General features: G+C 48.2%; 1 long non-coding RNA gene across 1 annotated transcript; it reads right to left on the reverse strand.

The window, feature by feature from the left end:
* Positions 1-33,112: 33,112 nt before the first annotated feature.
* LOC119293613 lies at positions 33,113-36,527 on the reverse strand. The gene is made up of 4 exons (XR_005143144.1): positions 36,201-36,527; positions 34,842-35,122; positions 33,908-34,675; positions 33,113-33,344 (listed from the first exon to the last, which is right to left on the reverse strand). It is a non-coding gene; the product is annotated as an uncharacterized LOC119293613 (long non-coding RNA).
* Between the last annotated feature and the right edge of the window lie 24,704 nt (positions 36,528-61,231).

Consider the following 61,231-nt stretch of genomic DNA (forward strand, 5'->3'; position numbering starts at 1 on the left):
GGGCCGCGCGGGCCCTGTCGGCGGAGACGGCGGCGGGAGCGACGTGGCGGCCCTGGATTGGCTGTGGGCGCGGCGGCGGACTTTGTCCGGCGGCGGGCGGACATGTCCGGTGGCGGCAGGGAAGAGAAAATCTAGGGTTTGGGGTGATTGGACTGCGAAATTTTGGAGGTAGGACTTATTTATAGGTAGAGGGAGCTAGGAGAGTCCAAATGAGGAGCGGTTTTCGCCCACACGATCGTGATCGAACGGCCGAGAACATGGAGGGGGTTAGGATGGGTTTTGGGCCACTTTGGAAAGGTGTTTGGGCTGCAAGACGAAAGGGGCTTTTACGTTTTCCCGGTTAATCGTTGGAGTATCAAACGACCTCCAAATGGCACGAAACTTGACAGGCGGTCTACCAGTGGTATACCAAGGCCGCTTGGCAAACCTCGGGCCATTTCGAGAAAGTTTAACGCCCGCTCATGAAGAGAGACAAGAAGGGGACGCCGGGTGACATAGGAGAGGCGGATTGCAAAACGGACAACGGGGAAAATGCTCGGATGCAAGAAACGAACACGTATGCAAAATGAGATGCACATGATGACATGACAATATGCAACACGCAAGCAAATGACATGGCAACGACGGCAAATAACTGGCAAACACCTGGCGCATCAAATCCGGGGCGTTACAGCAGGCCACAGGCAGGCAAGTCTGGTTACCCCCATTCCCAGAACGCCGACAGTAGCCCTCAGGCCCAAGGCGCGCTTGGACTTGGCTTAGCAAAGAAACGAAGAGGCAAGTGTGAAGCGCCGTGGGCCCCAATAGCCTACGGCCTTGGGCGCCGCGTGGCGGTTGATTGGACGTGGGCGTCCTGCCCCCCCCCCCCCACGACGCCTCGGTAATTGCATGATTTGACAAGTCCCTGCATGCAAAACAGGTCATGAATACCTGCGATCGTAGTGCCCGGCAGTTGGCCTCCCTCAGCTATATGACAAGCCCTTCTAGTTCACCCCTTCTTGCTACGCCCCTTCTCCTTCTTGGCTACTCGTTATCCCCATGGCCCCGCCGAAGAGGTTCTCTGCTGCAAAGAAAGGAAAGGCCCGCCAAGAAGGGCCCGTCTCTCCTCCGGCCAAGCGTGGCCGGGGCCACCCTCGCAAGCACCCTACGGCCTCCGCCGCAACCTCCCGTGAAGTGGGAACAGTCCCCTACACGGCGGTGGGTGTTCGGCTACCAACGAGGGGTACGTTGGGGCTGCGCAGACCCCAAGGCCGCGTTTTCGCTCGGCGGAGGTGCTGCCGGAGTTTGTCGTGTGGTCGGCGGACCCGACCAGCACCTGGCTCCAGCTTCCTTGCTTCTTCATAGGTGAACTTCCGGTCGGCCTTTGGCTTCAGGCAGATGGTTGCTGCAGCAGGGCCTCCTGGGCTACCCTGGAGGTCTCCACCGCCGGGGAGGCGGCCTTGACCCGCGGCTGGCAGACATTTGCCCGCGCGCGTGGCCTGAGCCGTCGATGCACTCTACACTTCAAGTTTGACGGCGACGCCACCCTCTACGTGAGGGTGTTCGGGGAAGACAGCTGCCGCGCCGGATGCTGCCCCAAAGATGGTGACCGCAGCCGGGCGCTCAGCCCCGGCATTGGTCGGGGTGAATGTGGCGGAGGGCGCGCGGGCAGCGGTGCCTGAGGCCCGCCAAGCTCCGGCGACTCCCCCTCGGAGGGCAGCTCTTCCAGTGGCGGTCACGACCAGCCCCCTCGTCTTCGCCCTCGCCTGGGAGAGGGCAGCGGGTCGGCCCGACGCCGCGCTCCGATGAAGCGGGAGGCGGAATCCAGCTGAGCTCTGGAGGCAGTACGAGCTTCCGCTGAGAGTTGGCGCCCGGCAAGTCGACCCCCTTTTGCTTTCCTTTCTCTCCTGCGCGAAGAGGATGTAATCTGGTGCCCCACGGGGCATGCTGAACTGTTGATGTTTGATTGGTGCACTGTTTCTACTGTTTATGTGCTATGTTTTCATTCTGTGTGCCTATGCGCGGAAATCACTTATCTTGGGGGAAAGCTTGTTGCGATCCTCACCTCTTGAGGCTAGGACCTTGTCGTGCGCCTTGTGTCCTGCAGGGTTTAGTCAGTGGGGATAATCTCCAGCCCTGGTAGCAAGGACAACTAACACAAGTCCCATGACTGCCTGGCGATGCCCGTGGGGCACGAAATGGGAGGGGTGCTCCCGCAGCAGACTCGGATAAGGAAGTTCCAAACCACCGGGGCAGAAAACACTCGCGAGGGTCCCCGTGTTCCTCCCTCGTGAGACTTCCTGCAAGAGAAATGAAAACCAGCAAGTGAAACGGATGAGGGGTTGCGAGTTCGAAACGGTAACAGCTTCAGAAAAACATCAAATAGAAACGAACAAGCCAACTGCGGAAAGCAAATGAAAGAATCCGCGTCCGGCACCTAGTCTAGTCTTCGACGTCTTATCACCAGCGCGGAGCTAAGTGCTGCCACTGGGCGTGGGCGGGAGCACCTGAGGCCCGAGGGCGGCTCTCCGGAGACTCCGGGGCGTGTACAGCCCCACTCATTATTACGTGAGAGTGTCACGGGCGGCGAGCTTCACAGGCGTTTGCCTTCTTCACAAGCACCGGGCCTTTTCCAAAACGCGGCTACTTCATAGGCATTCTCCTTCTTCACAGGCACTGGGCCTTTTCCAAAACGCGGTTACTTCATAGGCATTCACCTTCTTTACAGGCACCGGGCCTTTTCCAAAACGCGTCTACTTCACATGCATTCACCTTCTTCACAGGCACCGGGCCTTTTCCAAAACGCGGCTACTTCACAGGCATTCGCCTTCTTCACAGGCACCGGGCCTTTTCCAAAACGCAGCTACTTCACAGGCATTCGCCTACTTCACAGGCACTGGGCCTTTTCCAAAACACGGCTACTTCACAGGCATTCGCCTTATTCACAGGCACCGGGCCTTTTTCAGGGGTAAAACCTTCGGAGATGTTGGATGTACCACGCGTTCTGGATGGGCACCCCCTCCTGGGTCTCCAAGCATGCGGAGCCGGGCCTGGAAACATGAACAACGTTAAACAGGCCCTCCCACATGGCAGAGAGCTTATGCAGCCCTTCCCTGGAGAGAACCCATCTGAGCACGAGGTCCCCTACCTCGAGAGTCCTGGGGAGGATGTTGCGGCAGTGGTATCGCCGCAGTGCTTGTTGGTACCTTGCTGCACGTAGCGTGGCTTCTCGGTGATCCTCCTCCCCCAGCAAGAGATCTGTCCCCCGCATGGCATCCTGCTGCGCTTCGTCGAACGCCAGGACCCGTGTGGAACGATGTATGACCTCGTGAGGGAGAACGGCTTCAGCTCCATAAACCAGAAAGAACGGGGTCTCGCCAGTCGGCTTGGTCGCGGTCGTACGGATTGACCACAGCACGGACTGGAGCTCGTTGTACCAGCCCCTGCCGCAGGCCTCCAGCCTCTTCTTGAAGGTCCTGGTCTTGAGGCCCCTCAGGACCTCTACGTTGGCTCGCTCGGACTGACCATTGCTTCGCGGGTGCGCCACCGAAGCGTAGCATATCTTCGTTCCAAGGTTAGCACAATATGTTTTGAAGAGGTTACTGGTGAACTGCGAACCGTTGCGGTGATGATGCGGTTTGGCACCCCGAATCGGCTCACGAGGCCCTTGATGAACTTGACCGTGGAGCCTGCGGGGATGGTGCGGACAGCTTCCACCTCAGCCCACTTGGTGAATTTGTCCATGGCGACGTAGAGGTAGCGGTAGCCCCCTGGCGCCCGAGGGAACGGGCCCTAGATATCCAGTCCCCAGACTACGAAGGGCCATGAGAGGGGTATAGTCTGCAGACTTCCCACCGGCTGATGGATCTGCTTGGCATGGAACTGACAGGCCTCGCAAGCTTTCTCCAGTTCCGCAGCGTCATTGAGTGTTGTGGGCCAATAGAACCCGCTGCAGAACGCCTTGCCAACGGGAGTTCGTGACGACGAGTGATGCCCACAGTCGCCACCGTGTATGTCTGCCAGTAGCTCCTTCCCTTTCTCCCTGGAAATGCAACATAGGGACACATCATTCGGTCGTCTTCGGTAGAGCTCCCCATCCTTAAGGCAGTATGTTGTGGCCTGCCGTGCCACACACACTGCTTCCTCCTCCTTTTCCGACAACGTGCCTCGTGTCAGGTAACTCCTGAGCTCTGTGATCCAGCACCCCTCCTGAGGTTCCAGCGCCAGGAGCAGGCGTGCTCCTGATGTCGGGCAGTAGACCAGGGCTCCCGAGGCAGGCGGCAGGGGGAGCTCCCCCCGAGGCTGCGAGTGATGGCATCGCCGAGGGCTTGAAGAGCCGCTCCTCGAAGACGCCGGGCTCCTGAGGTAGCCGCCTGGATGCCCTTTTGGCGATGTCGTCAGCCTCTTGATTGGTGCCACGAGGCACATGCTGCAACTCTAGCCCCCAAAACTGCTTCTCCATCCTGCGGACCTCCGCGAGGTAGGCTTCCATTTGCTTGTCCTTTGGTTCGTATACTTTGTTTGAGAAGTTGACGAGGAGCTACGAATCACCCTTGATGGTGAGGTGCTTCACCCCTAGGGCGACTGCAGCCTTCAGGCCTGCTATCAGGCCTTCGTATTCTCCTATGTTGAGACCTTTTCCCCGTGCTGGAAACAGAGTTGCACGACATAGTAGAGCTTGTCTTGAGTGGGGGATACAAGCACCGCACCAGCCCCCGCGCTGTGTTGGGAGAATGCCCTGTCGAAGTACATGACCATCCGTCCGGTGCCTCGCTCCCTGGGGAGAGCGATCGATCCTCGCCAGCCTCGAGGCCTGGCGCCTCTGCCCATTCCGCCACGAAGTCCGCAAGCGCGGCCCCCTTGATGACCCTGGTTGTGCTGAATTCTATCTGAAATGCCTGCAGCTTGATGTTCCACTCAGGGACTCTTCCAGCTGAGTTGGGGCTCCTGAGCACCCTTTCCAAGGGGTATGCTGAGACAACCTTGATGGGATGGCCTTGGAAATAGTGTCGCAGCTTGCGCGAGGCCATCAATAGCGTGAGGAGGAGTTTCTGAGGCATGGGGTACCGCGCCCTTGCATCCCGTAACACCGTGCTGATGAAGTACACAGGGTGCTCGACTAGGTTGGGAGTGCTGGCGCCGCCACTGTCCTCCGAAGGCCGGGGCGCCTCCTGAGACAACGGAGCCCCCAGCGACTGGTCACCTGGAGGAGGGGCCTCCTCTGTTTCGGGTGTGCTTCCCTACTGTGGCTGGTCCTTATCGGCTGCAGCCGCGGTGTCTGTGAGGCCCTCTTGGCCCTGCTTTGCTTTAGCCCGGATGGTTGCTGCGGCCCTGGTCCTACGCTCCTCCCTAATAGCCACCAGGGCTGCGCTGGCAGAGTAGGGGGTGGCCGCAAGGTAGAGCACCAGTGGCTCCTGAGGGTGCGGAGCTACCATCACCGGGGGGCTGGTCAAGTACCTCTTCAGATCCTGGAACGCCTTGTCGGCCTCTTCAGTCCATTCAAAGGGGCCCTTCTTCTTCATCAGCTTGGAGAAGGGCAACGCTCGTTCCCCCAGTTTGGAGATGAAGCGCCCTAGAGCGGTTACGCGCCCGATGAGCTTCTGCATTTCTCTGAGGGTCTTCGGCGGGTTCATGTCCTCGACTGCTTTTACCTTTTCTGGGTTGGCCTCGATGCCCCGGTGGGATACGAGGAAACCCATGAGCTTTCCCGAGGGGACTCCAAACACACACTTCTCCGGGTTGAGCCGTAGGTCTACTTCGTTTAGGCTCGCTAAGGTTTCTTCCAAGTCCTGTATTAGGGTTTTTGCCTCCCGAGACTTCACCACAATGTCATCAACGTAAGCCTCAGCATTCCTCCCGAGCTGCCGGCCCAAGGCGATGTGCATCAGCCGCTGAAAGGTCGCACCTGCATTGCGCAGCCCGAACGGCATGCATGTATAGCAGTACACTCCACACGTGGTCAGGAAGGCCGTCTTTTCTACATCTTCTACTACCATCTTGATCTGGTGGTAGCTGGAGAAGGCATCCAGGAAGCACAACAAGTCGCACTCTGCGGTGGAGTCGACGACCTGGTCGATGTGAGGGAGCGGGAACGGATACTGGGGGCAGGCCTTGTTGAGGTTGGTGAAGTCGACACACATGGGTTCCTTCCCCCCTTCTTCGGCATGACAACCGGGTTAGCCAACCAATCTGGGTAACGGACCTCGCGGATGACCCCTGCCGCCTCCAACTTGCGGGTCTCTTGGACGATGAAAGCTTGCTTCTCAGTGGACTTCCGCCTTGCCTTCTGCTTCACTGGGTGCACGTTGGGGCACACATTGAGGTGATGCTCGATTACGCCCCTCGGGACCCCTGCTAGCTGATCAGAATCCCAGGTTCCCACATGAATACCTTCTTGTTCGCGTGCAGGAACTTTACCAAGGCTTCCTCTAGTCCGGGCTCGAGGTTGGCTCCTATGTTGAAGGTGGCACTGGTAGATCCAGCCTCGTCGACTAGTACCTGCTTGGTTTCCGCCTTGTGCTGAGTGAATAGCTGCTTCTTCTTGGCCGATGCAGCCCCCTTGGGCTCGGGGACGTCTGAGTCGGCAGGCTGCACCACCGCCGCGGCCTTAAAGGTAAGCTTGAGCACTTGCAACGCATCCCCTGTGTCTCCAGACACGGTAAGGACGCTGCTACTCCCGGGCATCTTCATGAGGTTGTACGCTGGGTGAGTTGCGGCCATGAACCAGGCTAGTGCCGGGTAGCCAAGGATGGCATTGTATGGGAGGTTGATGGGGGTGATGTCGAAGTCGATTAGCTCTGTGTGGAAGTTGTCGTAGGTGCCGAAGGTCACCGGGAGACGGATCTGCCCCAAGGAGCCGGTGGAGCTGCTTCCGATGCCCAAGAAGGGCTTGCTGGGCTGCAGTCGCTCCGGCGGTACGTGGAGGAGGCTGAAGGCCTCCACCGAGAGCACGCTGAGGCCAGCACCGCCGTCGATGAGGGTCTTGGTGACCGGCACCTTGCAGATGGTGGGGGTGCATAGCATTGGGAGCGCGCCCGAGCAGGCCGAGTTGGAGGGGTGATCATCTGAGCTGAAGGCCAGATCGGCTTTAGGTGCCGCCCAACCCGGAGGAGCCCCGCGCGGCACGGAAGCGACGCCGATCTGGCGGACGAATGACTTGATGTGGTGGCCTGAAGGTGGTGCCTGCGAGCCGCCTAGGAGAGCTGCGATGACTGGGTGCGCTGGTGCAGCGTACTAGGCGAGGAAAAGGCCACGCAGCTCCCCCCAGGAGGCCACGGAAGCCGTTGGCAGGTGGAGCAGCCACATGCGCGGGACATCAGTGAGGGCCAAGGGAAACTAGTTGGCCATGACCCTGTCGTCCCCCCCGGCCTCGAGGATGGCCTCCTCGCATGCCAGCAGGAAAGCCAACGGATCGGCCGCGCTGTTGTAGAGCGGTGGCATCTTCGGCTTGAACTTGTTTGGCCATTGCACCTACCGCAAGGCGGGGGCCAAGGCTCGGAGCCCCCCGGCCCCCATGCCGGCGCCGGCGACTGGAGCAGGCGGCGCGTTGCCTATCATGAGGGCGAACCGCGGTGTTGACGGAGAGAGGGTTGGTGGAAGGGAAAGCTCCGGCGCACCCCTACCTGGCGCGCTAAATGTCGGATTTCGGGTTCCGGCAGACCCTCAAGGTTCGAACACTGGGGTGCACGCGGAGATCACACGTCCAGCCTACCCATGTCTCACCGCCTTGCCAGGATCTAAAACTACATGAAGAACAACACAAGGGACACGAGATTTATACTGGTTCAGGCCACCATTATGGTGTAATACCCTACTCCAGTTTGTGGTCTGGTGGATTGCCTCTGGGGCTGACAAGGAACAGTACAAGGGGAGAACAGCCTCGCGAGGGTCTGTTCTTGGCTGGTGCGATGAACTGCTAGGGGGAGTTCAATCGCTTCTCTCTCTGTCTGTCTTTCTATCCTCGTTCCCTCGATGCCTCTACCCTGTGGGTGGCTAGTCCTATTTATAGGCGAAGGCCCCGGGCCTCTTCCCAAATATTGAGCGGGAAGGGCGCCAACAATTTGGCATTTTGAAGGGGAACATCTAGTACACTTATCCTGACTAAAGTTGGTCCTCGCCTGCCAAAGACCCTGACGATGACGTCGGCTTGGGCTCCACGATGACCTCCGTTATGTCGTCCTACTGGTCTTGGTCTTGTTGCACCGAAATGGTTGCCTTTGCTTGATACCCTTGCCTGCGCTTGCCCCCTTTGCACCAAAGAGGAAACAAGGACTCTGCGCAGGCCGGCGCCCGCCCGACGCCAGCCTGGCCTTGGTCGTCATGGCTTGCGTCACGGGCACCTCGTGAGGTACCCCGCCTTGATCTCTCCGCCTCCTCGCGAGCCAGCCTGACAAGGCCGTGCCTGAGGAAGCCTCCTATCGTCCGCCCCGCGAGGCTTGGCCCCTCGCGAGGGTCTTGAGCATGTGCTGATGAAGATGGGCCGTACCGAGCCACTCCTTGAGCCACGCCGCAAGCCGCAGGTGGCAAGTCTGGGTACCCCCGTTCCCAGAACGCCGACAACAAAGGACACACACGGCATAATCCGCTACCCCAACCTTAGCAGGAGAACCCAAGGCACATACCCTGACGTCAACACACTACAACGATCCAAGACAATACGAAGGATACACGAAGAGGCATCCTCAAGCCTCGGCGCAATTGTCATAAGCGTCAAGTCAGGGAAGTTGGTGCCAGATCCAGCAACTCCCAGTTTGGTCAGCGGAGAAATAACAGCTCAAGCCTATATGGCCCGAGCAACGTACTCGACCAACCATGTTATATTCATGGTACTCCTAGAAGGACGGCCAAGCACACCAATAGAGAATGCCGGATCCTCAAAACAAAGTGGCCGGTTGTGTGCCGGAAACAATGAGGGGCGAAGCCCAACAAACGGCAAAGTCAAAAGATCCTCGAGATCATAAAAGTACGGCTAATCTCCCCTGATCATATCAACCGTCCGGACAACATCAACCACAACAAGTCAATTGCAGTACCTCGAAAGATAGTAGTCCGGGGGCTCCATCTCACATAAAGCCCCCGCGGGTGTAAAACCACAAATAACATCTTCTAAAAGATGCCAGGTGCAAAGGCCAAGTTTTATTGGCCCAGCACTCTAACGGTTGTCTTCGGATCACCCAAAAATGCCACGCCAAAGATTAAATTCTTCGGCACCTTCCCCTCATACGGTAATTTACCATATGCTAACGGGATGAACTACGTTGACTCGATTCCACGTGGTAAACCACTAGGCCAACACCGTGTGATATAATCACACCTATGGGCAAGGCCGAACCCCGCCCTTAGCGCGGAAATCATACAGCTGCCGGAGTAGTGAGTCGTGCATGCCTATCAAAATTTTGATATGATAGCCAACTATCCGGACACCAACTGAGGAGTCCGCGCTACTTCATGGTATAACGGCTGGGTTAACTAGGATCTGATTAGGAACCCTTGGACCAAATACAAGAGGACATTCAGCTGCCTCCAAGTATTTGCCTTTACAAACTAACTTTGACGCAGAACAGGATTGGCGACGTGGAATCGGCCCGGATACACAACGGCAGGAACATGCATGTGACCCCCCCCCCCAAGAAGGAAGTCCGGATTCACTTTGGATCCACTCACAGCCCCCTCCAGTCCGGCCATCACAGGTTTCGCCAAAAACACCTCTTTTCATAATCGTAAATCGTACTCGTATGCATAGGCATATCATCCTACTACAATGCGTATACTTAAATAACACTTACCGGCCGTTGTTTATCATTGACGCCTCTTTCTAAAAGACGCCAGCCACGCCTCGTGTTACGCCTGATTATACCAGGGGCTTCATAGTACGGCAATAAAGTCTAACCACCTTTTCGGTCGCTCGGCACCCCGAACTTATAGCACTATATGCATCAGCTCCGAATCATGTCTTGGGTCATTGGTTGGGTTTGCCCGGCTCCTATGTTTTGGTACCTTACGTTCCGCCCCATCGGCTAAGGTAGCGCTGGGAGAACTACTGCGATTGTGTCCCGGTTCTGCCGGACGAGCACCTCAGTAGAGAAAGCCGAAAACTGACTGTCGTGATACAGTGAGAGCTGGTCAGCTGTTCGAGAGGTTGTAAAATCCTTAAAGATTTATTCCGCATAACGCCATTATAAATGCAGAGTGCGATGGATCGACCTTCCGATCAGGCGCCAATAGAGCCCCTAGTTCGGCCTTCTGACCACTAGGGGCTGCGCTGACCATACTCGAATTCCTATGGCTAAGTGAGAGTGGTAAAGCCCTATAGTCCGATTGCCTGGTTCGTGGTGAAGAACACCTCCTTAAAAGGACCCAGCCATGGGATAAAGAGTGTTCAGGTATGCCCCGAATACCCCAGTATTTCTTTCGTGGGGGCAGAAGCCGACGACTGGCCAACTCTTAGTATTTACATACACTAAACAGCCGCACAGGAAGAACAAATGTTCATACAAAACAGGCAGTAAATAATAAAAGTGCCATTATCCCATATTACAAAGAATGGCAGGAATGCCCTCAGGGAAATATAATGACTTTGGTACAATTATCCGCCACAAGGTGGGCTCCCTTCAGTACACCTTAATAGTACAACTCGGGCTTGCGGTGCTCCTTACCCTCTGGCGTCCCCTCGGTCATCAGCTTCTCCACGTCAAGCTTCCTCCAATGCACTTTTGCACGGGCAAACGCCATGCGCGCACCCTCTATGCAGACCGATCGCTTAACAGCCTCAAGGCGAGGACAGGCACCCACAATCTGTTTCACGAGTCTGAAGTAAATGATTGGAATTGGATCCGCGGGCCACAACCGGACAACCAAGTCCTTCATGGCTAGTTCGGCCGCCTGGTGTAGTTCGACCAGCTGCTTCCGCTGATCGATAAAGGGCACCGGATAGTTCGGCGCCAAATATTGCGACCAGAAATTCCTCTCCGCAGACTTCTTCTCCTCGGTCCGGTAGAATAGGGTGGCATCTGATATGCTGCAAGGCAGATCCGCAAACACCCCTGTAAAAACAAGAATTTAGCTTGTCGCTTAGAGTTCTTCCCACTATCATGTAAAAATGGCCATGAATACAAAAGGCCTTACCAGCCGCAACTTTCCAGGCCTCTTCAATGTCCCGCACAGCACCTCGGGCTTCTTACCGAGCATCTTCTGCAGCTTGGAGAGCTTGTGCGAGTTCGGATTCTTTCCCTACTAGACTCCCCTCCAAGCCCTCGCTTTTCTTCACAGCCTCCTGGAGCTCTCGCTCAGCTGCGATGACCCTAGCCTCGTGTTTCTCATGAAGCGCATGTTCGGCGGCAGCCTTCTCGTTGGCATCAGCCACAGCCTTCTTCAGTGCCTCATATTCGGCAATCGCTCCTGGAGCATAAATTACAAATACTTTTCACTAGGCACAATTACTCATTCATGCCAAATTCAAGACAATGTTTCAACATACCTTGCTTGTCCTCCAATTTCTTCTTCACACGGCCAAGCTCCTCCTTGGCCCGTTCCAGGCTCTGCTTCAGTCCCGACACTTCCTCATTATGAGCGGCCGTCCTCTCTGCAGACGCCTGTTTTCAAACAAAGGGGTATACGTCATTAACAAAGGCTCCTACAAAAACAGAGGGTTTGATCCCCTGCCCGGCTCTCTCTCTTTCGCCGGACAGTGTATCACAAGCTACTACTCATACTATGACGATTCCTCACAGGTTTCTTAGAAAACATACCTCAAAAGCCTTCATAAGGCCAACGCAGGACTCATTCAGCCCGTTCTCGGCGGACTGAACCTTTTCAACCACCGCACCCATGAGGGTCCGATGTTCATCGACGATAGATGCGCTCTTTAACGCTGTTGATACACCGCGTGGCAGCTCTGCTTGGACAGAGGTTGCCGGCAGAGTAGGCAAGCCTCCCACCGTCGAAGGTGGCTGCTCGCCCGAGCCTGAAGCCTTAGAGGTCTCCAGGACCCTATCCGGCTGTGGTCCGAATCCGAGATCGCCCCCATCGTTGACACGCCGGGGGGCCGCCACCCCCATGTGTCCGGCCCCAGAGACATGCCTCCCCTGGTCCGGGTCTCTTTGAGATGACACCTCCGTGTCGCGCCTGGACTTCGGGGAAGGAGCCTCCGGAGGCGTCTCGCTCGCCAAAGCGTTTGAGCTCAGCGAATCCTCTGATGAGGATTGTCCGGCACGAGACCTCGCCGGGATGTATGAAATATGGCGACAATTAAAACTACTGTACCCAAACGACCCTAGATGTATATGCGCGTTCGGATTTCGGACACTTACGACTTTTCCAGGGGCTGGGCCCTGGGATCCCACTCCGGGCTGTTATCAGCAGCTGTGGTGGATGCCTCTGGGTGGGAACCTCTCCCCCTCTTGGGCGATTCGGCCTCCAGGGACGAGGAAGCCGCCCTTTTCTTCCCACCTCAGGAGTGAGGCTCGTCCTCCTCTACCTCCTCCTCTTCGTTTTCGGAAGAAGGAGTGTCACCGGAGTTTTCATATTTTGCATCCGAAGACTCGCGGCGACGGAGGCCACTCCGGGTCTTTTTGACCTTCTTGGAGGCCTCTTTCTTTGGCGCCTCATAAGGCGCGGGGACCAGCATCTTCATCAGAAGGGGTCCGGCCGGTTCCTCCGGTAGCGTGGCCGGACAATGTATCCACTCCACCTTCTTTATCCATCCCTGGGGTCACGATGAAACACGATAAAAAATGTCTCCCTCAAGATATGCCAATTGAAGCATGGATGGACAAAGCATGGCTATAACATACCGGGCTTGCAGAATGGGATAATTGATACCCACGGTCCTCGGCGGAGCCCGGCCACGATTTGCCGGACTTAAAGAGCACCTTACAGATATCCTTGTGGGAGGAATCATAAAGCTCCCGAAGGGTTCTGTGCTTGGTTGGGTTGTACTCCCACAAATTGCAGGCTCGGCGCTGGCAAGGGAGAACCAGGCGAACTAGCATCACCTGGACTACATTGACAAGCTTGACGTCCTTGTCGACTACACTTTGAACGCGCGTCTGGAGCAGTGACAACTCATCGGACGAGGACCAGTTCGGGCCCTTCTTGGGCCAAGACGTGAGCCGTAGTGGGTCTCTGGAGCTGAACTCAGGAGCTACAGCCCACTTTTTGCCACGTGGTTCGGTGATATAGAACCACTGCTGTTGCCACTCCTTGACGGAGTTTTTGAAGGCACCCGTCTGCCAAACAACCTTGGGCATCTTGCTCACCATGGCGCCACCGCACTCGGCGTGCTCTCCACTCACCACCTTGGGCTTCACATTGAAAATCTTCAGCCACAGGCCGAAGTGAGGCAAAAACCGGAGAAAAGCCTCGCACACAACGATGAACGTCGAGATATTGAGGAAGGAGTTGGGGGAAAGATCATGAAAATAAATCTCATAGTAATACATGAATCCATGAACAAATGGGTGAAGGGGAAACCCGAGCCCGCGTACAAAATGGGGAAGGAACACAACTCTCTCATGAGGCTCCGGAGTAGGGACGACCTGTCCCGCCGGTGGGAGGCGGTGGCCGATCTTCTTGGCCAGATACCCGGCCTCCCGGAGCCTCTTGATATCCTTCTCCTGGACGGTAGAGGCCATCCATCTGCCTCATGCTCTGGATCCAGACATCTGTGGAAATACTCTCTTTGATGGAAAAGAAGGATGCCTGGGCGTTAGGGCTCGAACAGAGGGGAATGGGCTAGCGGAAGGAGAAGGCGTGGGTAAAGAGGAAGAGACCCTGTCTCTTTATAGAGATGGTAAAAGCTTTTTGCGCCTCCCCACTTGCCTGGTGGAACCCGCTCGCTCCCCACTCGCCGCGATTGGTGGTGCGGTTGGATTATCCATACCCGTGTTGATGAGAATCCCACAATAAGGGGACACGATATCTACTATGGCAAAACGTGCAGAAGAAACCGCCTCGCGATATGCACTATGGCTGGTTGTGGGAAAACGGTTCGAATAATGACCCGACCGTAATGCCATGTCACGTGGTCAGCGGATTACGTTTGTGAAATATCATTTTCTCTACGATGGTATATGAAGATCATTTTGCGGATCCGGACACGGTTTACATGTTTGATGATTACCTTGGAGTATTCGGAGAAGCAACCCGCCTTGCAATGCCGAAGACAAGACTGCGTGCCGGACTCATCGTCATTGAAGCCTGGTTTAGGGGCTACTGAGGGAGTCCTAGATTAGGGGGTGTCCGGACAGCCGGACTATATACATCGTCTGGACTATTGGAGCGTGAAGATACAAGACTCAAGACTCCGTCCCGTGTCCGGATGGGACTCTCCTTTGCATGGAAGACAAGCTTGGCGGTCTGGATATTGTATTTCCTTCCTTGTAACCAACTCCATGTAAACCCTAGCCCTCTCCGGTGTCTATATAAACCGGAGAGGTTGGTCCTTAGAAGGCCGATCACAATTACAATCATAATCATCATAGGCTAGCTTCTAGGGTTTAGCCTCTACAATCTCGTGGTAGATCTACTCTTGTACTACTCATATCATCAATATTAATCAAGCAGGAAGTAGGGTTTTACCTCCATAGAGAGGGCCCGAACCTAGGTAAACATTGTGTCCCTTTCTTCCTGTTACCATCAGCCTAAGACGCACAGATCGGGACCCCCTACCCGAGATCCGCCGGTTTTGACACCGACAGCGGGGCTTAGAGCGGCGCCGATGACGCCCATTCTTTTATATCTTCCTTAAGGGGTTATCCTCTATTGCCTCATCGCCATTGGTTTCTTTGGGAGTGTCCACCATATATATATCATACGAGGAGGTGGCTGTCCAGCGCCCCGTGGGCGGTGGTTCCTGTTCTTCTCCTGCATCATCATCCACACCATCGATGTCTTCGGAGTCGAAGTCAAGCACGTCGGTCAAATCATCGATAGTGGCAATGAAGTGGGTGGTGGGTGGGTAACGAATTTCCTCGTCGCCTGCTTCCCACTCGAGCCGTACATAGTTCGGCCAAGAGTGTCCTGACAAAGAGAGAGACCTTAATGAATTCAACATGTCGCCGAAGGGCGAGTGTTGAAAGATATCTGCAGCGGTGAACTCCATTACCGGAGCCCAATCTGATTCGATGGGCCCGCGTGCGTACGGTCCGGAACCTACAGCCGGACGCAAGTCCGGGGGTCCGGTGACACAAATTTCCGTGGAGGTGGAGTCTATGTGAGGCTCTACCGCCGATCAGTATGCGGCCTCTGGGGCGGTGTCCATCCACCTGTCCTCGGACGATGTGATCTGTGTGAATTTTTTTGTGTTAATCATTAGAAGATCACAAAAAACACAATTTCTATGTCGTACCCATGTGCATTTTTTTGCGTTAATGATCCATAAGTCAGTTATCTGTGCGATTTTCCTAATAAACCAGGCGTACCATTGACCGAAAAAAATCAACTACACGTGTACATTTTTTTGGAGACATGATCTTCCAATTTTCTATTTTCTCGCACATGAGTATTTTACGCGCTTCGTCTATGTTGTGTGTTCCCCCCACCCAAGTTTAAAGTTTCGTAGCAAAATTTTCATTAGCCGCGTGATTTCAGAATTTATTGCTCCAACCACATCCCTACCCTTCAAATTTACTCATTATCTCCCCCCACACACACACCTCCTCCTACCGGCAGCTCAAACCGCCACTGCCGCAACCACAACTTCAATCACATCTATGTTCTTCTCGGATCCAGTCAGGTAAGCCACTGATCTCTATGACGGCCCCGGCCTGATTGCTTAAATGGCAACTGTGAAACATCCTCATGCCTCCAAATCCCCACTGCCCTACCTCCATAGCATCGCCGTGCAAGCCCAACCACATATCACATGGAGGTCGAGGAGCTGATGGCGGTCCATGGCGTGATGGCCGCTGTGCGTGTTGACCAAGAGGAACACCTCACCTCCGCCGCCGCCGACATGGTCGATGCTCTGGCCCAGATGAAGTGCCCCAGCGACTACCCCCCAGGACTTAACATATATGATATGACCAGCTAAATCTTACCACTACCACTTGCAATGGCTATATTTTGTATAGTTGATGTATTAAGCATGTTCGTGCCTTGTTTATTTCAGTACTGCACACTGTGTGATGTTCAAGTATTAACTGTTCAGTTCAATTTCACCAATACCAGCAACAAACTTACAATACATGACTGATGATGTCCATTTGCTATTTTTGGTGGATGCTAACTCTGTTTTACTTAACATGCCTTTCCATGTACATACATAGGGTCATAACAGCCGATGATGTTGTTTGTCGTCGAGGTTAGTTGTATCCCATGTCTTACAGTATTTAACATCGTTTGTGCAATTGCAGTTTAATTTCTACCATTTACTGGTTCCCTGTAGGTACACATGTCAGTGGCACTGATACACGTTTCGACCTGGAGGAACAGCTCGCCTCCGCCACTAACTTTGGGCGGGCTCTGGCCAAGATGAAGTGCCCCAACAACTACCTCTCGGGACTTACCAAGTATGTACTCACAAGTTCAGTCGTACCAATACCAGTTGCAATTAATGGCTATGATTTGTACGGCCGATGTATTAAGCATGTTCTAGTAAACATGCCTAACACATTTTAGCTACTTTCCCTACCTTTTTATAGATAACTAGGCCATTCTCTGCTCTGACAGCACCTGCTTGTGATGTTTAACTCTCACAATTGCATTTATATCAGTACCAGTTTCAATGGCTATTATGCCTGTTGCAATTAACAGTTGAATCCATTTTAAATAGTTGTATTTCAATGACTACAAACTTACAAAACATGACTTAGGATGTTGTTAAGCCTGTTGCAATTAACAGTTGTATCCATTTTTTAATCTGTCCCTTTGCTACCGTGCTACTCTCCGCAATGAATATATACTAGAGGTGCTGCCCATTTGCTATTTTTGATGGATGCTAACCCTGTTGTACTTGACATGCCATTCCATGTACTTACATAGGGCCATAACGGGCGATGCTATTGTTTGTCATCAAGGTTAGCTACATCCCATGTCTTACAATATTTTACATCATTTGTGCAATTGCAGTTTGGCTTCTAACATTTACTTGCTTCTTGTAGGTACACATGTCGGCGGCACTAATCCATGCTTCAACCCGGAGGAAGAGCTCGCCTCTGCTGCCGCTGACTTTGGTCGGGCTTCGGCCAAGATGAAGTGCCCCAACAACTACCTCTAAGGACTTACCAAGTATGAACTCACCAGTTCAATCATACTAATACTAGTTGCAATTAATGGCTATGTTTTATGCGGTCAATGTATTAAGAATGTTGTACTAAACATGCCTAACACGTTTTAGCTATTTTCCCTACCTCTTTATAGACAACTGGGCCATTATCTGCTCTGGCAGCACCAGCCTTCTGATGTTTAACTCTGCCAATTAGATTTTTATCAGTACCGGTTTCAATGGCCATTAAGCCTGTTGCAATTAATAGTTGTATCCATTTTTAAATAGTTGTATTTGAATGGCTAAAATTTACAAAACATGAATTAGGATGATGTTAAGCCTGTTGCAATTAGTTGTATCCATTTTTGAATCCGTCCCTTTGCTACTGCGCTACTCTTTCGCAATGAAGATATCACTACAGATGTTGTGGTTTTATTACCATCTGCTATTTTTGGTGGATCTTAACCCTGTTGTAGTTAACATTGGCTTTCCATGTACTTACATAGGGCTACAATGGGTGATGCTGTTGTTTGCCATCGAGGTTAGATGCATCCCATGTCTTATACACCATCTATTCCTAAATATAAGTACTTTTAGAGATTCCAATATAGTGCCACATAAGGAGCAAAATGAGTGAATCTAGATTCTGATCTAAACTATATCTATAATTCTATATACATCTGTATGTAGTTCATATTGAAATCTCTAGAAATACTTGTACTTAGGAATCTAGGTAGTTGTATTTTACATAATTTGTGCAAGCTTCTAACATTTACTAGTTTCTTGTAGGTACATATATGAGCGGTATTGATCAATGCTTCGATCCCTTTTGCGTATGGGGCAATGAGATATTCATGAATAAGCGTCAAGTGAGGAAACTAAGAAAGATTGTTAGGTGAAAGAAACGGGTGATGGGAATTAAGATCTTTATTTATTCTTTGTCCAAGACAATAGTGAACTTTAGGATGGTAAGTAATGTGACGCCTTTTCCCCCTGCCCACATCAAGTTAATCTATTAGACCTCATGATCTAATATTTTTCTCTTTTAAGTGGTTTCCGAAGCTATTTACTGATGATTACCTTGCAAACTACATGACAGGAGTGGAGGCGACTAAGGTTCACGTATATAATTCATGCTACCATGATAATGCTCTAGAAGTCTTTACTGAAGGCGGTGAAGGATGGGCGGGCGATCATCACAAGGGGTTGGACAAAAGTTGTTCGTGCCTATGGCATGCAGGAAGGCACATTATGGGCATTCTGCTTATTCAACACCATCGGTGGTCAAAATGATTTGCACTTGTCTCTTCACCTTTACCACCTGTAAATATTGTGATTCATCATAGTTAATTACTGTCTAATCTTGTAATTATTGAACATATTGAACTGATAATTTTATTTATGGATTCGTTGTTGAACCATTGTGCTGAGAATTTGAATTGCGCGTTTCAGATTTCAATATTTCCAATTCGAATAATAAATTACAACCAAAAATAAAAATACACAGAAGCAAATAAAATAATGTGCACATGGTTAGAAAGAAAACATCGTGTGCAATCAAAAAAAGAGAATAGGTGGTTCTTTGACGTGAAACGTTTGCGATGCCCGACGGATGAACACGCGGTTTCATCTCATATGTGTGTGCCATTCATGGTAATACAACAAACATTTCAAACCAGTGTGTGTGTGTGTGTGTGATAGGAATACCAATCGCACACAGTTATGAAAATGGACACGTTGGCGTTAGTAGAGGTACCGCATACATTTTACATTCTTGAACCGTGTGCGAGAACGTACCTATCACAAACATATCGGCAGATTAAATGTTGATGTCCACCTTTTTCACATGACTATAGCGGCGTAATCATTTGGGATGTCTCTCTGATCAAAAACATAACACCGAGATGTAACGTGTGGAACTGGGGCGGCATCTCATACGTTTATTCATGGCGATCATCAGTAGCTGCTCGCCCATCCCCAACGGTTTCTAGGTCCTCTGGGAAGGACCCCCCTATCGCCCACACTCACTTGGCGATGGTTCCAAATGCCATTGCGGAAAGGGGTTAAAAACCGTTTGTATAGCACCATACGGTACCAGTGGCAGCAGATCCCAAGATGAAGTGCGGCCGTGACCGCGACGAGCCCGCCAAGGATAGCCGCCCGTTCTACGTCTTCCACAATGTTCGCACCCATGACACTGACGACTGTCAGGAGCTCAGGGCGCTCCGGGTTGAGCACCAGGGCCGCTGCCCCGAGCGTGGTGACCGTGGCTTCCGCCATGGCGGAGGCCGCTGGGACAACCTCAACCCCTGTCAGGGCTGACGCGACTAGTCTCATGAGGGTGGTTGGCACGACCAGCCTTGTGACGGCCCCTAGCGTGATCAGCCTCGGGAGGTCCGTCCTCAGGGCAACAACGAACTCCCTCCACTACCGCCACCACCAAGGAGGAACGACGATAGCCATCAGGACGATGGGGCTGGGAGCTCCATTCACCTCGTCCAATTCCCAGCATCCTCGATGGTGCCCAGGCACCCGCCTCAAACTGCACCTTAAAGCAGTTTTCTCGTGAGATGAATGCGGCCCTCCCGGAGCTTGAGGTTGTGTGTCCCCACAGGTGGTCATAGTATGCCATCGCGTTCCACCCCAAGGACCATCTCAGGTGCGCGGCCATCACCGGCACGCTCCCTATGTTGTCCATGACCACCATCAGCAACATCGCCGTCACCAAGACCCTCATTGATGGTGGCGCTGGCCTCAATGTGCTTTCCGTGGAGACCTTTGAGACGCCGCGAATGCCTTATGATCAGATCATGCGCACCAGGCCATTCTCTGGGGTGACTGATGGCTCTACCGTCCCCCTGGGGAAAGTGTGCCTCCCTGTCACCTTCGACAAGTGCGACAACTACCATGCTGAGCTCATCGACTTTTGCGTGCCTGATAACCCACAAGTATAGGGGATCGCAACTGTTTTCAAGGGTAGAGTATTCAACCCAAATTTATTGATTCGACACAAGGGGAGCCAAAGAATATTCTCAAGTATTAGTAGTTGAGTTGTCAATTCAACCACACCTAGATAACTTAGTATGTGCAGCAAAGTATTTAGTATCAAAGTAGTATGATAGTAATGGTAACAGTGGTAAAGGTAATGATAGCAGTTTTATAGTAATTGTAACAGTAGCAACGGAAAAGTAAATAAGCAAAGCACAATATGTGAAAAGCTCGTAGGCATTGGATTAGTGATGGATAATTATGTCGGATGTGATTCCTCATGTAATAGTTATAACATAGGGTGACACAAAACTAGCTCTAGTTCGTCAATGTAATGTAGGCATGTATTCCGAATATAGTCATGTGTGCTTATGGAAAAGAACTTGCATGACATATTTTGTCCTACCCTCCCGGGGCAGTGGGGTCCTAATGGAAACTAAGGGATATTAAGGCCTCCTTTTAATAGAGTACCGGACCAAAGCATTAACACATAGTGAATACATGAACTCCTCAAACTACGGTCATCACCGAGAAGTATCCCGATTTTTGTCACTTCGGGGTTGTCGGATCATAACACATAATAGGTGACTATAGACTTGCAAGATAGGATCATGAACTCACATATATTCATGAAAACATAATAGGTTCAGATCTGAAATCATGGCACCCGGGCCCTAGTGACAAGCATTAAGCATAGCAAAGTCATAGCAACATCAATCTCAGAACATAGTGGATACTAGGGATCAAAACCCTAACAAAACTAACTTGATTACATGGTAAATCTCATCCAACCCATCACCGTCCAGCAAGCCTATGATGGAATTACTCACGCACGGCGGTGAGCATCATGAAATTGGTGATAGAGGATGGTTGATGATGACGACGGCGACGAATCCCCCTCTCCGGAGCCCCGAACGGACTCTAGATCAGCCCTCCCGAGAGAGATTAGGGCTTGGCGGCGGCTCCGTATCGTAAAACATGATGAAACTTTCTCTCTGATTTTTCCTCCGCGAAACAGAATATATAGAGTTGTAGTTGAGGTCGGTGGAGCTCCAGGGGGCCCACGAGGCAGGGGGGCACGCCCAGGGGGAGGGTGCGCGCCCCCACCCTCGTGGACAGGGTGTGGGCCCCCTGGCCTTGATTATTTTGCCAGTATTTTTATATTTTCCAGAAGTTATCTCCGTGGATTTTTAGGTCATTCCGAGAACTTTGTTTTTCTGCACAAAAATAACACCATGGCAGTTCTGTTGAAAACAGCGTCAGTCCGGGTTAGTTTCATTCAAATCATGCAAGTTAGAGTCCAAAACAAGGGCAAAAGTGTTTGTAAAAGTAGATACGTTGGAGACGTATCAACTCCCTCAAGGTTAAACCTTTGCTTGTCTTCAAGAAATTCAGTTGATAAACTAAAAATAATAAAGAAAAACTTTTACAAACTTTGTTTGCTCTTGTTGTTGTAAATATGTAAAGCAAGCATTCAAGTTTTCAGCAAAGATTCTGAACTAACCATATTCACAATAACACTTAGGCCTCATGTGTACTCATATCAATGGCATCATCAACTAGCGAGAAATAATAATAAATCTCCGATGACAACACTTTCTCAAAACAATCATAATATGATATAACAAGATGGTATCTCGCTAGCCCTTTGTGAGACCGCAAAACATAAATGTAGAGCACCTTTAAAGACCAAGGACTGACTAAACATTGTAATTCATGGTAAACGAGATCCAGTCAAGTCATACCCAATATAAACTAATAGTACTTTATGCAAATGACATAGGTGCTCTCCAGCGGGTGCTTTTTAATAAGAGGGTGATGACTCAACATAAAAGTAAATAGATAGGCCCTTCGCAGAGGGAAGCAAGGATTTGTAGAGGTGCCAGAGCTCGATTTTAAAATAGAGATGAATAACATTTTGAGCGGTATACTTTCACTGTCAACGCAACAACTATGAGATCTCGATATCTTCCATGCTACATACATTATAAGCGGTTCCCAAACAGAAAGGTAAAGTTTATACTCCCCCACCACCAACAAGCATCAATCCATGGCTTGCTCGAAATAGTGAGTGCCTCCAACTAGCAACAGCCCTGGGGGAGTTTTGTTTAATTGTTTTGATTTGCTTTGATCTTTACGATCGCCGGACTGGGCATCGCGGTTACCAGCCATTTTCTCATGAATGAGTAGCGGAGTCCACTCCTCTTGAGAATAACCCACCTAGCATGGAAGATATAGACAGCCCTAGTTGAAACATGAGCTGCTCGAGCATACAAAACAGAATTTCATTTGAAGGTTTGGAGTTTGGCACATACAAATTACTTGGAACGGCAGGTAAATACCACATATAGGAAGGTATGGTGGAGTCATATGGAATAACTTTGGGGTTTATGGAGTTTGGATGCACAAGCAGTATTATCGCTTAGTAAAGGTGAAGGCTAGCAAAAGACTAGGAAGTGACCAACTGAGAGAGCGACAACAGTCATGAACATGCATTAAAATTAATCAACACTGAGTGCAAGCATGAGTAGGATATAATCCACCATGAACATAAATATCATGAAGGCTATGTTGATTTGTTTTCAGCTACATGCGTTAACATGTGCCAAGTCAAGTCACTCGAATCATTCAAAGGAGGATACCACCCTATCATACCACATCACAACCATTTTAATAGCATGTTGGCACGCAAGGTAAACCATTATAAACTCCTAGCAAATTAAGCATGGCATAAGCAACTATAATATCTAATTGTCATTGCAAACATGTTTATTCATAATAGGATGAATCTGGAATGATGAACTCATCATATTTACAAAAACAAGAGAGGTCGAGTTCATACCAGCTTCTCTCATCTCAATCAGTCCATCATATATCATCATTATTGCCTTTCACTTGCATGACCGAACAGTGTGTATAATAATAATAGTGCACATGCATTGGACTAAGCTGGAATCTGCAAGCATTCAATTCAAGGGAGAAGACAAGGTAATGGGCTCTTGGTTAAATCAACAATCATGCATATGAGAGCCACTAAGCATTTTCATTATGGTCTTATCCTCTCGACCCCCAAAGGAAAGAAAAGAAATAAAACTATTTACACGTGAAAGCTCCCAACAAGTAAAAAGAAGAACAAGAAATCTTTTTGGATTTTCATTTTAATTATCACTACAAGCATGGAAATTAAACTAACTAATTTTTTTGTTTTTTCTTAAGGTTTATCAAACACACAAGAAGAAAACTAGAAAAATAAATTGAACTAGCATGGATAGTACAATGAAAGAGTAGGAGCACCGACAACTAGAATGAGTGTGTGAACATGAATGTAATATCGGTGAGAAATACGTACTCCCCCAAGCTTTGGCTTTTGGCCTAAGTTGGTCTATTGCCATGGAAAGCCTGGCTGATATCTGAAGTTATAACTCGGGTCGTACTGAGATGCAGCAGCCATTGCCTCCTAAGCTCCGGCATGTTGGCGATCTCCTCCGGATCCCACTGATAACAGGATGGACGATAAGGGTCCATTCGCGGTTCCGGCTCAGGCTCTGGAGCAGATGTCTGGCCTCGGTGCGCGTACACGGCCTTTGGCAAGACGAGGTAATGGCCTGCAGTTAAATCAAACAAAGAAGGTGCAGGCAGGGGTAATAATTTTATTGTGTTTCTTATTAAATCTCAGGTTATACACGAGCATCTTATCATCATTGTCAACAACAAATTCATGCGCTACCATGCTCCTGTAATCTAAAAAGGTAGGGGCAGCAGTGTCTCCTCTTTCTCATAATGCCTAATAGGTATCTCAAAATGTTTAGCAAGGCGTGCAGCATAGATACCTCCAAAGATGGGGCCCTTTGTACGGTTTAGACTTACTCCTTTAGCAATAACGACACCCATACTAAAGGTGTTATCACCGAATAAGGCATGGAGCAGAATAATAATATCAGGAACACTGAAGTTTCCACTATTTCCACGACCAATTAAGAATCGACTAGCAAATATGGCAAAGTAGCGTAAAACAGGAAAATGTATGCTAGTGATTCTCGCATCGGAACCCTTCCTCGATTCTCCTACAGTAATAGTGTCAATAAAACCATCCACATCTTTACAATGTGGTTCATCTAAGCTGCCCTCAAAGGGTATTCTACAAGCTGCGCAAAAATTACGTAATGACATTTCCTTAGCCTCATCATATAAATGAAAAGATACTGAAGTAGGTGAATTCTTAGGATAATAATAAAAGTTTTGCATAGAAGTATTGGTAAGTAAGAGATACTGTTCGCTCCGGTCATGGAGGAAGTCGGTGAGGCCAGCATTATCAGCCAAAGAATAAAAGTCTTCATAGATCTAGGCTGCTCTCAAGAAATTATCACAAGGCCATTTACACGGTCGTACTTCCGCTACGCGAGGAAGATTATACTTGGCATTTTGTTTGTCTTTAGCTTGTTTATCCTTGGAGCTTTGACTAGAAGAGCCCCTCAAGAACAATCTCTTCATCTTTTTTGAAAATTTCTGAAATTTTTAGTAACTTCAAAATAAGAGTGAAACAAACTAAACAAGATTGATAGCAACTACTCCCACAAGTGCCTAGAGCATATATCATGCATTAGAATTACTTGGGACCTCATAAATTTGACATGCAAGCTCAAGAACAGGGTCACCTATGCAGCAAAAATTTGCAACGAATAAAGCATTAGAAAAAAAACTAACTGGATCATTGGAGGAGTCACATACCAAGAAAAAATCTCCCAAAGCAGTTTTGTGAATGAAGCTTTGAGCAAGGAGATCGAAAATCGTAGAAAAATGAGCTAGAACTCATGCTTGAGCTGGATGGGGATTTTTTTGGGAGGAAGATGGAGTGTGTTGGTGCAGGAATAAGTGGATGGGGCCACCATGGGCCCACGAGTCAGGGGGCGCCTAGTAAGAGTGGGCGCGCCATGGACCCTCGTGGCCAGGTGCTTGCCCTCCTGTTGTGTTCTCAATGCCTAAAATCCACAAATATTCTATAAAAAAGCATACTAAATTTGCAGGGCATTTGGAGAACTTTTATTTTTGGGATATTTTTTTATTGCAAGGATAATTCAAAAAACAGACAGATAATACTATTTTTTGCTTTATTTATTCCAAATAACAGAAAGTAAAAAGAGGGTACAGAAGGTTGTGCCTTCTAGTTTCATCCATCTCATGATCATCAATAGGAATCCACTAACAAGGTTGATCAAGTCTTGTTAACAAACTCATTCCGAATAACATGGAACCGGAGAAATTTCGAATAACACTAGGTTACCTCAATGGGGATATGAACATCCCCAATAATAAGAATATCATATTTTTTTCTTGACAGTAGGAAGAGGAAATTCAAAACCTCCAATAACGATAGTTGGAATTTTTCCAATAGAGTTGATGCGATGAACTTGAGGTTGTTTCCTCGGAAAGTGTACCGTATGCTCATTACCATTAACATGAAAAGTGACATTGCCTTAGTTGCAATCAATAACAGCCCCTACAGTATTCAAAAAGGGTCTACCAAGGATAATCGACATACTATCGTCCTCGGGAATATCAAGAATAACAAAGTCCGTTAAGATAGTGACATCTGCAACCACAACAGGCACATCCTCACAAATACTGACAGGTATGGCAGTTGATTTATTAGCCATTTACAAAGATATTTCAGTACGTGTCAACTTATTCAATTCAAGTCTACGATATAAAGAGAGAGGCATAACACTAACACCGGCTCCAAGATCACATAAAGCAGTTTTAACATAGTTTCTTTTAATGGAGCATGGTATAGTTGGTACCCCTGGATCTCCAAGTTTCTTTGGTATTCCACCCTTAAAAGTATAATTAGCAAGCATGGCGGAAATTTAAGCTTATGCTATCTTTCTTTTATTTGTAATGATATCGTTCATGTATTTAGCATAAGGATTCACTTTAAGCATATCAGTTAAGCGCATACGTAAGAAGATAGGTCTAATAATTTCAGCAAAGTGCTCAAAATCCTCATCATCCTTTTTCTTGGATGGTTTAGGAGGAAAGGGCATGGGTTTCTTAACCCATGGTTCTCTTTCTCTATCGTTCTTCCTAGCAACAAAGTCTTTCTTATCATAATGTTGATTCTTTGATTGTGGGTTATCAAGATCAACAACAGGTTCAATCTCTACATCATTATTATTGCTAGGTTGAGCATCAACATGAACATTATCATTAACATTATCACTAGGTTCATGTTCGTCACTAGATTGTGTTTCAGCATCATAAATAGAAATATCATTGGGATTCTCAGGTGTGTCTATAACAGATTCACTAGAAGCATGCAAAGTCCTATCATTTTTCTTTTTCTTCTTTTTAGAAGGACTAGGTGCATCTACATTATTTCTCTGAGAATCTTGCTCGATTCTCTTAGGGTGGCCTTCAGGATACAAAGGTTCCTGAGTCATTCTACCAGTTCTAGTAGCCACTCTAACAGCAAAGTCATGTTTATTATTTAATTCATCAAGCAAATCACTTTGAGCTTTAAGTACTTTCTCCGCTTGAGCGGTAACCATAGAAGCATATTTGCTAATGATTTTAAGTTCACCTTTAACTCTATCCATATAATCACTCAAGCGTCCTATCATGAAAGCATTACCCTTAATTCTCGACCAACATAAGCATTAAAACTTTCTTGTCTAGCCATAAAGTCATCAAATCCATCTAAACATTGGCTAGAAAATTTAATAGACGGGATTTCAACTTTGTCATATCTATAGAGAGAATTTACCTTTACTACCTATGTCGGGTTATCAAGACGATGTGTTTCTTCAACGGCAGTATATTAAGACCATGTATTTCTTCAATAGGAGGTAAATTCTTAACATCTTTAGCTTTAATGCCTTTTTATTTCATTGATTTCTTTGCCTCTTGCATATCTTTAGGACTGAGAAATAGAACACCTCTCTTCTTTGGAGTAGGTTTAATAATAGGCTCGGGAGTTGGCTCAATTTGCTCAGGTATTGGCTCAGGAAGAGTCCAATTTTTTTCATTAGTTAACATATTATTCAATAGTAATTCAACTTGGTCGACTGTTCTTTCCCTGAAAACACAACCACCACAACTATCCAAGTGGTCCTTGGAAGCATCGGTTAGTCCATTATAAAAGATATCAAGTATTTCATTTTTCTTAAGAGGATGATTAGGCAAAGCATTAAGTAATCGGAGAAGCCTCCCCCAAGCTTATGGGAGACTCTCTTCTTCGATTTGCACAAAATTATATATTTCCCGCAAGGCAGCTTGTTTCTTATGAGCAGCGAAATATTTAGCAGAGAAGTAATAAATCATATCCTGGGGACTACACACACAACCAGGATCAAGAGAATTAAAACAAGATTTAGCATCACCCTTTAATGAGAATGGAAATATCTTAAGGATATAGTAATAGCGGGATTTCTCATCATTAGTGAACAGGGTGGCTATATCATTTAACTTAGTAAGATGTGCCACAATAGTTTTAGATTCATAGCCATAAAAAGGATCAGATTCAACCAAAGTAATTATCTCAGGATCAACAGAGAATTCATAATCCTTATCAGTAACAAAGATAGGTGTAGTAGCAAAAGTAGGGTCATATTTCATTCTAGCGTTTAGAGTTTTCTGTTTAAGTTTAGCTAGTAACTTCTTAAGATCAGATCTATCATTGCAAGCTAGAAGATCTGTAGCAGTTTCTTCATCCATAACATAACCCTCAGGAACAACAGGCGATTCATACTTAGGGGGAGAACCTTCATCATCACTATCATCAATAATTTCATTCTCTCTAACCCTAGCAAGTTGTTCATCAAGAAATTCACCTAATGGCAAAGTAGTATCAAGCACAAAAGTAGTTTCATCATAAGTATCATGCATAGTAGAAGTGGCATCATCAATAACATGCTACATATCAGAATTCATAGCAGTAGCAGGTTTAGGTGTCACAAGCTTACTCAAAACAGAAGGAGAATGTAGTGCAGAGCTAGATGGCAGTTCCTTACCTCCCCTTGTACTTGAGGGAAAAATCTTAGTTCTTTCGTCTTTCAAGTTCTTCATAGTGATCAGCAGATATAAATCCCAAGTGACTCAAAGAATAGAGCTATGCTCCCTGACAACGGCGCCAGAAAATAGTCTTGATAACCCACAAGCATAGGGGATTGCAACAGTTTTTGAGGGTAGAGTATTCAACCCAAATTTATTGATTCGACACAAGGGGAGCCAAAGAATATTCTCAAGTATTAGCAGTTGAGTTGTCAATTAAACCACACCTGGATAACTTAGTATCTGCAGCAACGTATTTAGTAGCAAAGTAGTATGATAGTAATGGTAACAGTGGTAAAGGTAACAATAGCAGTTTTGTAGTAATTGTAAGAGTAGCAACGGAAAAGTAAATAAGCAACGCTCAATATTTGAAAAGCTCGTAGGAACTGGATCAGTGATGGATAATTATGTCGGATGTGATTCCTCATGTAGTAGTTATAACATAGGGTCACACAGAACTAGCTCCAGTTCGTCAATGTAATGTAGGCATGTATTCCGAATATAGCCATACATGCTTATGGAAAAGAACTTGCATGGCATCTTTTGTCCTACCCTCCTGTGACAGCGGGGTCCTAGTGGAAACTAACGGATATTAAGGTCTCCTTTTAATAGAGTACTGGACCAAAGCATTAACATATAGTGAATACATGAACTCCTCAAACTACGGTCATCACCGAGAAGTATCCCGATTTTTGTCACTTCGGGGTTATCGGATCATAACACATAATAGGTGACTATAGACTTGCAAGATAGGATCAAGAACTCACATTTATTCATGAAAACACAATAGGTTCAGATCTGAAATCATGGCACTCGGGCCCTAGTGACAAGCATTAAGCACAGCAAAATCATAGCAACATCAATCTCAGAACATAGTGGATACTAGAGATCAAAACCCTAACGAAACTAACTTGATTACATGGTAAATCTCATCCAACCCATCACCGTCCAGCAAGCCCATGATGGAATTACTCACGCACGGCGAGGAGCATCATGAAATTGGTGATAGAGGATGGTTGATGATGACGACGACGACGAATCCCCCTTTCCGGAGCCCCGAACGGACTCCAGATCAGCCCTCCCGAGAGAGATTAGGGCTTGGCGGCGGCTCCGTATCGTAAAACGCGATGAAACTTTCTCTTTGAATTTTTTCTCCGTGAAACGGAATATATAGAGTTGGAGTTGAGGTCGGCGGAGGTCCAGCGGGCCCATGAGGCAGAGGGGCGCACCCAGGGGGAGGGGCGCGCCCCCCACCCTCGTGGATAGGGTGTGGGCCCCATGGCCTTGATTCTTTCACCAATATTTTTTATATTTTCCAAAAGTTATCTTCATGGATTTTTAGGTCATTCCGAGAACTTATGTTTTCTGCACAAAAATAACACAGTGGCAGTTTTGCTGAAACAGCGTCAGTCCAGGTTAGTTTCATTCAAATCATGCAAGTTAGAGTCCAAAACAAGGGCAAAAGTGTTTGGAAAAGTAGATACGTTGGAGACGTATCAGTGGCCCACATGGGCCTCCCATACAATGCCATCATTGTGTACCCTGCCCTCGCCAAGTTCATGGCGGTGACTCACCACAGCTACAACGTCCTCAAGATGCCACGGTGCAGCGGCATCATCATGGTCGCCTGTCATGAGAAGGATGTTGTGTGCTCCCTTGAGCATGCCTACAGTGCCTCAGTGGCCGAAAACTCTGATGGCGCGCCCCTGATAACCCACAAGTATAGGGGATCGTTTGTAGCCTTTTCCGATAAATAAGTGTGTCAAACCCATCGAGGAGCTAAAGGTAGAACAAATATTCCCTCAAGTTCTATCGACCATCAATACAACTATAAGTGCATCTAGTGCCCCTTAGTGATTTTGGTGTATTGAAGACTTATAAGTTAAGGGACTAATGTGTTTGTGAGTGTACACATGCTCTATAAGTAGACGAGGAGTTTGATATTTACGATGAAAGTTGACCCCTAAAAATTGAATGTCTTCATTTGAAGACTTTGGTTTTCTTAAAGACTTTGAAACTGAGGAAATTGGTGTGACCTTGAAGACTTGGATATTCATGTGAGGACTATGAAGTGTGAAGTCTTTTGTTTTCGTAGTTTCTTTTTCTTTTTCTTGACTCATCGGAAACACCGTACTGTTAAAGGGAGTCGAGGTAAAACTAAGGAAAAACTTTCCAAGTGATGCTCATCTCAAAGCCTACACCTACCCAATCGTTTCGAGTGAAGCCATTGGAAACCTCATACAATTCAGTCAATTTCTTCAGTGAGAGAGACGAAGATATTCTGGTCTCTGAGGAATTTGTTCTGATTGAAGAGTTGGGAATTTGCCAGTGCAGATTGCCTAAAAAGTGAGGATCATGATAGCCCTGAGGAATTTGAGAGATAAATTTTTCGACCATTGTTTTGCTACGCGCCAACTGTCCAAAATATCCTACCCACTTAATGGTCATATCATTGAAGGGCATTTACATCTTATCGCGGCGGGCTGCTCCCTAGGCTATAAATAGCCGCCCCCTACAACCACTAGTTGGTAGGCTGATCCAAGAGAAACTGACACTTGTCACTAAGAGCATCCCATCCTCCAAGCACTTTGAGCAAAAATCATCAAGTGAGGAAAACCCAAAACCCAAACACCTACAACCTAAAGTGATTGAGCATCACTGAAGAGATTGTTCCTGTGTGGAACAGACGCTTGTTACGTTTGAGGATTGTGCGTCCTCTAGACGGTTAGGCGTCTTGGTCTAGAGCGTCTGTCGGGGATATACCCCGCGGTATAAACCGCCGGATGTATGACCCGGCTAGAGTTTGGCAATTCACCGGCGACCCACTTGGACCTGGCGGTTTAAGATTCATTGGTAATCCCGCAGGCGGGTCAGAGGAGCGACAAGACCCGGTGGCCCAATGGGCGGTTTATGGAAGGCCGGATCACGCTATGGTTGGCCGGTTTATGAGGAAAGCACAAGGAATATTTTTCTACAAAGGAAGCAAGACTAGGACTCCACTTGTAATAGAGTAATCCTAATCCAACTAGGACTAGTCATGTAAACCGCCCCTTCAACATATATATGGAGGGGCAGGGCTCCCCAAAGACAGACAAGAAAGCAAGAAACTATCTCTAGGGCTAGACACAACTAGAGGAGAGCCGGTTTACGGCAACTCCCTCGTAATGACAATGAGATCTAGCCTCAAACATCATGTAGGGTTTTTACAGGATGATGTTTCCCAGGGCCCGAAGCTGTCTAAACCCTTGTCTTGTGTTGCATCTCTCGATTCCGCTCAACCCCTCTCAAGCTACCACATAGATGAGTTCGCCTCACGACTAAGTCCTCAGATGAAGGACATCTGACGGGTTAATTCCACGATAGTTGGCGCCCACCGTGAGGCCTGCGCATGATGGTGTTGAGTTCTTGGAGGATTCCCCAAGGACCGAGAAGTTCGTAATTTTCCGGATGAAGAAACACCCGAGGTGGGCCCGTAAAGCGCCTGCTAAAAAGTTACCGCTAGGAATTGAAGGAACCACAAAGATCAATGGATATGAGGTACAAGTCGCCGAGACTGTGAGGGACCCGGTGTTGTCGCTGTTCCTCACTCAAAATTGCAGATCGTATAAAGAAATCAAGTGGACGTATAGCTGCGTTGGAATCTGTTCTTCGCATTACACGATGGTTGTGTACACCATGGAAAATACTGGGATCAGGTCGGACTATGCCAAGAGTTTCAAAACAAAAAAAACAAAAAAAAACCCACGATTCGGAAGTAGATTCCGTCTTCAAGCTGCCGTTGCTCCGCCGGTCGTCCGTCTCTGCGCCTGGCTTCAACTGTCATCGCCGACTTTCCGCTGGGGCCAGAACCGGCCTGCCTCCACCTCCTTGCTCGCTGAGCCGTCAAACTGTTGTTGCTTCGCCGGTCGTCCGCCCCTGAGGCTGGTTTCAGCCGCCACTGCCGAGTTGCCGCATGCCTCTGCCGCGACAACACTGCGCGCTGCCTGTCACCAAGGAGTCTCAAGCTATTTTCTTCCACGAGCAAATCACCGTCGCCGGTTCACCTCCGCTCGAGCCGCCCTCCTCCATGAATCGCCATCGCTGGGTCACCTCTGCGCAAGCCGCACTCTTCCATGAACCGGCACACTGGACTCGACGATCTGACAAGGCACGGATCTCGCAAGACCGACATAAGTTCGAAGCAATAGATAGGCTGTTTCCGTCATGGTCGGATCAATCCCTCAATATGGCAGTCGTTCCGTGAAGTTTCTGGAGTTCTTTTCGAGACAAGTCCGGAGAAAATTTGTCGGGGCACTGCAAATCAAATTGGCAAATCCAGCGGACGTCAACTAGTACTCCCACGATCCTAAAATCATCTGCAGTCCAAGTGAAGGCCAAAGCAAACCCAACCATCGATTCCCAAAAGTAGCTAAAGGCACGAAGGCTGGTAAAAGCATCGCTCCTAAAAAAGGGAGGGCCCACAATCCAGAGGACGCTGATGTGAAACCACCAAAACCAACCACGACCTGTGGCTGGCTTCGTTCCACCTCCGGCTCGAATCCGCCTCCGCTGCTACCATACCACTCCGAGCCGTCATTGTTAAATCACCAGCCTCAAGCCGCTAAGGGCATGTACAATGGAGGCAGCACCCCCAGCCATCCACATAGATAAATTTGAATGAAGCTATTGTTGTATGCCACTATCACCCAATGGAAGCTACTCTATGTGATGTCATCATCTTATTTTTTCTCTCTCACCTCCTTTCCAACACATGAAACCTCCACTACATTTAAACAATACCAGCATCCATTTGAATCAATGATATCAACAAGCATACACACTATATCAATAAGCATACACACTGAAAGTTATCAAACAACTTGATTTCCAAACAAAAATCAGCAATCTTGATATGCAAACAGTGTCAACGAGTATGTCTTGTCCATGACACTGTAAAATCCCATAGTAACAGAATAATCTTAAGGTTTTCAAATACCCATAAAGGAAAGATTTGTAAACACACAAATCAAATTTCAGACTGAATTTTTTGTTGTATCCATTGATTCTTCTCATTCCAAAAAAAAGTCTCACATCTTCTACGCTTCCTGGCACATGAAATCCGCTTTTCTTGGACATATATGTAGAACATCTAGATGAGAAGCAAGCCACAAGTTAGAGTATAATAACAAGCATGTCGAAAACACCGATTTTTTCTAAGTTGGCCATTTGGTTTGGCTAGAGCATGCCCTGTTAAATTTGCATGGAGCAACTGACAGTAGCACAAGTATACTGCTGTAGTGCAACTACAGTTTTAAAAACTAAAGGTGAGTTTTATAGTACAACAATCATTCTAATTAAAAAATAGCATTTCAAAAACAATAGTGCAGATTTTTGGGTACAGTACAGTGTAGATTTCTGAGTACAATGCATATTTAAAAAACAATAGTGCAGACTTTTAGTGGAACATATACGTGGACTTCCTAACGAACACATGCAGATTCCAGCATTTGTTTCTAAAGTACATCAAGTGGTATGTGTTCTAAGTTCTTAATCCTAACAAGAAGAGGCAAGGGAAGGAGTAACCTCATACCTTACAGGGAGAACAAAATTAGATCAGGAATAGGAAAATGCAAGAATAGGATACACACAGGAATATGACAGGAATCAAGATGGAGAACAAAGGAATATGACACACACAGGAATATTACATACCTTCTATTCCTCCCTGAAAAGTTGATCCCCCAATCTTGTAACAGCCTTCATATGCATCTCCTTTGCCCATGGCTCCATTCTTGTTGTGTCAGCACTCAACATATCTGTGAACTTGTCAAACAACTTGGTTCTTTCCTCTGCTAACTTGGCCACTGTCCTCTCCTTTGCTGCCTCATATGCAAGTCGATTAGCTTCTACCTTCTGAGCAGACAGTCGACTCTGCAATTCCATCATCTCAGCAGTTCGCTCCTTAGCATCAGCTTGTGCTTGTAGAAAGGCCTCAATCTGTTCTTTCATGTTATTCATCTCAGTAGGGGCTTCCTTATCTTTTCCTGTAGGTTTCTTCGCCCTCTTTGTTCCTGGGGGACGCTGAGCATTCTCAGTTGGTATTGGTGCTGACCTCTTTGTTCCATCTCCTTCTGTGTATACATGAATCTTCCACTTTTGGCTATCTTTCACAGCTTCCCACCAATGCACATACAGGAACTGGTGCCCATTGCGACTTTGGTACAGGTCTAGCGCTTGCTGCATCAATTGTTTATCACACCGGCCACTCGCATAGGTATCTCTCAACTGGTTATAGCAGCCATTGAAAGAGGTTACCTTCTTTGTTGTTTTGTACCAATGGTTCTTGAGGTGCTTCACATCCCTTTGTCGATCACTCTCTGTTGTGCTGTTGTATGTATCAACAACCTCCTTCCAGTAGTATTCCCCCTTCGTGGCATTCCCATCGATTGGGTTCACAGATTTTCTTAACCAAGCACTCACCTGCACAAAGGAAGTAGGCATACGGTTAAATTTAATTAAACAAAAGACAAGATGCAAGTCCGAAAGTATAAAACTAGGAGAACCAGCCTAAATAAATTTTAGGTAGCAAGACATGAGATATCTTTGATGTCTACATGACAAGAATAAGAGGATTTGGGGGGCTTACCAATCTGAGGTCCTCATCTTTTGTATAGTACAACCTCTGTCTATCTTCATCATCTGCTTCCACATCGATTCTGACACGTTTTCACTTGTTCGATGGAGTTGTGTTCCTGGGATTAGACGTTGATGGAAGAGGGTGGTGCTTGGCTGGTGGTGGCAGCGGTTGCGTGCAGAACATTGGATATTGGAAACCAAGCTGCTGAGGGGCTGGCAAGGTGAAGTTTGGATGACTTTGGCCTTGAAGGAAGCTCATGAAACCATTAGGAGGATGGTATTCCATTGCAGCTGAAAAAAAAGTTTGTTATTATGATAGTTAACATAGATAGTTAACATGCCGAGTTCACACTTAACTGAAGTACTAAGTGAAATTCAAGCAAGTACACAACACAAGTCAGTATGCATAATTACATATTGTGACATATTGCAAGTTGAGCTACAATTTGAACATCAAGTAATAAGAATTATGCACACAACTACATATGGAGCTATAATTTGGATGGCAAGAATAATATTCATGTGCACATAGCATAATCTATTCAAATACTTAAACATGCCTACATCCGAAATATGTCGAAGCATTCAACTTTTGTGTTAATTCAAATATTAGCATTGGTCAAATTTAACAAATGAGCAGTGGTTTTCCTGTTAAATATTAGCATGGAGCAACTGACAATAATACAAGTATCATGCTGTAGTGCAACTATACAGTTTAAAAAACTACAGGGAGTATTCAAGTGTTCTTGTTAAATATTAGCATGCAGCAACCGACAATAATACAAGCATCCTGCTGTAGTGCAACTACAGTTTAAAAAAACTGTAGGGAGTATTCGAGTGTTTTAGTTCTGAATCCCAATAGTCATTTCTCAAACAAGAAAAAAAATAGATGGTAATATGCTAATGTCTAAACTGTAAGTTCAAGTTCAGACTTCAGAGCACTGTCTCAACATCCCTGCTTTGTAGTACTTCTATATGCCAAACGAATCACATGTAAATAGTCCCAATCAAAGGACATGGCTGCCTACAGCAAACCGGCATCTTGTTTATATAATTTCCTCTGTATGTTCTTCTGCACACGTACTAAGTAATGTGATTTTCTACCCACAACTGCAGAGTGCAGAGTAATAGCATGGATCTAACGTGTTTCTCTCAGGGATTAATAAGAAGAAATAGATGGGGATTTCTACAAGCATGTCCACCTTAACCAAATTGATTGAATCTAAATCACAGGATAGGGAAATCGATCTTGTTCTTGGAACAAATCACTAGAATCCATCAAACCCTAGCCTAATTTACTGAACCAATCTGAATCAAATCCATCTGGCCATCAGCACAAGAGGAGGCGGGGGAAGAAGTAGCATCATACCTTGCACGGCGAGCTTGAATCGACGAGGTCGACGGCGGGCTGAGGACGAGGGTGCGCCGCCTTCTCCTCTTGTTCGCGCGCCGCGCCTCCACTGCCCTGGTTCGCGCGCTTCCCTTCTCCCTTTACCGCGCTTCGCTGCTCGTTCGCGCCCTTGCGCCGCCGGCTTTTGTTGGGTCTGCATGGTCCTGCGGGGAGTGGAGCGACTGATCCCACACCGCGTCGCCTGAGCGGTCGCCTCGCTGCTTTCGTCAGGGAGGAGGTGAGCTCTTCTGCAGGAGACCGCTTTGCTCTGCAGGCGATAGGTTTGATGGACGTGGCGTCGGGAAGGTCGATGTGGCGGCTGGGGCACCGGTACAGACTGGAGCGTTGGACATGCCCTTAGCTAGAAGACCGCTGCGTCTGCACGTAAAAACCAGTACGACAGTGGGGCAAAGGCAAAGTTGGATCGATTGCTCCTGCTACTGCTCACATCAGGAGCTACATCAGACATTTGCTATGTCTTTGATCATCAGCGTTCGTGTTCGTGCGACAAAAATACCAGGCTCTAGCATCTGACCATGCGCTAATGCTCAATAAATGCATGTACAAGCCGCGGTTTCCGCGGCCCAGTCTACATCAACATGATGGGGTTGACTCGCCCGTCCACGCGGTTTACTGCGCCTGTGATTGATTCGCCCATCCGCACCGGCTTACAACGCCGCGGCAGGCTTAACCATTATTGATTTGAGCTTCACCGTGATGATCATCAACTCCGCGGTGAATAATCACTGGCCTGATATATAAGGTGAAATCCATCCAGTATATTTTTATATTACATATTATTTTCTTTAAAAGAACAATTACTTTGATCTATGTATTTTTATATATAAGACAATAATTCACTACAAATATGGTCTATACCATGGGTATGGAGCACGGACTGACAATATTCTGCCCGGCAATAGTCCGTAACATATTACCCAATGAATGGACGGGCACAAGCCACCGCTCGTACGGCCCGGTCTACATCAACTAGCCGGGACTGCGCCTGTGATTGACTCGCGCGTCCGCACCGGTTTATAAACACCGCAGACAACTCACCTGTCCGTTCCCGCAGCCGATTCTCCTGCCCGTGCCGGCTTACAACACCGTGTCCGACTCATCTGTCCGTGCCGCCTCTGATGTTATGGTTGTCTTTACCGCCCGTACCTCGCGGTCTGGTCTACATCAACACATAGGGTCGCGCTTGTGTGCACAAGTTGCTTAAACGAGCGCGTGCAAGACGCTGCTCCTACTATCCGGTCTATTACAACAACTCTAAAGAAGGTCATGATATAGTGTCAGCCTCTGCCCCCACCAGATGGCTCATTGGGTAGGCATGCAAATCACCACCACTACGTTTTGGTTAAACAACCAGCTGGGATGAACCGCTGGCCGGATTGCTGACACAAATCATGCGGGGTCATTTATAACCCGCCACGATCGACCTCAAGTTTCCATGGATTCACATCGCATTATCAATGTGACGCCCCCGATTCAATCATACACTAATCATGCACGCAAATGTATACGATCAAGATCAGGGACTCGCGGGAAGATATCACGACACAACTCTAAAACATAAATAAGTCATACAAGCATCATAATACAAGCCAGGGGCCTCGAGGGCTCGAATACAAGTGCTCGATCATAGACGAGTCAGCGGAAGCAACAATATCTGAGTACAGACATAAGTTAAACAAGTTTGCCTCCTGCCTGGGATCCTCCTAACTACTTGAAAGGATCGATATGGTTGACTAGAGGGGGGTTGAATAGGCAACTAGCACTTTTTAGACTTTTCTTTAACAATTTAAACCTTGCAATGAAATAGGTTGTCTAGATGTGCAACTACGTGGACAACCTATATGATACAAAGACAATAAGCACACAAGCAAGCAATGGATATAGCACAAGTAAGCTTGCAAAAGTAAAGGGACAAGATAACCAAGAGTGGAGCCGGTGGAGACGAGGATGTGTTACCGAAGTTCCTTCCTTTTAAAGGGAAGTACGTCTCCGTTAGAGCGGTGTGGAGGCACAATACTCCCCAAGAAGCCACTAGGGCCACCGTAATCTCCTCACGCCCTCACACAATGTGAGATGTCGTGATTCCAATATTGGAGCCCTTGAAGGCGGCAACTGGACCTTTACAAACAAGATTGGGATAATCTCCACAACACTTGGAGGCTCCCAACAATACCGCGAAGCTTCACCACAATGGAGTATGGCTTCGAGGTGACCTCAGCCGTCTAGGGTGCTCAACACCCAAGAGTAACAAGATCCGCTAGGGATAAGTGAAGGGAATCAAATATCCTGTGGTGGAAGTGTAGATCGGGCACTTGTCACCCAATCCCGAGCAAATCAACAAGTTTGATTGGCTAGGGAGAGAGATCGAGTGAATATGGAGTTTGGAGCAACAATGGAGCTTAGAGGTGGAAGAGGTAGTCAACTAGAGGTAGAAGACACCCCTTATATAGTCGTGGAAAAAATCCAACCGTTATCCACATGTTCAGCCCGCGACACACGGTACTACCGCTCCAGGGGCGCGGTACTACCGCGAAGCTATGCAGTAGTACCGTGGCTGACGACAGTACTACCGCGACAGCAGCACAGGCCGGAACTAGCCTGTCAAGGGGGCAGTACTACCGCTTGCGCGGTACTACCGCACCCACTTGCGGTACTACCGCAAGGCAGGAAAGTCACGGCCTAGGAAGGGCGCGGATGAAACAAATTACATCCGTGCCTACTTCCGCTGAAACTGAGGTGGTACAAAAATCCGACGCGGTACTACCGCTCGCAAGGTGCGGTACTACCGTGCGGGCGCGGATGTAAAAAATTACATCCGCGCCTACTACCGTGACACTGCGGTACTAGGTAGGAGGGCCACGATACTACGACTCCTAGGGAGCGGTACTACCATGGGCCCCCGCGGTACTACCGCGCGGGACGAGCGGTACTACCGTGGAGGGCGCGGATGTAAAAAATTACATTCGCCCCTACTACCGCACCGGAGCGGCACAAGGCCTGGGAGCCGCGATACTACCGCTCCAAATGAGCGGTACTACCGTGACACACAGCGGTACTACCGCTTGTACTTGCGGTACTACCGCAAGTACAACAGTAGTCGTCAGATTTCCGCACAACCAAGATAACAAAGGGAAGCTCCAAAATGCAGGGAAAGGAGGAACAAGTGTACGTGTTGATTCCACCCAAACCTTTCCGACGCGGACCCCCTCTTAATAGTACGGCTCTCCTACGACTCAAATCCACCAAAGAGAAACGTAGAGCAACGCCGACTCCAATAGTCTCCGAGGGGCACCGAATTGTCTCGTGCCTAGAGATGAAGAATCTGAGAAACTCAAGGCACACGATTAGTCTGCAAATGCATTGTCATCAATCACCAAAACACCTGAGGGATAAATATGCCCTTACAATCTCCCCCTTTTTGGTGGATTGATGACAACACGGGATTTGCATATAGATAAGATAATTTAGAGCAGGGGCAAACCCCACCTCTCTAAAATATAGACGGGCTCCCCCTAGATGTGTGCACTTTAGATGAGTGCTATGGACTGCATAGCACACAGACTAGGATCAACACCCCCCCTATATTTTAGAGACCAAGGCATGATAATAAGCATAGCATAGCATAAAGATAGCACAATATAACACAAGCTCGCTAGTATAGATAGAGTGCAAACGTCTTACACCATACGAAGTAAAGCTACCGAGGTTCAAACGAGAAAGCAGCCAATAGTTCAAATGAAGAAAGCAGCAAACACACGACACACTCGCAAATCCCTACACTCTCCCCCCCTTTGGCATCGAGACGTCAAAAAGGCAGAGAGGACACCTACACACGAGAGGTGGCTCAAGCAGAGGACTCGTCCCAAGCCTCTCCGTCGGTCTCCTCGGTAGCAGGGATGGTCTCCTCGACATCCTCCTCAGACTTAGTCCACCTGTAGACCTGCTTCTCCATCCACTCGGCCTCTGGAGTGATGTGCTCCTCAGACCCGCCAGACACTGCCTCACCATAGAGCTGCAAGATCTTGTTGTCCCGGCGACGACTCTCCTTGGACGCCACGTGAGTCCTGTACTGCCCCTTGGCTTGCATGCAGAAAAGAGTCTTCATCTTGTCCTTCAGCTTCTTGGCCCATGATGGCATAGTGGCACTCTGGGAAGGCCTAGCAGCACGGCCCTCAGCAACATCCTTGGCGCCAGCATCCTCCTCCTCAACAGCAGCCCTAGCAGCAGTCGCCTCGGCACGAGTAGTGGTGTTGGCCCAGTTGGATTTGATACGCAGGCAGATGGGCTCATGGCGAACCCAGTCTGGAGCAAGAAACTCCTCATCAGGGAACATCTTCTCCCAAGTCTTCGAAATCAGCAGAAACAGATAGGGCCCATAGATAGGCACCTTGCGGTTGAACACTGCAAACCGGAGCTCACACCACATGATGTGTGAGACATCAAGTGGCTGAGACTGAGACGAACGAGCCTCCTCGCAGATGAGCATCATGTCCACCATATAGGCATGAACCTTGTCTTTGACACCAATGTGAGGGAACAAGGAGTTGCGGAAGATGCGATACATGATATCCAGAAAAGGGTTGAGCACCAAAGTTGTCTTGCCATTGGTGAGCGCCTTCTCAACCATGAATGGTGCAAGCCTGTCCTTGTTGGCAGACTCAGCATTGGCATGGGGGCGAACACCCACTGGAGAGTTGAGCCCATCATCAGGAACCTGGAGAAGATCCATGAACTCCTTCCAGGTAGCAGACAGCTTACGGTCATTGGTCATCTAGGTCATCCTCCATTCCTCCTCGGAGTGAAAGTAGACTGAGGCAAAGAACTGACAGATAAGCTCAGGGTCATAGTCGAGGTGGAAGGTTAACACATGCTCAATGCCAAACTGCTCCACCAAGTCCAGAGCCTCTCCAAAGTAGTCACGGTACTTGTCCTTTCTCATGTGATGCATATCAATCCACTTCACCTCCACATAGGTATTCTTCTTGTTCTTGATGACATCCAGATAGATGTTGGTCTGTTGCTTGTTCCAGAACAGCTCACAGCCTCTGACAGTGGAACGCGGGTGCACATAAGGGTGAAGCTGCCTGAGACGGACATAATCAGCTTGGGCTATCTCATCCATGCCCTTAGCGGGCTCCTTGTGCTTGCTAGCTGAGTGCTTGACATTGCGCTTGGAGGCAGACGAGCCCTCTGGTACTTCACCTGGGTTGCACAGACGTTTGGAGCCAGTGTCACAACTGGGGTTGGACCGCCGAGAGCCACCACCTGAGACACACACGCAAAACACCAAAGACGCGAAAAGATCAATGCAAAGGCCACGAAAAAGCACAAGAAACACATAGACGGCATACGAGAAAGTTGGCATGCAATAGATGTGAGCCACGGTAGAACTGCCACTGCCTGCGGTACTAAAATATTAGTACTGCTCCAAACGCGGTAGTACCGTGCGAGGTCACGGTAGTACCGTGGTTGGAGCAGAACTAAAATTTTAGTACTGCACAGAGCGCGGTAGTACCGCTCCCGAAGGGCGGTAGTACCGTTCAAGCGGTAGTACCGCGCCAGACAGGCGGTAGTACCGCGTCGCGTCAGATCCAACCGGAGGTTTGAATCTGAAAAGAACCGCAAAACAATGGCGGTGCTACGGTGATAAGATATAGCGCAAGACAACAATACAAGTATAAATCCTATGCAATACCACGCTCCTTCATCCTACTCTTGCAAAGATTAAGCCTAAGAATCTGAAGAACACACAAGCCTCCCCCAAAACCTAGAAACACCAAACACAATCAACACGGAGAGGGAGTTGGGGAAAAACCTTGGTCCATAGCAAGAGCACGTGGTGGGGAATGATCCCACCGGTCGGAATCACGGGAGGGCATCCGGTGGAGGAGATCCAGCGACGAACGCCGGCTCCGTTCTTGAGCGAGGGAGAGAAGGAGGCGACATGGAGAGAGAGGACAGCGAATGGGTATGGGGAGTTAAAACTCCCCCTGCCCGTCCTTATCCCCACGCGCTCGAACCGGCGTGGTAGTACCGCGTATCATCGCGGTAGTACCGCTTGGGCGGAAGTACCGCGCCGAGGCGGTAGTACCGCTCAACCAGGCGGCAGTAAAAAATTACTGCCGCGTGGTGACGGTAGTACCGTGCTCCCGCAAGCGGTAGTACCGTGGCTGGCTGCGGTAGTACCGTGAGCTCAAGTCACCGCAAGTTTCAACACGAGAAGAAAAAAACCTTTGCACGGAAACTTTTCACACACAAGAAACCACAAGAACACGCACAAACCAGAGGCAAAAAGACAACAAGAAACCACCAAGCAACAAGGCCTCTCGAGGAGAGAGGGTGGTGGCCGAAGCCACCTATGTTTGAGTTGGATGGTATGGCACCGCGAAGAATTATCCTTGGGCCCATGACTAAAACTCGTCTTTGAAGCACAAGTACCATTAAAAATGGCTAATGTGAAAGAGGTGATCGATTTATGCATAATGGGGGGAGGGAGAGTTCATTGAGAGAACAACACTCCCCCTATGTCCATGCCTACACCTAAACTAGACAACACGTTGAGTGTGGTGGGGGTGTACGGGTTCAAGTCACATTGCTCAAATCAATGATATTTAGCTCATGCCTTAACTCGCGAAATCTTGCTTCATCCAAGGGCTTCGTGAAAATATCTGCAAGGTTATCATGAGTGTTGACATACTTGAGCTCGATCTCCCCTCGCCTAATGTGATCCCGGATGAAGTGATACCGAATCTCAATGTGCTTCATCTTGAAGTGTTGTACCGGGTTGAGAGAAATCTTGATGGCACTTTCATTATCACACCAAAGAGGCACTTTGTCACAAATGACACCGTACTCCTTTAAAGTTTGCCTCATCCATAAGAGTTGAGCACAACAACTACCGGCCGCCACATACTCCGCTTCGGTGGACGAGAGAGACACACAACTTTGCTTCTTGGAAGACCAACTTACCAAAGAGCAACCAAGAAATTGGCACCCTCCGGAAGTGGACTTCCTATCCACTTTGTCCCCCGCCCAATCGGAATCCGTGAAACCTTCAAGCTTGAAATTTGCTCCTCTTGGTTACCATAAGCCAAAGTTTGGGGTATGAGCCAAATATTGAAAGATTCTCTTGACCGCCACATAGTGACTTTCCTTTGGTGCGGCTTGAAACCGTGCACACATCCCCACACTCAACATGATATCCGGTCTAGATGCACAAAGGTAAAGCAAGGAGCCAATCATGGAACGATATACCTTTTGATCCATCGCTTTACCATTGGGATCGATGTCAAGTTGGCACTTGGTAGGCATTGGTGTAGAAGCCGGCTTGACATCACTTAGCTTGAATCTTTTAAGCATGTCTTGAGTGTATTTGGCTTGGTTGATGAAGGTTCCTTCTCTTCTTTGTTTGATGTCAAAGCCAAGGAAGAACTTCAACTCTCCCATCGAAGACATCTTGAACTTGGAGGTCATGAGAGCGGCAAATTCCTCATTGAAAGCTTTGTTAGGAGAACCAAAGATAATATCATCAACATATAGTTGGCATACAAACAACTCCCCTTTGACCTTCTTAGTAAAAAGAGTGGGATCGATTTGTCCTACTTCAAATCCATGATCTTGTAACAACTCGGTAAGGTGGTCATACCACGCACGTGGGGCTTGTTTAAGGCCATAGAGTGCCTTATCGAGTTGATACACATGATCTGGGAAGTAGGGATCCTCGAACCTGGGGGGTTGCTTGACATAAACCAACTCATTAATGGGACCATTAAGAAAAGCGCTTTTCACATCCATTTGTTGCAACTTAAAGTTGTGATGGGAAGCATAAGCAATCAACAAACGAATGGATTCAAGACGAGCAACGGGAGCAAAGGTTTCACCATAGTCGATACCCTCGACTTGGGAGTAGCCTTGTGCTACCAATCTTGCCTTGTTGCGAATGATGTTTCCATGAGCATCTTGCTTGTTCTTGAAGATCCACTTTGTTCCAATGACGTTGTGGTTCCCCGAAGGTCTTGGCACCAATCTCCACACCTTGTTGTATTCGAAGTTGTTGAGTTCTTCATGCATGGCATTGAGCCAATCCGAGTCTTCGAGCGCCTCATAGACCTTTTGGGGTTCAACACAAGAGAAAAACGCATGATGTTCACAATAGTTAGCTAATTGTCTACGAGTGCTTACCCCCTTTCTTAGGCTTCCAACCACGTTTTCCATGAGATGGCCTTGTGTGGTGAGTTTGGAAGCAAATCTTCGCGGCACGATGCTCTAATTCCTCCTCAGGTGTGGAAGGAGGAAGGTTAACTTGATCATCTTGAGCGCCATCTTGAGCTTTCTCATGATCTTGAACTTGCTCGAGGGGGAGAACTTGACCTTGGGCATCATTTAGAGGTTCACCACCATCTTGAGGTTGATCTTGCCCTTGGTCTTGTTCATGAGGGTGAGGGCCTTCACTTTGTTCTTCGGAAGCGTGTGGGTCTTGGGAAGGTGATGGCTCCACTTGAGTGGAGCATTGTCCTTCTCCTTCGGCCACAAGGGGTTCCTCAATGGGTAGGATATGACCAATACCCATTCTTATTATGGCTTGGGGAGGAATTTCATCACCTACATCACAAGTACCACTTTGCTCCACTTGGGAGCCGTTATTTTCATCAAACTGTACGCTACACGTCTCCTCGATGAGTCCGTTGGACTTGTTGAGAACACGGTAAGCATGAGAGTTTGTAGCATAACCAACAAATATGCCCTCATGAGCTCTAGCTTCGAATTTAGACAAACGATCACCTTTCTTGAGAATGAAACACTTACACCCGAACACCCGGAAGTACTTGAGATTGGGCTTGTTCCCGGTGAGTATCTCATACGGAGTCTTGTTCAAGCCTTTGCGGAGATAGAGCCGATAGGATGCATGACAAGCTGTGTTGATGGCTTCGGCCCAGAAGTTGTATGGAGACTTGAACTCCGCCATCATGGTCCTTGCCGCATCCATCAACGTCCGGTTCTTCCTCTCTGCAACACCATTTTGTTGAGGGGTATATGGTGCAGAATATTGATGTTTGATCCCTTCATCTCTAAGAAACTCATCCAAGGTGTAGTTCTTGAACTCGGTGCCGTTGTCACTTCTTATTGTCAAGATCTTTGCATTGTGTTGACGTTGAGCTTCATTTGCAAAGTCGATGATGGTTTGTTGAGTCTCACTCTTCCTCTTGAAGAAGTATACCCAAGTGTATCTTGAATAATCATCCACTATCACCAAGCAATACTTTCTACCCCCAAGACTATCAAAGGATGGGGGCCCAAAGAGGTCCATGTGGAGGAGCTCCAAGGGTCTCTTCGAGTAGATGATAGTTGAGCCGTCTCATGAAGCTTTCCTTCGATACAAGCACTGCAAACACGATCTTTGGCAAAACTAACATTTGTTAGTCCATGAACATGGTCCCCCTTGAGAAGACTTTGCAAAGATCTCATATTGACGTGGGCTAAACGGCGATGCCAAAGCCATCCCACATCAACTTTAGCCATTAGGCATGTCGCGGTCTTAGTGGGTTGCTCCGAGAAGTTAACCACATAGAGACCGTTCTCGACATGCCCAACAAAGGCTACTTTAAGAGTCTTGCTCCACAAGAGGGCCACGGTATCAATATCAAAGAAGGTGGCAAAACCCATGAGTGCGAGTTGACGAACGGAAAGTAAATTGAACGCAAGGGACTCAACAAGCATGACTTTCTCGATCGTTAGATCATGAGAAATGACAACCTTGCCAAGACCCAATACCTTAGAATGTGAGGCATCACCCCATTCGACATTGGTGGGCATAGATGGGATCTTGTGCACGTCCACCACCAAGTCCTTGCTCCCGGTCATATGATTTGTTGCTCCACTATCGAGCAACCATGATCCCCCACCAGAAGCAAACACCTACAAAAGATCAATGCTTGGTTTTAGGTACCCATTGAGTAATGGGTCCTTTGATGTTAGTAACAAGGGTCTTAGGGACCCAAATAGACCATTCAATGTACTCATAAGGAGAACCAACAAATTTAGCATAAACATGTCCATCACTAGCACGGCACAACACATAAGAGGGGTTAAAGTCGCCGGCTTTGTTGGGAGAGATGGTGTTGCGCTCTTTGGCTTTACCACTCTTCCCATTGTTCTTCTTCTCCTTAGGAGCACCTTCTCCCTCCTTCACAAAGGTTTGCGTGAGCGGAGGAGGTCGATTGGTCTTGCTCTTCTTCTCATTGTTCTTCTTCTTGTTCTTGGACTTGGGTGCGAACCCAACTCCCTCCTTGCCCACAACTTCCTTTTGATTGCTCAAAAGGTCATTTAGGTTCTTCTCGCCTTGTATGCATGACACAAGACCTTTCTCGAGTTGTTCCTTCAACTTGGCATTTTCCTCCACAAGATGCACATGCTCACAACATGGGTTAGTTGCATTTGCATTATCAATTAAGACCATGTGAGGAAATGTGGCCTTTTCCTTGGTTAGCTTAACTTGGAGTTGAGCATGAGACTCCTTGAGGGTGGCATGAGCACCTTTCAAGACCTTGTGGGCCTTGTCAAGTACATCAAACTCCTCCGTGAGTCTAACATGATCAACCCCAAGTTTAGCCTTCTCGGAAGCTAGAACACGAGACACAACAAGAGCATGATCAAGATCTTTCTTTAGTTTAGCATGACCATCATTGTGTGACTCCTCAAGAGCCAAACGATTCCCACGCTCTTCCTCAAGAGCATTAGAGAGATCCGATATCTCATCGGCATAGTCATGACTATGACTTTCCATCTTAGTGATGGTTTCTTCATGAGCCTCGATCATGTCATTGGCTTCCCCAAGTTGTTCCAAGAGAGGAACGAAATGCTTCTTGGATTTGCCCTTGAGCTTACTCATGAAGGACTCAAATTCATTGATCTCCTCATTAGACCCCTTACCATTATCAAAGTCATCCATTGAAGGAGGGTTAGGAATAATGGTGGTTTTGATGTTGGGGGTTACCTTGTTGGTGGCCTTAGCCATGAGGCACTTGGCGGTGCTGTTCTCGTTAGGTGCATCAAAGAGAGACACCCGAGGAGTTGTGACAATGGCAACGGATGCCATGGCCATTGTTTCACCATCTTCATCATCATCGTCATCCTCACAGTATTCTTCTTGAACCACCAACCCGCGAGAAGGAGTCTTCTTGGTGAAGTTGTTCTTGTTGGGGAAGGACTTGGCTTTGTCTTTTCGAATGAACTTGCCACCATTGTCTTCCCGCTTCTCGTATGGACAATCCGCAACGAAATGGCTAACATTGCCACAGTTGAAACAAGTTCTAACTCGTTGCTTCCCCTTGAGGCCACTTGAGTTGTTCTTGTTGAAGTTGGGTCTTGTAGTCTTCTTACTCCAAAACTGTCTTGAGGCAAGAGCCATGTGCTCATGATAATCATACTTCGTGTCCTCGGGGTTGCTCTCCTCATCTACCTCTTCTTCTTCTTCCACACTAACCTTGGCCTTCAAGGCAAGATTGGGCTTCTTTGCCCTTTGGGAACGGAGCACCGCATTGTCGGCGGTCTTGTCCAAGATGCTCATTGCAACAAACTCATCCAACACTTCACTAGAGGTCATGGAGTGGAAGTCCAGTCTTTGGCGAATGACGAAGGACATGGCCTTGTTGTAGGGCATCATGGCCTTGAGGAACTTGCGCTTGATCCAGTTGTCATCCGTCTCCTTGCTTCCATGATCTCGGAGTGCGACCGCGAGTTTGGTCACTCTTCGAAAGAGCTCACGAGGTTCTTCATCCTTTTTCATTGCAAACTCATCGGCCTCATCTTGCACCACTTCATAGTTGGAGCGTTGAATGCTAGCACTTCCTCGATAGAGACGCTCGACACATTTCCATGCTTCTTTAGCCATGGCATGAGGTCGAAGATGAGGGAGATCTTCGGGAAGGATTGCATCTTGGATGATGAAGAGAGCACTTTCATTGAATTGATTGTCCACTTCTTCTCGAGGGGTGAAGTTGCTTGGATCATGAGGATAGAAACCTTCTTCAATAATTCTCCAAAGGTTAGTGTTCACATGTTTTAAGTGACGCTTGAAGCGATAGAGCCAAGCATCAAAATCTTCATTTTTCACATATTTAGGAGGAGGACCGGCATGATTCAAATGAGTAGAGGGGATCGGTCCTCTATACACCGGGGGTTCCACATTGGCAAAGATGCCGGTGCCATTTCTACCACTAGTAGACGGACTCTTTTCACTATTAGCTTCCCCCTTGTCGGGGTTAGCATCCGTCACCTTGTTAATGGGATCACCCACTTTCATTGGCGAGGTAGATAGATTGAGTCCCTCTAGGAATTCAGAAAACATGCTTTTAACCTCGGCCGTCATGGAGGTTTTCAATGTGTCTAAAGCCACATTGAATTCCTCACGAGAGACCGAGGATCCCCCTTCGGCCGAAGACGAGATGGGATTCACGCCGGAGTGCTCCTCCGCACCGTCGTTGTTGTCAACCATACTCTTTGGACGGCAAAGTCCTTAATAAAGAGATGAGGCTCTGATACCAATTGAAAGGATCGATATGGTTGACTAGAGGGGGGTGAATAGGCGACTAACACTTTTTAGACTTTTCTTTAACAATTTAATTCTTGCAGTGAAATAGGTTGTCTAGATGTGCAACTACGTGGACAACCTATATGATGCAAAGACAATAAGCACACAAGCAAGCAATGGATATAGCACAAGTAAGCTTGCAAAAGTAAAGGGACAAGATAACCAAGAGTGGAGCCGGTGGAGACGAGGATGTGTTACCGAAGTTCCTTCCTTTTAAAGGGAAGTACGTCTCCGTTAGAGCAGTGTGGAGGCATAATGCTCCCCAAGAAGCCACTAGGGCCACCGTAATCTCCTCACGCCCTCACACAATGCGAGATGCCGTGATTCCACTATTGGAGCCCTTGAAGGCGGCAACCGGACCTTTAAAAATAAGATTGGGGCAATCTCCACAACACTTGGAGGCCCCCAACAATACCGCGAAGCTTCACCACAATGGAGTATAGCTTCGAGGTGACCTCGACCGTCTAGGGTGCTCAACACCCAAGAGTAACAAGATCTGCTAGGGATAAGTGGAGGGAATCAAATATCATGTGGTGGAAGTGTAGATCGGGCACTTGTCACCCAATCCCGAGCAAATCAACAAGTTTGATTGGCTAGGGAGAGAGATCGAGTGAAAATGGAGTTTGGAGCAACAATGGAGCTTAGAGGTGGAAGAGGTAGTCAACTAGAGGTAGAAGACACCCCTTATATAGTCGTGGAAAAAATCCAACCGTTATCCACATGTTCAGCCCGCGACACACGGTACTACCGCTCCAGGGGTGCGATACTATCGCAAAGCTGTGCGGTACTACCGTGGCTGACCACAGTACTACCGCGACAGCAGCACAGGCCGGAACTAGCCTGACAAGGGGGCAGTACTACCGCTTGCACGGTACTACCGCACCCACTTGCGGTACTACCGCAAGGCAGGAAAGTCACGGCCTGGGAAGGGCGCGAATGAAATAAATTACATCCGTGCCTACTTCCGCTGAAACTGAGGTGGTACAAAAATCTGACGCGGTACTACCGCTTGCAAGGCGCGGTACTACCATGCGGGCGCGGATGTAAAAAATTACGTCCGCGCATACTACTGTGACACTGCGGTACTAGGTAGGAGGGCCACGGTACTACGACTCCTAGGGAGCGGTACTACCATGGGCCCCCGTGGTACTACCGCGCTGGACGAGCGGTACTACCGTGGAGGGCGCGGATGTAAAAAATTACATCCGCCCCTACTACCGCACCAGAGTGGCACAAGGCCTGGGAGTCGCGGTACTACCGCTCGAGATGAGAGGTACTACCGTGACACACAGCGGTACTACCGCTTGTACTTGCGGTACTACCAAAAGTATAGTAGTAGTCGTCAGATTTCTGCACAACCAAGATAACAAAGGGAAGCTCCAAATTGCAGGGAAAGGAGGAACAAGTGTACGTGTTGATTCCACCCAAACCTTTCCGACGCGGACCCCCTCTTAATAGTACGACTCTCCTACGACTCAAATCCACCAAAGAGAAACGTAGAACAACGCCGACTCCAATAGTCTCTGAGGGGCACCGAATCGTCTCGTGCCTAGAGATGAAGAATCTGAGAAACTCAAGGCACACGATTAGTCCGCAAATGTATTGTCATCAATCACCAAAACACCTGAGGGTAAATATGCCCTGACACTACTCCTGGTCGTCGTCAGCAGCCTGCACGTAGTAGAAGGCTCCTCCAGTGTAGTAGGGGTCATCGTCGATGGTGGCGTCTGGCTCCTGGGCTCCAACGTCTAGTTGCGGCATCCGAGAAGAAGAGGAAAATGGGGGAAAAGAGGGAGCAAAGAAACTGTGAGTACTCATCCAAAGTACTCGCAAGCAAGGAGCTACACTACATATGCATGGGGATATGTGTAAAGGGCCATATCAGTGGACTGAACTGCAGAATGCCAGAATAAGAGGGGGATAGCTAATCTTGTCGAAGACTACGCTTCTGGCAGCCTCCGTCTTGCAGCATGTAGAAGAGAGTAGATTGAAGTCCTCCAAGTAGCATCGCATAGCATAATCCTACCCGGCGATCCTCCCCTCGTCGCCCTGTGAGAAAGCAATCACCGGGTTGTATGTGGCACTTGGAAGGGTGTGTTTTATTAACTATCCGATTCTAGTTGTCATAAGGTCAAGGTACAACTACGGGTCGTCCTTTTACCGAGGGACACGGCTATTCGAATAGGTAAACTTCCCTGCAGGGGTGCACCACATAACCCAACATGCTCGATCCCATTTGGCCGGACACACTTTCCTGGGTCATGCCCGGCCTCGGAAGATCAACACGTCGCAGCCCCACCTAGGCACAACAGAGAGGTCAGCACGCCGGTCTAAATCCTGTGCGCGCAGGGGTCTGGGCCCATCGCCCATTGCACACCTGCATGTTGCGAGGGCAGCCGGAAGCAGACCTAGCAACCTCCATTACAAAGGAAGTCACGTTACGCGGTCCAATCCGGCGCGCGCCGCTCAGTCACTGACGTCAAGAAGGCTTCGGCTGATACCACGACGTCGAGCGCCCATATCTTTCTCGCGTAGTTGGTTAGTGCGTATAGGCCAGTGGCCAGACTCAGATCAAATACCAAGATCTCGTTAAGCGTGTTATTATGAAGTAACCGCGGACGCCGACCAGGGCCAGGCCCACCTCTCTCCTAGGTGGTCTCAAACTACCCTGTCGCTCTGCCACAAAGTAACAGTCGGGGGCCATCGGGAACCCAGGCCCAGCTCTACCGGGATGGAGCCACCTGTCCTTCCAGCCCCCACATCGAAATCACTTGCGGGTACTCAACGAGCTGACCCGACTTTAGTCACCATCTGTATAGTATGTATATATGTATAGTATATACCCGTGATCACCTCCCAAGTGATCACGGCCCAATAGTGTAGCAAGGCAGACTGACAAGAATGTAGGGCCAATGATGATAAACTAGCATCCTATACTAAGCATTTAGGATTGCGGGTAAGGTATCAATGACTGTAGCAACAATGACAGGCTATGCAACAGAATAGGAGTAACCGAACAGTAACATGCTACACTACTCTAATGCAAGCAGTATAGAGAAGAATAGGCGATATCTGGTGATCAAGGGGGGGGGGGCTTGCCTAGTTGCTCTGGCAAGAAGGAGGGGTCGTCAACATCGTAGTCGAACTGGGGGTCGCCAGCAGTCTCGGGGTCTATCGGAAAGAAGTAATGGAGAGGGAACACAATAAATAACGGAGCAATCAAAGCATCACAAAGCATAACATGGCAATACGCGGTGCTAGGTGTGCCCTAACGCGGTAGTAGGTGATACCGACGAAGGGGGGAAACATCCGAGAAAGTATTCCCGGTGTTTCGCGTTTTCGGACAGATGAACCGGAGGGGGAAAGTTGCGTGTTTGCTATGCTAGGAATGGGTGGCGGACGAACGGGTTGCATATCCGGATCCGTCTCGTTGTTCTGAGCAACTTTCATGTAGAAAGTATTTTCATGTGAGCTACGGTTTATTTTATATGATTTTCTAAAGTTTTAAATCATTTTTAGAATTTATTTAATTATTTAATTCGAGCATTATCCAGAATAGTGAAAGGTGATGTCAGCATGACATCACCATGATGTCAGCCGGTCAAACCTGGCTTGTGGGTCCAACGGGACCCACCTGTCATTGACTAATGCTAACTAAACATGTTTATCTAGTTTAGTTAATTGATTAGGTTAATTAAACGTAATTAATTAAGTTAATTAAACATGATTGATTAGTTACTTAATTAATATTTATATATTTTTTATTTATTATTATTTTTTAAACATTCCAGGGGCTGAGCCCCACATGTCATTGGCCCATAGGGCCAAACGGGCACGGGTGAACGGGCGCTGCCTGATCGGGCGCACACCCAAGGGGCGCTGGGCATGGACGGCATACGCCGGTGTCGGCGGCCAGCGGCGGCAGCAAAGGGATGGCCGCGGCGGGCAGTGGGGGCGGGCGAAGGCACATGGACGGCTGCGGGGGCGCGCCGCGCTCAGCCGGGCGAGTAGCAAGCGACGGCGGTGAGGCCCTGGGCAGGCACACGAGCAGCGCACGGCCTGCGAGGCGCGGGGCGGTCGGGGCGAAGCCAGTGGCAGGGAAGCAGCGACCGGAGCGGGTGGCGTGGGGAAGGAAGGAGTGTAGGCCGGAGGTGGCCTCACAGCGTTGGAGAGAAGCGGGGCGGCAAGGCTCGGAGGCGACCGTTGTGGAGGAGGACGGGGACGAGGCGTCATCACGACGCCGGGGAGGTGGGCGCAGTCCGGCGGGGAGGAGGACGGGGACGTGACGACGGCGGGGCATCATCAGGCGGCTTCGGGTCCTCGAGCGGCGGCGGTGGTCGACGACAGCGCTAGGGACGGCGGCAGGCGACGGTTCCCCAGGCGCGGTCGCGCGGGCGAGGTGGGGCTCCGACGCGGCAAGGGGTCGGGCGCGATGGGGAACGACGTCGAGGGGGGTTTCATCCCCGATCCAGATCTGGATCGGGGGAGAGGGGAGGAGGGATGTGGGGAGCGAGTGGGGGGCGTGGGTGCGATGGGCTAGGGTTTCCCATCGGTGGGGGTGTTATGGGGACTGAGGGGCCGGTTGGGCCTTGGCCAGCTGGGCAAGTTGGCCCAGGGGTTGGGGGGTTCCTTTTCTCTTTATTTTAGTTATCTTTGTTTTATTGTTTTTATTCTTCCCTTTTTATTGATTTCTTTTCTGTTTTAGTTTAATTACATTTTATTTTAGTTTTAGTAAAAATTATCACTAACACCTAAATTGGTACTTTTAAATAAACTACTGCCACATTACTTTTCATCCCAATTAAAATAGTTTAATATTTTATAAAATTCCAAAGGCATTTGTTTTATTGTTTAACCCATAGTTTTAATTATTTTGAACACTTAAACATTTTATTAAATTTAGGTTTCTCCACCATTATTACCCAGGATTTATTTAAAACATTTACAACATTTTAGTTTTCACTTTTGAAAACTTTAACTGTTCGACTTGATCTTAAATTTGAATTTGGATCGGTTCTAAACTAACACGAGATTAGCAACAGTAATCAAGGTGACGTGTCATCATTAGTAGATGGTTACTGTAGCTTAATTACCCGGGCGTCACAATTCTCCTCCACTACAAGAAATCTCGTCCCGAGATTTAAGAGGGGAGTAAGGGGGAAAGACTAGGTTTCGAAATTCTAATGATTCTTCTCGGTCTTGGTTGCTGTTCTCGAAGAGGTCGATCCATAGCATTGATATCTTCACTTCTCTGCTTCAGGTCATCATGATGAAGTCGGCGTCCTTTCTTCAGGAACTCCATCGTACTTATGAAAGAATAAAGGGTGGGCATTCTGGGAGAGTGGACCTCGGCAAGGTTGACTATCGGGTCAAAAACATCGAGGAAGGTGGCGGAAAGTAACTCTCGAATCGAAACTTAAGAAAATATCGAGAGCAAAGTAAGGAGGTATCCTATGAAGTTTCGAGCGGGCAGGCAATCGTTCGATGCCTATTATAGGGCGTGAAAGGGTCAAAGCAACGGGAATAAGTATTGTGTCCGATATGAGACCTGAAGGTGGCTCGTGAATTACATACGAAGTCAAGCGTGAGGAATAACTTTGACAACAGGGTGTACATGAGAGTCAGGTTTCGATCTTGTGGAACTGTGGGTTATGGGCCCACCATGTGGGTTAAAGGTATGAAGGGGGATGACGTCTTGCATGATCATGTAAGCAAGGCATGTCAGAGAATAACCTGTCAGTTATATTGGCAACAACGTTGGTACCAAGGGCGAGGGACAAAGAGAACCATTTTCCTGCTCGTTGAACGAGGCGGACCAATAGGCAAAGTTCTCATCCATCGGGGGTTACCAGGATGTCATCAGCAATAGTAACAGGGTCACACTTATAGAGTTGCCAAGGTGTTTACCTAAGCAGGAGAATATTACTGCTTAGATCATATAGATCACAAGAAACGTTAACCCAACAAATGGAAAGAAAAATATGATTATCAGATTAAACAGAATAATGGAAAGGAAAATGTGTTTAAGCACATATTTCAAAGGTATAACCTTCGGAAGGACGAGCAGAGCATGATATCCATGACAGGATATAATGTAGTAAACTCTTTAGGTAGGGGAGAGAATTTTCATGACATTACCCATACAACGGTGTTTGGATAATCGAGCAGGAAACATTTAGCATTGGGCTTCAAATGTTTTTGTTGAAAATCGGAGTACCATAGACATGCTTCGAGATAGCACTGACATGGTCTTCAAGCAAAGATCAAGCTTTGTATACTCCAAGGATCCATCAGGAACATCTTATAGAATAAGTCTTACAATTCCCTTATGGAAGAATGGCTAACCTTACTGAAAAGAGGGGGTATTATAACAATGGGTTCCCCAGCCAGGTGTGCTAGGCATGACATCACCTTACCGGGTCATATAAAGACCAATGTTAAAACTCTTGGAAATAAGTTCAAACCATCATATCTGACCAGAGATTTGGATCTGATTGGTGTCAGGATACCTCAGACTCGGGATGCCTGAGAAGGAAGGGGTGCAACACAATTTGGCGAGACGACATTGTAAGATTCTCGGGAAATGTACTATGGAAGCGAGTTCCAAAGCAGGAGTTCATCCTTAAATCAAGGGGAGGGTGAGGAGGTGGCTGATGGGCTCAGTGACAATTCATTGAGATTTACAAAAAGGTGGATTTCCACAATTATGTGAACAAGGAGATAACATTTAATAGATCAAATGATATAATGATGTATGCTCGAGGGAAACATACACAATTAATCACTGGTTGAAAGGTGCACCCAAAATATGGGCTTAGGTAGCAGTATCAATGTTAGAATGGTGATTCGATAACCAATGGTCTAAGGATGAAATGTCGACCATTAACTTCAAAGCAATAGGGTTGCTAGAAGTATAGAATCCAAGCAGCATTATTCACGTGTTGGTATCCCGGTTAGAATCATCACGGGGACCAAGAAAGAACGGTGAGGGTAAGAAGTATCATAATAACAAGAATTCCTTAAGAAGTGGAGCAGTCCTCACAACATCCTTGACATAAAAGATGGTAATACTCCAAGGTAAAGAATAACAAATGCTGGATAGCAAGGAACTCAAGGTATAACACAAAAACACGAACAAGTTTGTGTTGGAGGGAAGGCAGTAGAGTGGTCGATGATAACACTAATCATCGAGGGCAAGGATGGTCTTTCTCATCATGAATTCAATTGATATCCTATAAGAGCTCGGAATATTGATGATGATCACAACAAAATTGTCGAGAGATTTCATGAAGATGTAATCAATCGGCGATGACATCGAGTCAAAGGAATGATGACGCGAAAGGTTATTAAAACCACGAGTACGACGCAAACTCAAAATCAAGCTTATTGTTGAAGGCGAAATGGTATGACGAGGAAGATCGGCGTAAGCTTAGCTCATCATCAAAACTTGTGCTCCGGGAAGGACCAGGTAGCACAGTTTAAATTAGCACGATAATGATGTAGCCGATCAGGCTCGGAATGACGTGATGGAGTATTAAACTTCTCAACAACAAAGTACTGGAAGTACTGAATCACAGTGTTGATTTGATTCACAAATCGATGTTCTCGGTTGACGACAACCCAGAACCCGTGGAGTGACCATGATGGGGAAAGTTACTTTCATAAGATGTAGTGTAATGGGTTGATATCCTCGAGATACTAGGGGGTAATACTCGAATGTAGATCAAATAGAGGTTGGGCAGATGTAATGATCTGCAGAAGGCAAGTACTTTTAACTTGTCCGAGAATGGGATCAGAGAAGAACAATCACGGTCGGAACCACGATTGCAAAGGACAAAATCATAGACACAAGATCAAATTAAGTGAATAATTATTGTTACGAGAAGCTATCATGATAAGCTCAACATCGTTTCCATGGGCATGATCACTAAGTTCAAGGTCGACTCCCACTTCTCCAATGCATAACCTTTCATTCACTCCAAAAAAATGATTTTAGTGTCAAAACCTACCTAGTGATTACCAGAGGAGTATGACCCGCGAAAACTTCCGGGTTCACACAGATTAGGGAAGGCATAGGTTCAACCCATCGGGGCATCTTAGAACATATACCACAAGTTTCAAAAGTAAATACACAAGCTCAAAAGCAGAGCATGGTTGGCCAAGCAGAGGATACAATTTACCAAAGGCAATATACACCCATGGAAAGGCTCACATGGTTATTGAATATGAAGGACGATGTTGGATGAAATCCAGCAATGGATCGGGCGATCCAGAACGGAGCTGATGTGAGTATCTGTACTCAATCAGAGGAAGAAAGAATGCACGGGCATCAGATTATAGAACATCTGAATAATTCGATGCTTAGATAACAAAGGAATTATGATTTCCAAAACAAGGGATCAGAAGCAGACACTCTGATCAAGGATGGATAAGTTGGATAGACCAGAGGCACAATTGACGACAAATAGTTTGGTCCAGAACCAGCTCATGTTCAGAATGACGTCTGAGCCGGAAAGATAATTTAGAAGGGTCGATTGATGATTGTGTGCATTCGCACACATGTTGAATCAATAGGATCAAAATGACAGTGTCAAAAGATACTAGTGAATATTGCTAGTGATATGGGAGCATCCATAATGTAAGCATACAAGTATTTGCAAAGCAATAGTTTGAAGAGGATGCTCAGAAGGTCGGATAGTATTTCAGAGTATCTTATGAAGCATACGAACAAGTGGGGATGAACGGATACTCAATAAGTGCGAGGAATTTTCAATAGGGGTATTCATGTGGTAAAGAACTACAACGCAGTAAGCTTAAAGGATTTTCTGAACAACGGAGAGCAATTTAAGGCATCTTGTAATAACGAGAGCAACTGAGGATGAAGGTATGAACGACAATTGTAGGTAGTTATCCATAAGGGTATATCGGTGGTAGGGGATTGTAAAGTCAATGGGCACAAGGGTCTCGGAAAAACCTCGAAGAGTATCTTCAGAATCTTCTGGTGCAGCAATCGATCATCTGGAGGGAGGGGCTCTCTGGGAGAAAGTATTTTCGAGAACCTAAAGTTAGTCTTTTTAGCAAAATCATTTAACCCGAATAGAGGAGACATTAGAGTCCCAGAGTATAGGTCGAGGAATAAAAGATCCTAATACCACCCAATTAGCGGCGTGGGCCCATGGGCCGCACAGCCAAGTTAGTAAAACAATTTTCATCGACTAGACTCAACTTTGACCAAGGAGTTGGAAAGGGGGATTCCTACAGGCAGTTGGCTCTGATACCAACTTGTGACGCCCCCGATTCAATCGTACACTAATCATGCACGCAAATGTGTGCGATCAAGATCAGGGACTCACGGGCAGATATCACAACACAACTCCAAAACATAAATAAGTCATACAAGCATCATAATACAAGCCAGGGGCCTCGAGGGCTCGAGTACAAGTGCTCGATCATAGACGAGTCAGCGGAAGCAACAATATCTAAGTACAGACATAAGTTAAATAAGTTTGCCTTAAGAAGGCTAGCACAAACTGGGATACAGATCGAAAGAGGTGCATGCCTCCTGCCTGGGATCCTCCTAACTACTCCTGGTCGTCGTCAGCAGCCTGCACGTAGTAGAAGGATCCTCCGGTGTAGTAGGAGTCGTCGTCGACGGTGGGGTCTGGCTCCTGGGCTCCAACGTCTGGTTGCGGCATCCGAGAAGAAGAGGAAAACGGGGGAAAAGAGGGAGCAAAGCAACCGTGAGTACTCATCCAAAGTACTCGCAAGCAAGGAGCTATACTACATATGCATGGGTATATGTGTAAAGGGCCATATCAGTGGACTGAACTGCAGAATGCCAGAATAAGAGGGGGATAGCTAATCTTGTCGAAGACTACGCTTCTGGCAGCCTCCGTCTTGCAGCATGTAGAAGAGAGTAGATTGAAGTCCTCCAAGTAGCATCGCATAGCATAATCCTACCCGACGATCCTCCCCTCGTCGCCCTGTGAGAAAGCGATCACCGGGTTGTATCTGGCACTTGGAAGGGTGTGTTTTATTAAGTATCCGGTTCTAGTTGTCATAAGGTCAAGGTACAACTCCGGGTCGTCCTTTTACCGAGGGGCACGGCTATTCGAATAGATAAACTTCCCTGCAGGGGTGCACCACATAACCCAACACGCTCGATCCCATTTGGCCGGACACACTTTCCAGGGTCATGCCCGGCCTCGGAAGATCAACACGTCGCAGCCCCACCTAGGCACAACAGAGAGGTCAGCACGCCGGTCTAAATCCTATGCGCGCAGGGGTCTAGGCCCATCGCCCATTGCACACCTGCACATTGCGAGGGCGACCGGAAGTAGACCTAGCAACCTCCATTACAAAGGAAGTCACGTTACGCGGTCCAATCCGGCACGCGCCGCTCAGTCGCTGACGTCAAGAAGGCTTCGGCTGATACCACGACGTCGAGTGCCCATATCTTTCCCGCATAGTTGGTTAGTGCGTATAGGCCAGTGGCCAGACTCAGATCAAATACCAAGATCTCGTTAAGCGTGTTATTATGAAGTAACCGCGGACGCCGACCAGGGCCAGGCCCACCTCTCTTCTAGGTGGTCTCAAACTACCGTGTCGCTCCGCCACAAAGTAACAGTCGGGGGCCGTCGGGAACCCAGGCCCACCTCTACCGGGATGGAGCCACCTGTCCTTCCAGCCCCCACATCGGAATCACTTGCGGGTACTCAACAAGCTGACCCAACTTTAGTCACCATTTATATAGTATGTATATATGTATAGTATATACCCGTGATCACCTCCCAAGTGATCACGACCCAATAGTATAGCAAGGCAGACTGACAAGAATGTAGGGCCAATGATGATAAACTAGCATCCTATACTAAGCATTTAGGATTGCGGGTAAGGTATCAATGACTGTAGCAACAATGACAGGCTATGCAACAGAATAGGAGTAACCGAACAGTAACATGCTACACTACTCTAATGCAAGCAGTATAGAGAAGAATAGGCGATATCTGGTGATCAAGGGGGGGGGGGCTTGCCTGGTTGCTCTGGCAAGAAGGAGGGGTCATCAACATCGTAGTCGAACTGGGGGTCGCCAGCAGTCTCGGGGTCTATCGGAAAGAAGTAACGGAGAGGGAACACAATAAATAACAGAGCAATCAAAGCATCACAAAGCGTAACATGGCAATACGCGGTGCTAGGTGTGACCTAACGCGGTAGTAGGTGATTTCGATGAAGGGGGGAAACATCCGGGAAAGTATTCCCGGTGTTTCGCATTTTCGAACAGATGAACCGGAGGGGGAAAGTTGCGTGCTTGCTATGCTAGGAGTGTGTGGCGGACGAACGGGCTGCGTATCCGGATCCGTCTCGTCGTTGTGAGCAACTTTCATGTAGAAAGTATTTTGATGTGAGCTATGGTTTATTTTTTATGATTTTCTAAAGTTTTAAGTCATTTTTAGAATTTATTTAATTATTTAATTCGAGCATTATCCAGAACAGTGAAAGGTGATGTCAGCATGACATCACCATGACGTCAGCAGTTCAAACCCAGCTGACCAGAGTCACACCTGGCCTGTGGGTCCAATGGGACCCACCTGTCATTGACTAATGCTAACTAAACAGGTTCCACTAGTTTAGTTAATTGATTAGGTTAATTAAACATAATTAATTAAGTTAATTAAACATGATTGATTAGTTACTTAATTAATATATATATATTTTTTGTATTTATTATTATTTTTTAAACGTTCCACGGGCTGAGCCCCACATGTCATTGGCCCATAGGGCCAAACGGGCGCGGGTGAACGGGCGCTGCCCGATCGGGCGCACACCCGAGGGGCGCTGGGCACGCACGGCATACGCCGGTGTTGGCGGCCAGCGGAGGCAGCAAAGGGATGGCCGCGGCGGGCAGTGGGGGCATGCGAAGGCACATGGACGACTGCGGGGCGCGCCCGCTCAGCCGGGCGAGTAGCAAGCAACGGCGGCGAGGCCCTGGGCGGGCGCACGAGTAGCGCACGGCCTGCGAGGCGCGGGGCGGTCGGGGCGAAGCCAGTGGCAGGGAAGCGGCAACCGGAGCGGGGTGGCGTGGGGAAGGAAGGAGTGTAGGCCGGAGGTGGCCTCACCAGCGTTGGAGAGAAGCGGGGCGGCGAGGCTCGGGGGCGACCATTGTGGAGGAGGACGGGGACGTGGCGTCGTCACAACGTCGGGGAGGCGGGCGCAGTCCAGCGGGGAGGAGGACGGGGACGTGGCGACGGCGGAGCATCATCAGGCGGCTTCGGGTCCTCGAGCGGCGGCGGTGGTCGACGACAGCGCTGGGGATGGCGGCAGGCGACGGTTCCCCAGGCGCGGTCGCGCGGGCGAGGTGGGGCTCTGACGCTGCAAGGGGTCGGCCGCGATGGGGAACGAC

The sequence above is a fragment of the Triticum dicoccoides genome, chromosome 4B (genome assembly GCF_002162155.2).
Source record: "Triticum dicoccoides isolate Atlit2015 ecotype Zavitan chromosome 4B, WEW_v2.0, whole genome shotgun sequence".
Lineage (NCBI taxonomy): Eukaryota > Viridiplantae > Streptophyta > Magnoliopsida > Poales > Poaceae > Triticum > Triticum dicoccoides.